The sequence below is a fragment of the Ursus maritimus genome, unplaced genomic scaffold (genome assembly GCF_017311325.1).
Source record: "Ursus maritimus isolate PB19 unplaced genomic scaffold, ASM1731132v1 scaffold_12, whole genome shotgun sequence".
In the NCBI taxonomy this organism is placed as follows: domain Eukaryota; kingdom Metazoa; phylum Chordata; class Mammalia; order Carnivora; family Ursidae; genus Ursus; species Ursus maritimus.
In genome coordinates this window covers 70,410,659-70,478,678 of record NW_024423564.1, presented here as the reverse complement: position 1 = coordinate 70,478,678, position 68,020 = coordinate 70,410,659, and the positions used below count along the sequence as shown (strand labels likewise).

Here is a 68,020-nt window from a genome sequence, read left to right as displayed (position 1 = left end):
CACACTTGGGGCTGGATGTTCACTTCTCTTTCCAAAAAATAACAAACACACAGTCCAGGTGTGGCAGGGGACAAATTGGGGACCTGGACATTACACACCCAGGGGGCCCTTGGTGGAGGCGGACAACTTAACAACTGGTCTGAAAGTCAAAAGAGAGGAGAGCTGGTTAGTGGGGTGAGCAGGGGGGCGGGCAGGGGCTGTGCGGTGCGGGTCCAGACGCAGGGACTGACCGGCGCAGTCACACCCAGGCCCCCACGGCAGCCCTCCCTGGGGCCCATTCCTGGGGGCGGGTGTGATGCGTGCTGGCCTAGCCATGCCTGTGGGTGTCCACACGGTGCTGGGCGGACCGGCAGAGCCTGAGACCTGAACTCAGGAACAGTGGGCCAAGCCTCTTGGTCTCCCTGAACCTGTTTCCTCGCATGTAAGGGGGACATTCATCATCCTGGCACTGCCCCCTGCATGAGGTTGCTGTGAGGAGCCTGTCAGCCTGCGGAGGGGAAAGGCTCCGGCCACCCCAGGGCATGGGGCACCAAGGGTCGTCTTCGTGGCTGTGATCCCAGGGCCCAGCACAGAGCAGACACTCATGTCGCCCTGCGGGGAGTAAATAAGCCGTCCTGGGAAAGCGACGGCACCTGGACAGGAAACGTGCTGGTGCCCGTGCGCTGTGCAGACGGGTCCACTCCTGTACCGGGACACGCGTGTGCACCTACGGGCTGGGAACCGAGCTCGCGGGGCGCGCTGTGCCCTACTGGCCCTGGCCAGGGTGCTGCAGGGGCCGGAGGAGTGCGGGGCTCAGACGTACTCTCGGGCCGCAGCCGAGGGGCCAGGCCGGTAGGGCTGCGGGCTGCTGTTGGCTCTCTCAGGCTCCGGGCAGGTGCAGCAGAGGAAGGAGCCCCCCAGTATGGCCAGGCCGGCGGACGCCCAGCCCACGAACAGGGCCGAGCCAAACTCGTACCTGCAAGGGGTAGGGAGGACAGCATCAGGTGTGGCTGCAAGCCCGCCCTCCCCAGGGACCCCCACGTGGGGGCGGGGGGCGTGCAGGCTGTGGGGAGCGGGGACTGGGGGCCTCCCAAGGCTCCTGGGTCCCTCCGGTAAGTTCGGCGGCACGCCCATCGCTCCTCCCGCCTTCCACCCAGCACATCACCACCACCCAGGGGTCCCTGCAGTGGGCCTGCTCCGCACAGACTCGGGCCCCTTTCCCCCTCCGGCCGGAGGCGGGGGTCCCGGAGGGCTGCCGAGTCCCGTGGGGAGGGGCAGGGCAGTCGCTGCCACCTTTGTCTCAGTCCGCCTCCGGCCCACGGAACTCCCAGCCTTGCGGCCACCGCCAGCCTGCACACCCCCACTGCCTCTCTGCGGCACCCCGCCCCCCACCCGGGCTCCCCGCCTCCGTGCCTTTGCTGGAGGCGCCCCCTCCCGGAGCGTCCCCCCTTCTGCGCCTCCTCCGCTCCTCCGCTTTCAGGGCCCACCCGAGCGGCCGCGTCCCACCCGGGGCTTTCCCTGACCCCTCCTGCTGTGCCTCCCGCTGACTCTTCCTGGGGGGCCTTCAGCTCCTCGCTTGCCTGGCTCCCTCGGGAGCGCCTCGAGGGTGGACAGCACGGATTGGGCCGTGTCCCCAGGGCCCAGCACGGGCCTGCATACCAGGTGCCTGGGGGAGGGAGGGACAGGGAGGAGGGCCAGCCCGCATCTGTCTCTGAGTTGAGCTGCCTCGTGCTTGGAGATCTTTGTGGCGAGAGCCACCAGCCCCAGGGAACGCTCGCCATGCCCGTGGCCTCCTTTTCTTCCCCCGCCACACCTCTGTCTTCTCCAGCCGGCCCTCCTGACTGCGATAGCCCTTCTCCCTCCAACCCAGGGCCCAAGGTCTGTTGGGATATCTGGGGTTGAGACTGTCCCATCCTCTGCTCCTGCACAGCTGAGAGGTCGGGGGTGGAGCCAGGTGGGCCCAGGCTCTTCACAGACCCCCTATCCCGCCCTCCCACCCTCATCCTTACAGTCCCTTCTAGTCTCGGCCATTCTAGCTCCTAAATATCTCTGAACCTCTCCCCACCATGCTGCATGCCACAGCCAGGAGGATTGTTGGCTGCCTCCCACCCCAGGATGGGGACCAAATCCTCCTCTGGCTGTAAGGCCCCCATCTGCCCCTGTCAAGTCTCCATCTCCCAGCCCAATGCACCTGCCGCCTTGGGCAGGAGTCACAGCGAGGGGCTTACTGAGTGCTCTCTGGGGCTCTGGCATTGTGCCGAGTCCTCCCTGCAACATCTCACTGAGCCCTCACAACCACGTCAGCTGGGTCCTTGGGTCCCAGCTCCATTTGACAGGAACTCGCCCTTCCCACAGCCAGCACACACGGAGCTGGGATTTCAACCCGGATCCAGGGTGCTGAGCTCCTGCGGTGTCTTCCACAGGACGCTCGCCTCTTCAGAGGGCTCGGCCACGCCCTGCCTGGCTCCCCACTCCAGCGGCTTCTCAGGGACAGCACCCGCGGCTCCCCGCCCCTCCATCTCCCTCCACATGCCCCGCTGCACAAAGGCAGCAGAGCGGGAGGCCCAGCTCGCTCCGGTACAAGCCACGCCCTGGCACTCACCTGGCATTGACAGGTGTGCTGGGGTTGAAGAACTCCTGGGTCACTAGGGTGGCGTACCACGAGACGGCTGTCAGAGTGCAGAGGCCTAAGGACGGAGGAGGGAGCGCTCAGCTCTGCTCTGGCCCCCGGCTGGCCACCCAGAGCGGGGCCACCTGCCATGACCAAGATGGCGGACAGGGAGCCAGGAACACTGACCTGCCAGGAGGAAGAGGACACCCCCAGAGATGGCGATGCGGCCCTTGGCGATGGGGTTGCTGTCTCCAACCCGAGTGCACTTCATGCCGACCACACTGAGGACCATGGCCACAAAGCCCAGGAGCACGGCCACCACCATCAGGGCTCGCGCTGACTGGATGTGACCTGGGCAGAGCAGGGGGCACTGAGCAGGCGCTGGGAGAAGTGGGCGGGTGGGAGGAGCCCGGCAGGGAAGGGGCTGGGGCAGGGGCCGGAAGCTCCTCCTGGGCAGCTGCCTGCAGCAGGTGTGAGGGGACCGTGAGGACAGGGTGTGGGGCTGAGCTTCACCTCTACTCCCGCTGGTCACTACCCCTGCAGGTTCCTCCAGGTGGTGTGTACGGTGCCAGGGTAGTGTTACTTCTCCCGTCCACAGCTCTCCGGCGGTGGGACTCCCTTTGGGGCCCGGCCCACCCCCGCAAGCAGCGGGGTCAGTTCCTCCCAGGGCCTGGCCGATTCAGCAGGAGGGAGCGAGGGTGTTTGAGGCCCGGCTCAGCCCCAAGTTGGCTCTCAGGCAGGGACCCCTTCCCCATCAGCCATTCTGGCTCCTGGTCACTTTCCCCTCTGCCTCTGGGTCACCCATGGCAGCCGTACACCTGATCAGTCCTGGGCCGCGGGCAGCTCAGGGGAGCTGGGTTCCTGAAGGAGACCAGATGACCGGCCTGGACGGTGTTGTGGGGGAGGGTCGTGTGATAGCGGCCCGGCTCAGGCCTGCGCCGCCCTGGGCAGGGGGTGGGTGGGTCGGCCCTGAGCCGGGGACGGAGCTGCAGTGGTTCCTGTTTACAAGCCAACTTGTCAAGTTCAAATGCACACCCCAGGAGAAGGAGAGGGACCTATGTGCCCAAGCACCTGTGTGCACAGGCATGTGTGTGTGTGTGTGTGTGTGGGCACACCCAAATGGAGGCATGTTGTCTAGGTGGCAGGCCTGGCCTGGAGGTGTGTGTGCACAGCTGTCTGCATACAGAGTATGGGGAGAGGTGGAGGGGACCTGAGTGCCAGGCACTCCTCTACCTCATCTAAGCCTCCACAGTCCTGTAAAGTCCTAGTGCCCCCCTCTGCAGATGAGGACGTTAGGACACAGAGAGGGGTAGCGACTCCTCGAGGGTGATAGTGGCAGAGCCAGGATCTGGACCGTGGCTGCCAGAGCCTAGAGCACCTGCCCTCCACGGAGCGCCAGGCTGGCCTGGATTTTCAAAAGCGCACGGGCGCAGGGGGCTGGAGAATGGAGCCCAGTGCAGGTGGCCGGCTGTGGGCAAGCTTGCTCTGGACCTCCCCTTCCCCGACATCCCACCTTCCCAACCCAGCTGGAGGGAGGCCTACCTTCCAGGGCGAGCAGTGAGTCATAGAGTTTGCACTGCACCTGCCCGGTGCTCTGGGAGGCGCAGGACATCCAGAGCCCTTCGTAGAGGCCCACGGCCGTGATGATGGCGTCGCCCGCATAGGAGGACTGCTTCCACTGCGGGAGGGCTGTGCTGGCGATGATGCCCACCCAGCCACCCAGGGCCAGGAAGTAGCCCAGGAGCTGGAGGCCTGAGTTGGCCATCGCCCAGGGGAGGCGGCTGGAGGTTCCAGGGCTCAGGGCTGGGCCAGGGTCCCTGGGGGGGCGGGGATCATGGCCAGGTAAGAGGAACTGCTGGGTGGGGGTTGGGGGAGCAGCGAGTAGCCAGAGGCTGAGAAGGAGAGGTGGCAGCCCAGCAGCGGCAGCAGCAGCAGCAAAGGCAGCGGCTCTGGGCTCTAGAATGCAGGGGGAGGCCCAGGGGCTGGAAAGGCCAGGGGCCCGCCCACAGCAGCTGCCTAAGCCAGGGCAGGGTCCCCAGCAGAGCTCCTGGGGGCGGGGGGCGGGGCCACGGCCCAGGTGGGTGCCCTTGCCCCACCTCCCAGGGATAGAGAGGGGGAGGGGCTGGGAGGAGTGACCCTGTTTGCCCTCAGGGCCTTCCTGCCAGGGAACCCCCTTTAGGAACCATGCAAGTGTCCTGCAATTCTAATTCCTGCTCAAGCGCCAGCCCTGAGAGGATGGATTTTGCTATTGCATGGCTGACCTGCCCTTTGGGGTGTTCTGTCCTCTGACTGTAGGACAGAAAGAAAATGGAATTCTACTTTGCAGCAGGTAAGACTAGAGTTAGACATCAGGGAGAACTTTTTGGAGAGGGCTCTGAGGCCAGATGTGGAGAGAGTGGGCTGGATGTTGGGGAGAGGGAGTCCCGGGTTCTGGGCGGCCATATGCATCAAAAGCAGAGGCGGCCAGGCCAGGGAATATGCACTGTGGGGTCTGTTTGAGATCTGAGGAGGGCAGAAGAGGGACCGCATCAAGGCTGGGCCAGACCTGGCTGCCAGCCAGCAAGGGGCCTGAACAGGGAGGTGGGAGACAGCCCTGACCTTCTGGCGTCGACCTGAAGGAAGGCAGACTGTTCAGCGCCGTTAATCCCCTTGCTGGCTGGCTTAGCAGCTCCTGCTGGGGCTGGAGGCCCCGGGCCCTGGCCCCCAGCTCCAGAACGGCCTGATGGGGAGCTGTGGCCTCTGCACATTCCTAGGGTTCAAGCGGCCCCTCCTAGCGCCCCGCCTTCCCCTTCTCGCTCCCATCCCAGCTCAGCCCTCTGGAGCAGGGGAATATTTAACTCTCCTCGAGCTCATTAGCAATCCCCTCACGTTCAGTTTGGCCCCATGGGCTCCACCGGGCGTGGGTGCAGAGGGAATGTCACAGTCCTGCTCCCACTCCGGCCAGCCCCTGGCTGCCCCCTCCATCCCCAGCGGCCCACCTGCCTTTCCTGGACCACAGTGGGGGAAAGCAGGGTCTGGCGGCTGACCCCCCACCCTCACCCGTAGGCTTCCTCCCCCACAGCCCGGGCCCCCCTCTGCAGAGACTCCGTCCCCAGCCTGCTCCCTTGCATTCTTCACGTGGCTATGCAAACGAGAGTGTGCCAGGCACTGCACGGACAATGGCTGCCCTGTGCACCCGCCCAGGGCGTGGGCCCCTGGTATGGCCTGCAGCTCCAGCAGCCGGGGGCAGGGGTGGGCGCTGTTTGGCCTGCGGTTCCGCACAAGGGGCAAACACTGGGCCCCCTCTGCGCTGGGAAAGCCCGAGCCACGTGGATCCATGGACACACAGACCTGCTTCCTGGGATGGCCCCAGGGTCCCCAAATTCAAAGGGGGCCTAGAACAGTTGTCTGAGAAGTCAGTCCTGAGTATGGATCCCTCTTCTACCACAGGCCATTCGGAGACCTACAATCAGGGGGAAGAGAGGACATGGCCGGAGCCCAGAGCGGAGACTCCTAGGAACGCGGTGCACACCCTTTCTGCGCACGAACCGTGCGGTCCTCAAGGCAGCCGTTGGTGGTGGGCAGGCCGAGAGGTAACCTACCCGGGCCGAGGACGCAGCAGATCTGTGCCCTAGCGCCACATTCATCCACACCCTGCTTTCCGAGGAGGCCTCTGACGAATGAGGGGGCTGAGAGCCAAAGAGGGGAAGGGAGCCACTTAAGGTCACACAGCTGCCCCCAGGAGCAAAGTCTGGGGGCGCTGAGACCTTAGAGATGTCAGGATGCCTGACGTCCCTCCGTCCAGGGCATCCCTCCCTCGCACTGGGGCCCCAGAGCCACTTTATGGCCCAGAATGGGGCTCATGTCCCCTCTGAAGCTTTTCTGGGTAACCCTCGTCTTTGTTATTTGAGGTTTCCAGCCTGTTCTGTCAAAATATCCTCTCCTACCCTGAGGGGCCTTCCCTCACCAAGATTCCAAAGCCTTTTGGAATTCAGATCTCGCTTCTGGGGGGAGCTCCCTACTGCCCCTGCGGTCCCCTGCAGTCCAGTGACTCCCAGGCATGTGGGGAGAGCAGGACAGCCCAGGCACCCAGCCCAGCCTCCGTTTGGAGCTGACGGGAACCACGTGGGACCGCCGCACTTCCGGTTTGACAAGTGCCTTCGCGTGTGTTGCAAGCAGCTTCTAGCTTCACCTCTGCCACGGAAAAGCTGTGTGACATCAGGCAAGTCCCTTAGCCTCTCTGAGGTAAAAGAGGGATAATGGCACTGGCCCTGTCTGGGTCATGAGGGAGTTACAGGATCAAATAATGGGTTCAAGTGCTTTTGGAAGCATACTGTGCCTGAGGCAATGTGGCTGGCAATGAAGGCTCTTCCGCAAAGACTCCCTCCTGGGCGAGACCCCTGTGCCCTCGGCTCCCGGGTGCGGGCGCGCTGCCTGTGGCTGGAGACCCGCAGCCCCTTCCTGCCCAGCAGCTCCCGGCAGAGAGCCAGGCTCAGCCACGTGTGCCGAGCATCGACCGGTTTGGGGATGCCATGTTTTTGCCCCCGTCCCAGTGAAGTCCTGGAGCTGTCTCCCCGGCCGCTCCCACTGCCCGCTGGGAGGGTCTGACGCCATTGGGGACCATCCGGCACGCTGCAGCCACCGCCTGAAACACTGGGGGCTCGGGGGCGGTGCTGGTCTTACCGCCCTGCAACTCAGGCTCACGCTCCTGTGGAACCACAGGCGGGGAATGGAGAGGACTTGCCTCAGGCCACAGCCGGGAAGCCGTGCCAGCAGCCACCCGCGGTGTCCAGGCGGGGCCAGGCGCCCTGAGCTGCCGCCCCGTAATGCTCTGCGCCTCTTTCCGCTCGCTCGCTCGTAGCATTCGGCGGGTTTGCGTCCTTCGCCGGGACTGTAAGCACCTCCAGGCCCGATGACCAGCCTCACTTTTGGGTCCCCCACGTCACCTGGCGCGGGGGTGCAGCTGCTGGGGATGCCCCCTCCTCCCCAAACACCCCTGCCGAGAGCCTGCCAGCAGCCTGGACGACTAGCCGGCCCTCATTACGTGCACTTACCCAGCCCCGGGGACACGGAGAATGTTTGGCCTTTCATGAGTTCAGCTGAGACAGCGGGGCAGCTCTGTGCGGTTAGCATACGTTGAAATTGTAAAGGTCGTCTGCCTGGATTGGAAGCTTCTGGAGGACCAGCATCAGGCTGACGTAGTTTTCTGTTCTGTGGCGTAGCTGGTGCGTGCTGAGCACTGTGCCCGTGCTTTCCGAGCATTCCCTCGTTACTACAGTCGGGCGTCCTGGGCCGTAAGGACCAGCATCCCACATGGCGGGGAGGACACGCACTCCGGCCTCACAGACCCGAGGGTGGAAGTGAGCTTCGCCCAGTTCAGCCTGGGGGCAGAGCTCACGCTCTCTCCAGCGCTGCGTCTTCTCTCCCTACGGCAAGCGCGTCACCAAACACGACACGATGGCCGGTGACTAGCAAAGGAGTGACCGTCCCCGTGGGGTCCTGCCCTTGAGCGTGCTCACACACTGCTGTCTCCAGCTTCAGAGCGGCTGCTCCCCTACTTCTCATCTCCCTCCAGCGTGTCCTTCTGTCCCCACGGAGGGCTGAGCTCCTGGGACGAGCCCCTACCTCCACGGCCAGCACCCCGCTCCGCCCACCTTCCTCTCCCCCTGGGGACCGCAGCAGCCTCGCCCGCCGCTGCTCGACTTGTGCTTGCCCCAGAGCCCCTTCTCCACACACACCCTTCACCGAGGCTGTCACTCCGCTGCTGTCTCACCGAGGCGGAGCCCACGTGCCCACGGTGACGGACGAGGCCCCCGAGACCCCGACCACACTGGCTGTCCCCTTCCTGCCCACTCCGTGCCACGTCAGCCTCGTTGCTGCTCCGCCCCTCCTCAGGGCCTGACTGGCTTCCTTCTCCACCTCGCAGGCGTACCCACACGTGTGAGCACGCGCACACGCACAGACACGGACACACGTGTGCCTGTCCCCCTACTAAACAGCAGCTCTGGGACGGCAGGGACTCGCTGTGTTTGCTAGCGTGATCCCGCAGCAGGCACCGAGCTGGTGTGCAGTCAACCACTACTGACTAGGGGAGGACCCAGAGTGCAGGTTCCCGAACTCGGCACCCACAGCATCTCACGCCCAGGAGGGGAGATGGGCCTGTGGCCAGAGGGGCAGAATCTTCACTTGTGCTCGCTCTGTCTCCGAGAGGTGTGGTTCTCCTGGGGTATAGGGCCTCCGAGGCCGGACGGCAGCGCAGGACGCACGCGGCTGACGCGGGGGCAATAGGCCAGAGCACTACGGGCCGGCCGGTGGCTGCCGGACTCGGATTAGTCGTAATCCCCACCATTCATCCAGAGCTTTCCAGTTTACAAAGTGCTGTCATATCCGATACTGAATCCACCCAGAAGGCGGTCAGAGTGAGGCCTGGGATCCCCGCTCTACAGAGGACAAGTCCGAGGTGCCTGGGGTCCAGTGTCCGGCCCGAGGCTGCAGAGGCCGCGGCCACGCCGGCTCCCACTCCAGGCCTCCTCACGCCGCGCTGGGGCAGCGTTTACCAAGTGAGAGCAGGCAGCCGGGGGCCGTCCTCCTACTCTCCGCACGAACTCCCGGGTAAAAAAACACACATCATTTATTCTTTGGTTGTCTACACAGACACTTAAATACTGTAGTGCTGTCACACGGCTGCCCGTGCAGGCCCCGGGGGCGGCTCTGGGCCGGCGTCCTGAGCCCTCGGCCAGGTGCAGAGGCAAGGGGGCCGTCCCGCCATGTCCACTCCGAGAGCGGCAGCACCGTGCGGACGGCCGCGAGCAGGGTCCCGCTGGCTGGGCGGCAGACACCGGGTCCCCGCTGCTCCACAGCCCCCAGGGCCCGGCCGGGGGGGGGGGGGACACAGTTCCTCCAGGTGGGTGCGCTCACCCGTCCACTGCGAGCCGGACACCGTCAGAGCTCATCCCTGTGTCCCACCTCACTGCCAGATAGAGACTCCCCTACAGGCTTGGGGGGCCCCTCCTGGGCTTCCTGGAGCTGCTCCTGGGAGAGGTCCACCTCCTCTGGGCTGAAGAGCATCTTCACCAGGTCATCCGCCTGCACCCGGTCCTGCGAGGACAAATCCCCCTACTCAGAGAGGCCTCTGGACCAGGCGCTCACCTCTCAGGGGCTGCTTCCTGGAGACGACAAGTTCTTCCTCCATGGCCTCTGAGCTCATCTGCTTCCCCGCAGGTCCAAACCTCTGGGCAGACAGCTGAGGTGCTGCCCAATCAGGCGAACACTCCCCATCTTGACACCCCAACCCGGAGCCCCATTTACAAGTACGGAAGAAGGGCCAGGGACGACAAGGCAAGGTGGCCAGGAGGAGTCTCTGTGGACACCAGGCCTGGTGTTCCTCTCCTGTCTAAGCCGCTGGCAGTGAGACTGGGGAAGGGCGAAGCAGAACCAGGGCCCCTGCAGGGACAGATCCCAGCGCCCCGAGTGCTCTCACCCGCTCACTGTGCCGCGCGTCCAGCGTGAACCACAGGGCGATGGCACAGCGCTGCCCTCTGGTGACAGCCTTCACTCCGTGCGGGTTCTCCGTGCCTGAAGAGAAGCCCACGGCCCTCCCGCACTGGGGCTGCACCTCGGCCTGCAGGAGACACAAGGTGACGCAGGCGACTGTGACTCCTTCAGAGGGGCCCAGGGTCACTCAGGGTCTGGAGAGAACAGGGGGCCTCAAGAGGAGTGAGCGACATATCTCAAAGCCCCCACCCGCCCCGGGGTTGAGGAGAGGAGCCCTGGCCACTCTGCCCACTGCGCCGTGAGGGTTTCTGTCTCCCAGGGACAGGCCCGAGGGCACACTCACCGTCACGGTCTTGGCGTCTAGTTCAGTGAAATAGAATGCGCCTCCATCGAAGTCCCCATTTAGATAAAGAATGGCGCTGCGAACGACAGACACGGTCTCGCCATGGGCCTCCTCCTCCCGCTCCCCCGACAGCCCGCAGCTCCAGTGCACCTCCAAGAGCTCTCAACCAGCAGCCGGAGGGGGCCTTCCCGGGGAGGGAGCCTCCCCACCCCGCCACCCTCACTCCAGAGAAGCCACTGTCCTCCTCCTCACACCACACCCGAATGACTCCCTTTCCCTCCGACTTCCCAGCCAGAGGGTGTGGGGATAAGGGACTAGATTCTGGGGACAGCTCTGTGTGTGTGTGTGTGTGTGTGTGTGTGTGTGTGTTGGGGATGGGGCAAGGCGCAGGGCACTGGGGGCCTCGGAGGGACAGCGGGCACCTGTAGTCCCGGAAGGTATAGGCAGGGGGCTCCTTGACGCACACGAGGGCCTCGGCGTTCAGGATGCAGTTGTCCACGTGGACCGGGTGGCTACTGTCCTTCCTCTCGGCCTGTGCCTCTGGGACCGAGGTAATGCACGTTAGCATGGGGACACCTCAGGAGACACTGCAGCTCTCCTGCTGGCACGGGGGGTGCTTCCCAACATGCCTCTGGGTCTATGGGAATGGCCAGTGAACTAGGGGTCTCTGGCTAAGCCATCAGCCCGGGGGTTAGGATGAATCTGCAGGCTTCCCAGGAAGGTTCTGGGTGGGGCAAGCAGGTGCAGCAAGCAGGGCTGGGAGGCTCTAACCCAGGGAGGGTTCTCGGCTGACTGGCACGACCTGGCTTTCGGGCTCGAATTTACAAAACAGGAGTCCCCAGGGAGGTGAAAACGAGGAGGCAGGAGGGTGGCAGGATGCAGGGCACAGCGAGACTCGCTATACAGCGGGAGGCGAGGTGAGGACGGCATGGAGGGGAACAGACAGGAGGAAACAGACAGTTAGCTTGCGCGGGGCTCTGTGGGGGGAGAAGCCGCACAGGAGGAAGGCCGTGAAAGGGCCCAGACAGCGCAAACTGTAAAATGCCAGGCAAGCCCATTCGTGACATGGAACCGTCGCCCCTAGCGCAAACCCTGGGCACGCCCGGAGCGGGCTGCTGGCACCCTCAGGTCACGGTAGATCCCTCGTGTTTGTCCCCACCTGTCCGGCCAGTCGCCAGGCCCTGTCTCTCCACCTCCTCCAGCTCCCTCACCTGCTCTCCTCTCTACTCCCACCCCGCTGGCCGGGTCCCGGCTTTTGTCCTTGCCCAACCGCTCACTGCTGCCCAGCTTCCCTCCTCTGGTTTGAGCCACGTTCTCCAAATCTCTCGCCACAAAGCGGCAAAACTAACCTTGTAAAGACAAAGGTCTCACCGAGTCCTTCATGTTGGAGGACTCCTCCTGGTTCCCACTGCCCGGCCCCCACCTGAGAGGCCGGGACACATACAGTTGTATGTCTGACACAGTCCTCTGGGCGTGTCCAGATTTCAAGAAAACTCTAAACCTTCCGGGGGGAGGAAAGCCCTCTCATCTCTGCCACCGAGCGGCGCATCAGTGCCGGGGCCTCTGAAGGTGGCGGCACGACCGGTCCGGCTGTGGGCCACGTGTGACCCCCAGGGCACTGGCCACACCTCATGCCTCCTCAGGACAGGAAAAGGAAGGCAAGAGAGGGAGGGCGGACGAGGAACAACCTCAAATCTGCTCTGCCTGTGGAAGTCCATCTCTCACGGATTTGGTAGGGAACAGTTTGTGACATGGCCCTTGCAACACGGCTCGCGACCATCTACAACCTGGATGCCCAGCAGCATTGCTGAGACCCCACGGCCTCCAGGATGAAAACAAACTCCTGGATGGAGCTCTCCAGAGCTGGGCTTCTGAAAGCCTTCCCAAGCCTTACCTGACTGCCCCCCAGCCCCACGCCCCAGAAACGGCCACTTTCTTAGTCCCCACCGCCAGGCTGCACGTCTCTGCACGGGCTGCTCTTTCTGGCTCGAGCATCCTCTCATCACCTGGGCACTCCACCACTCCTATTCATCCTGCACCACTGTCATCCCCTCCTCCGGGAAGTCCTCCCGACTCCCTGGTGGGCTGACTAGAACTTCCTCCGCTGCACTGACCGCACGGGGTGGCCACATTTTGTGCTGGCTCCCCAGCTAGGATGAAGAGGACCATATCCCGTTTCTGTCCGTGTCCCCAGCACCCGTGCCAGGCCACAGCGTGTGCTCAGCTCACCTTCGATGGCGGTGCGGCACACCAGGTGGGAGTAGGAGAAGTAGAGGGGGGTGTCCAGGCGGAAGTAGGACTCCATGAGGCGCCGCACCTTCTCGGTCACGTTGTAGTACAGGTGGGCGCTCTGCAGCGGAACTTTCCCTTCCTGTCCCAGCTGCCAAGGAGACCAGCGCTCAGCTGCCCTGAACTCCCGGCCGTGGGCCGGCAGAACCCGCTCCGCTCCCACGCAGGACAGCCCTCCTGCGTTACACCGGCCCCGCTTCCACCCTTCTCTTTGCAGACAGAAAGCACTCTCGCAGCTCTGCACACCAGTCTTGTCTCGCCCGCCTCACTTCGACCCCACTTGCTTCACCAGCAGGGACTCAACCTCCCTCAACTTAATTCATCCTCCATGGTGACCGCGGGAATGTGACAGGCAGACACCTTCACTCCCCCCCGACTACCCCCCAAAGCCTGAGCCTCCCCTCTCCCCGTTCCCCACACTCTAGAATGCTGAGTATCGATTCTACCTTGAGGGCTTTGAAGACCGTGACACCATAGAACTTTTCACTGGGGGTGTGTGGGGAGGTCTGACCCCGGTAGCCATCTCCCGAGGTCGCCGCTGCCTGCAAGGCCCAAAACACAGGGGGGCTTAGCCGGGGCGGCTGAGGGTCCGCAAAGAGGTGGTCCCCAGTGCGCAGCGAGGGGCAAGGGAGCTCAGCGCTCGGAGGCACTTGGCGCAGGGCCCTTGGGGAGAAGGTCACGGGGTTTCCCGTACGTTGGTCAGTCTCTGCAGCTCCCGGCACTCGTCAGCAGAGATTACACCATCCATCACCACCCTCTGCGAACCATTCAAGACTTTGGAGTTCATGGTGAGACTGATGCCTTCGTAGACCAGGGGGCCACCTGCAAAGCAACGACAAGATGGGCTGAGTCCAGCGGCAGCTCTGCTCAGACACTCTCCATTGGATGGGATAGAAATTCCAGTTATTTCCAGGCCACCACAGAAACCTCCTATTTGGTCACTTCCAAAGGTGGCGGGCGTGGCCCAGCGGACAGCACTTGGAGCTGACAAGACGGGAGAGCTGAGCCCTAGGCCTAGCTCCCCTGCCGAACAGCTGCTGGCTCCTGGGCCTTTGCCAACTGTCGAGGAAACATCACCAACAGATTCTTAAACCCCTGAGCTCCAGCATCAGAAAGAAGTGGGTTTGACTCCTGAATCCTCCACCGATTAGCTGTGTGACCCCAGCAAGTTACTTAACATCCCTGCGCTTTCATTCCCGCGTCTGTAAGACAGCACCACTCCTGAGACTGCTGCTTGTCTGATGTAAAGAACAAGAAGGCGAGTTAGATGGTCAGGACAATAGCGGGCACACAGGAGAGGCTCAGGGTCTTAGCTGCCATCACACTGGTCACCAGCAGCATTCAGTTGCCCAGCCCACCTCCCCCAGAGAAGAGAAACAACAAAACGAAAGCTTTCTGAACCCCAAGGAATGCGGGACAAATTCTTTCCACATGCTCATCTTGTTAGATTAACCACTGTTCATTTAAGCAACTGTAGAGCGAAGGCCAACCTTCTCTTCTATCTCTCACGGTGCCCTCCATGCTGGGGATCTGCTGGAGGAGACTCAGTTCAGCTCCGTCTACTTACTGAGGCCGCGGTGTGTGCCAGGCCCCGTGGGAGAGAGGCGAGGGTCTCACACCTGAAGACGGCACCTCTCCCAGCAATGATGCGAACGGGCAGACTTGGTACAAGCCCCCAGAAAGCTGCCGTGGAAGTTCCAAAGAGAGAGGGAGGGGATCCCCAGGACAGAGAGATTAAGCAAGGCCTCATGGGCAGAGGCGATGGGAGGGTACTGGGAGGAGGGACAGGCATGAGCACAGCCGCGGGGGCAGAGAGGCCCGAGGAACAGGAGCAGCCCAGGGCAGACGAACAGAAGGTAGAAGCAGGTGGTTAGAGGGGCAGGCACAGTGGGTAGGGGCAGGGTCTGTGTGTTTGGAAGCCTGGTCTAGTCCCTGCAGGGGTAGGGGAAGCACAGATCAAGGAGGGCAGGAGTGCAGAGAGCAGGTGCAGGGGGCCTGCAGCAACGAGAAGAGGAGAGGCTTGGGGAGAGGCAAGGAAAAGCAGTCTCAGTGCAGCTTGGAGCAGGCGGACGGGGGGAAGAGACCTCAGACTTGGAGGCATGATAGAAGTGGGGAGACCAGGTGAGGTTTGCGCTATAAACACTGACTGCAGTGAGCTAAACGAGCGTTGCTGTGACCCAGGAGTCCTGATGCTTTGCCGAAGGCCAATCCTCAGTGCCTTCTGCGTGGGTCAGGAAGGGCGCCGGGCGAGGCTAAGCCCGGTCCCGGGGCAGGCCAGCTAGCGCGGGGACCCCTGGCTTGCAGACACTGGAGCTCTGTCCTCTCACCTTCCCGCGTCAGCCTGCTCACATCCAGCGACTCCTTGGTCTTCTCCTCCACCAGGGTCTCAATCTCCTTCATAAGGTCTCCGATCTCCTGGGAGATGCGGACGGCTGTTTCCCGTTCGGACCTGTGTGCAGAGCTGCTCTAAGGACTGTGTTCCGGGGCCAGCCTGGCTCCCACCCAGCTTCCCCGCGTGGACAGCCCCCCGCCCCCCACTTCCAGGAGGGCACATCTGCCTGGGCTCGGGAAGCCTCAAGTGCTTCATCGGGCCGCTCCAGCCATGCAGTCTCTCCAGGGTCCTCACTTTTGTTTCTCTTGCAATCTTTTGGGAATCACGTCTTCTGGAGTCCATGAATCCTAAGAGCAGATCAGGACAAATATCAACGCTGTAGGGTGACGTACTTCACCTTCTGGGTCTCCACGCACAGACTCGGGCCTCCGGGAGAAGCCACCTTATCAGCTGCCTCCTTGCGGGAGGTGAAGTGAGGTCTCTGAACCGAGTCACCCCGCTGCCCCGAATTCCCCTTTGTCTTCCTCTGTCTCTGGTCCTTCACGGGTTTCACGGTTCCCGTGCCTGGCCCAACCGCCTCAACAGAGTCGCACAGCCAGCCCCCCACCCCTCTCCCGCATCCCGGCTCACCGGATCCACAAAGGGAATTCCGAAGACATCGTAGGCAAAGAAGAGCAGTTCTTTCTCCAGCAGGCTGCGCTGTCGGTACTCCCGGGCACTCTGAGGGAGCAAAGTGGAAGGAACGCCCTGGAATTCAGCCCTGTTACCTGGGGGGGGGCTAACCCCACATTCCACGCTCTTGCTCCCAGTGGGACCTGAGCTTCCTCTCCCACCACCACTACCGTGTCTGTTGTCCAGTTTGGGGCAGCAGGCTCACCCCCGTGCTAAGGGCTGCTCTGGCCCGGCACAAGCAATACCTCCGTGGGTCACATAACAACCACCCCCCCGGGCCCCCCATTAATCTCTGAGACAGGAAATCTGAGGATTCTCAGGAGATGTGGAAATATTCCTCAAAGAAGGAGAGTTCTTTCTTGACTTCCATAGGGGGTTCAACGCGGAGGCAGGAGACCTAGGTGTTGGGTGACCCACGTGTTATTCATTTAACCTTCACAGCCACCCTTCACGTTGATACTGTGCTCCTCGTTTTAGAGATGGAGACACTGAGGTGCAGGGGGTACACGGCTTGTTTAAGCTGACACTAGAGGAAAGAGAGCAGGCACCGACATTCAAACCCAGGTCTTCCAATCCCAAAGCCCAGGTGCTTTTTCGTTAGGCCCTCTCCTCCCCTGAGACTCTGAACAGACTGGATGGACCCCGCCTGGAGCCGGGCTGCAGCTGGAGCAGCTGGGTCGGGCTTTCTGGCCCCTCCCACCCGTGCTCACAGGTAGGGCTTACCCGGGGCAGGGAGACTAAGCACCTTCCGGGGCCACAAGTCTCCCTAGGTGCCCTGCTAGACTCCAAGCAGCAGGAGGAAGAAAGAAGAGAAAAAGAAGACATCATCACTTGAAATAAAAGATGAAGGCAGTACGGAAAATGTTAGCAAGACCTCAGAGTCCTACGTCACCTAGCGTAGTTACCCAACAGGGAGATGGAAAGTTTCTCCTCAGGAGTTTAAGGGATTCACCAAGCGCTAGACACCACGCTCAGCGTGTTACTCCAGTTAAACCCTCTCCCACAGCCCGGAGGCTGCTCGGAAGCAAATCCCACGCCTCCGTTTATTCACTCGGCACTGATTCACCGAGTAGGCGCTACGAGCTGGGAACCGAGCCAGCACTGGGACAGCGCAGGGAGCGACCCAGGTCGCCACTCTCAGCCACAGGCCACCAGGCAAGCTAGCCCATCTCTTGGGGCCCAAAGGTTCTCATCTCTAAAATGGGAGAATAGCGCCCCCATCACGGCAGCTGTGGGAATTAAATGAGATGATGGGGATTGAAGCACACAGCGTGTGGACCAGGACAGGGCTCAACAAATGCTAGTTACTTGCTTTCCGGAAGGAGAGTTCTAGTTAAAAGTGGTTTATTTTTCCTCCCTGCCTCAAACTCACTAATATGACCATAAAGTGGGGGGCTGGGGGAGAAGGAGGGAAGGAAGGGTCTTAACTCAGCAAGACAAAGAGACCTGAAGTGCCTTCTCAAAGGCAGACTGTCACCACCTAGTGGCCAAAGAGGACAACTACAAGGTAACATGCTCACAGACCAGGAGAGGGCAGGAGGATTGTTTCTACAGGACACTCAGGGTTCCCGAGCTAGGAAGGAAGAACCTGGGTTTTCCCCTTCAGGGCAGGCTGGCGGCCCCACCTCAGCAGGTTGTTGTGAGAATCGAATGAAATAAAAACAAAAGCTATGGAAGAATTTTGCAGACTAAATGCCCCACACATGTGAAGGGTGGCTATCCTCAATGCTGAGCGCCACGACCGCCCCGGGAAGCCGACTACTGCCTCATCGCCTACCTCCTTCTCTCGGCGACCAGAGGAGAACTCAGCACCCTGGAGCCAGAGTACAGGCAGGGCAGACCCGTGCGGAAAGCATCCTGCTGCACCTGTGCATTCCTGGTGGGATGCACCATGCCCACTAGGTGGGCAGCACCATGCCTGCGTCTCCCCAGCGGGAAGCTTGTGTCTAACTAGACGTGAAGAGGGAGCAGTGAACCCCCCACCATTCTGCCAACACCACCTCCAACTCCACCTGGCCAGTTCCCTCGTCCAGCCAGTGCCTCCCCTTCTGAGCCTTGCACAGCGGGTTGGGTTACTGCTTAAAACCCTTCAAGCATCCACCATTGTCTGCCCTATGGGACAGAGGCCAAGATCCTGGCAGGGCACTCAAGCCCCTTCCCAGTCTGACCCTCCCAGGCCTCATCTCCGGGAACTCCCCAGTATCATCTTGCATGTATGTGGGACAATTGTCCAGGGGTGTGCAGAAGCTGTCCCCATCTCCAAGGCCCTCCCTGCCGCATTCACCTCCCGAAGGCTTTTAAAACCAAATGTCAACAGCACTTCCCCTTGCAAAGCCTTCCACGGCTTTTGCCAGTCCATGGCTGACTTCCCTCCTCCAGGCCGGCTCGCATCCAAGGCCATGCTCGGATTTACTACAGTGTTCTCTAAGTTTGGATTATGTCATCTGTATCATCAGTGCCCTGAGGTGCGCTTTAGACGGCATTCCAAAAGACATGAAGGTAATGCACGTAAGCTAAAAGAGACCCACAAAGTATCGACAGACATGAACAGACACACAGGTCTCCCTCCCCACCCCTGACGTGTAGGCCCGTGTCTCACGGTAAACTGATGAACAGTTTCTTATCAATCTGCCCACAAAGTTGACGACTTAAAAAGTACATACGTATTTTTAAAAACATAAATAGGATACAACGTAATTATAGTTCTAGATCTTTTTTTTCTTTGCCTACCACAGAATCATGGAGACCATTTCGTACTGGTGTGTAGTAATCTACTCATGCAATAGAATAGTTGTCCCGTACACCACTGGATGGACCTACCGCGATTCATTTAACCAGCTCCCAAGTGGAGGGCATTTAGCTTGGTTTGGTTGGTTGCTTTCAGCAGCAGGGTTCTGACGTGTGTCCGGGCACATTTGCCTTCGCATCCTGGCGCGACACCACTGCGTGGCAGATCTCCGGTGGCAGAATTGCCGGTTAAACGAACGGTCCAATTCACAATCCCACCACAGCGTGGGAGCGCGCCTGCTCTGCACCCCCTACGTCCGTCCCATATATTTGCCGCATAAACAAATGAGCTGCCTCTAGAGTAATATTGCTATTTACCATATTTTTCCTCCGACAAAATGGAAAGCGGGTCCAAAGTGACATTTTTACGTAGAAGGTAGGTAGGGTTTGGGAAGAGCCGGCGGGACAGGGGTGACCGAGGCTGGCCTTCCTCTCACTCATGTTCTGTTCTGAAGTCAGGGATCACTGTGGCCATGATAGGCCACCCTCTGTTTCAGGAGGTGGCTGAGGTCAGAGGTGAGGAAACCAGCCCCTGGCTACTTGTGTACCATCAGCGAGACCCCCGGGATGCTGTCTGTCCACACAACTCTTGGGACACACTCATACCTCGCCTGTTGGCTTACAAAGTGCATTTCTACTCGGTATGTCACTTGACCCCCATTCTATAGAGGGAGAAACGGAGACTCAGAGGGGCAGGGCGGGTGCCTGAGACCCCACGCGACATGTGGAAGACCACACATCCTTGTAATCGCAGGAGCCACGGCTTGAGCCCAGACCAGTGACTCTGAATCCAACTCACCGTTCTGAGCTCAAGAAGGAGAGGGTTTAGGGTCTGTACCAGGTGTACGTACAAACGTCGAGGTTTGTAGTGTCCTATTTCACTAAGTTAAAAACAGAAGTTTTCACGTTTTTACTACAAAAAATAATTTGTAATTCCGCTGAAGGGAATTTAGAAAATATAAAAGGGCAAGATACAAAAAGAATCACCCATATTCCACCACCTAGAAATACCACTGTTAACATGTCAATGTGTTTCACTTTGGTCACTGTGTCTGCTTGGGAGCGAGCTGGGAATGATGCTGAGGGAGGGAGAGCTCCGAGCAGGGGCAGGGAGGAAACAGAGCCAAGAAAATGGGTGAGTGAAAAAAGAACTTAGCTGGAAGTAAGAAATGATAGATATTGGCCAAATGATGTCAAATCTCAAAGCAGAGGTGCCGAGAAAGGGGAAGAGGGGTGCCCGTGCTGCAGTTCTGCTTTTCTTTTATGACTCAGATGGCAGACTTCTGGGCCCTGATGGTGCTGAGTAAGGCCGCTCCCTGGTTTTTAAGTGACAAGCGCATCAGTGCACTTGCCTCCGGCCCAGGCCCCCGGCCCCTGCACGAGCACTGCCAGACCCTCACGCCCCCCGCTCTCCTGCCCTCGGGTCCGAGTTCAGCTGGCAGCTGCCCTAACAAACACAAGTCTCTCACCTCACGGGGACCAATGGATCTGGCTGGTTCTTCTCCAATCATGGCTGTATAGTAGGCCAGATTCTGGCTCATCACCTCATCGTTGGGGAAGAAGAGGAGATAGGTCTTGGCACATTCGATAGCCTGTGTATAATTCCCAACTGCAAAGCAAAAAAGAAATGGCTGAGAAGAAAGGGTCTGATCCTGGGCACCAGGAACCACTGGTCTTGAGTCTCAGCATAGCCCGAGGCAGTGATGACATGCCAGGTGGCCCTGCTACCTATCACAGCTGCCTGATCCGAGGGAGAAGTTCTAGAAGAATGAGAAGGATGGAAGTTACACAAACACAGAATGCAGAACTGATGTAAGGGGCTCAGGGTCCTCAGGCCTGCCTATTACCGAACGCCCAGCATGCCGTGATGCTTAGCCCACAGCAGGAACTCGGTAAGGGCCTGCTGACTCGTTGCTTGTTTGGATACTGGCGGTCCCCCGAGCATCAGTGCTATCCTACGGCGAAGGGCTGGAAAATGTCCCGGGAGCTGGTTTAAACGGCAGTACACCCCTGCCTTTGCTCTAACTGAACTTAGATGCAGAGTGAGATTACCAATATTCTAGAAGGGACAAGAGAGAGGTTTTACGTCTCCCTCTCCCAGCTTTTCGGGTTGCTGGCATCGGCTTCTGGGGCCAGTGGCTTGTCACAAAGCACCCAGGGGTCACCTGGCACAGTGCCTCCCAGAGTGCCAGGTCACAGTGAAAAGCCAAACACGCTGAAGTGTGCAGTGGCCCTCATCCCTGCCTCCCTGGCTTCTGGCTTCCTACTGAAAAGCGGCAGAGAAGGAAGAAAGCAGGCCTTACTGTTATAGTAGGCAAACTGCAGATAATTATAATGTGAGGGGAGGAAGTCTTCAAAGGGCTTCTCTCGACTTGGGTGGGAAGCCAGCTCCGTGACGCAGTTCTGCTTACAGCTGAGGACCTGGATGTAATGGTCTGAAAGGAATCAAAGACAGGGAATAACCATCAGGTCGATCTTCAGGATGCGGATTCTGGAGAAGAGGAACAAATTCAAGGGCAAGGAATTTTCAGTCCGATTCCCAGACGTACTAAATTTAGGTTTGAGGCAGAAGTGGTTGTGCAGGTACTGTCCGCACGTGGCCCCGGGAGCCCAGGCCAGCTGGCGAGGGCAGGTGCAGGGGGGTGGGTGGGCAGGTGCAGGGGCCCGGCGGCAGTGCGTGGGGCAGGTAGGCGCTCACCTGCAATGGCCTGGAAGAGGTCTGCGTTGTACTCCAGGTAGTTGTAGCCGTCATAGTCATAGGGCCCTTCGCACAGGGCGCGGCACTCGGCGTCCGCCACCAAGTACTCTCGCAGCGCCGCCTCCAGGTGGGCCACAGCTTCCTGCGGCTGTTCCTCGGAGTAGAGCCGCACTCCCAGCCGGAACTCGTGCTACTGGGAGGAAGGGGGACTCAGCTGTCGGCCGGCACAGCCCTGGGCCCTCTCTCCCCCCGCCACCTGCACCTGCGTCTTCATGGCCTGTCTCAGGCTAGGGATGGAAAAGGGTAGCCACTACCTAGTGAAGGCCTTCTGTAAATGGTCTCCACAGGTTTCTCTGGAAACGCAAAAGCATTAAACTCAATCTAGATAAAAGATACACGGGAGTTCATTGCAACTTTCTTGCGCTTTTCTGTAGGGATAATAGTGTTCAAAATAAAAGTTTAATTAAAAAGAACTCCTAGATGTTAGAATGAGGTCTGTGCCGATGGGAGCAATCCTTCCAGCATAAGGGGGGGAGGGAATTAAGGCTGCCGCTGATTACAGAATGGGTTTTGCTATACGTGGACCACAGCCTCCATCCTTGTGACCATTTCCATTGGTCACAGAATCACTAAAAAAACCCCGTGTGTGTGACTGTATAATGTACTAGATGTACACAATCTTTTTTTTTTTAAATAGTCTCCACCTCCATCACAGAGCCAAACAGGGGCCTGAACTCAGGACCCTGAGATTAAGACATGAGCTGAGATCAGGAGTCTGGCATTTAACAGACCGAGCCACCCAGGCACCCTTACACAATTTCCTTTTAAAAGCCTTTTTGATATTGTTGTTTCGAATATCTCTATTTCTAAACTATTAAAACTTAAGAGAATATAATAGGCTCTTTATAAAATGGTGTATCATCACAGACAATATCTTTCACGGGACACAGACTTCTGCTAAACAAACAGAATAAGAACATCGAGGAAAACTGTCCCACTTACAGTAGTTCGAGCATAAAATGGACTATCACACAGCCATTAAAAATTGTGTTTTCAGAGAAAATCTGAGACATGATAGAAGGCTCATGATATAGTGTTAGTTCAAAAAGGATGATGAAAAATACATACACAATATGACACCAAATTAGGGGAAAAATTAAGATCTAGAAGCGTTTTAAAAATAGGCCAAAATAGGGGCGCCTGGGTGGTTCAGTCATGAAGCGTCTGCCTTCAGCTCAGGTCGTGATCCCAGGATCCTGGGATCGAGCCCCTCATCGGGCTCCTTGCTCAGTGGGGAGCCTGCTTCTCCCTCTGCCTCTGCTCCCCTGCTCGTGCTCTCTCTCTCTCTCTCTGACAAATAAATAAATTCTTAAAAAAAAATAGGCCAAAATATGAACTACTGGTTTTCTTAAGGTGGCAGTGTCATCAATGATCACTCTGTTTTATACTTATCTGCATTTTTCTGTAATGTTGTACAATGAATGTCTACTACTTCTGTAATCAGAAAACAAGCCTAGTAAATATCACTTTAACAAAAAGAGAGAATGGGGGAACAAAGTTTTTTTCACCATATGTGGTTTGGCCTCAAGATCCTTGAAGTCGGCTTCCTTCACTCCAGACATGGTTTGGTAATAGTCTAGGTTCTGCCGCATCTCCGTGTGCTCAGGATTGCCCACGAAGAAGGTGTGTGCTGCTGCTACGGCCTTTTCCAACTTGTTGATCTAAGAGTAAAGCACAAGAACATGATCCTCGCCTCCAAACCCTGAAGGTTTGTGTCCAAATGCGCAGTCTGCAGTAAACAGGAAATCCCAGCCTCCCTGAGCCTTCCACTCCACAGCTTGCTCCAGACCTTGCCAGCCCCAGAACACACACCTACTGCAGGAACTCCATACCAGAAATCAGGAGCACAGGGTCCTGGGCAGAATTTCAGCCATTTCCCAAAGCAGGCTTAGCAATTCCCCAAATCATAGGAGGTAAACCTTCAAAGTGTAAACATTCTATTTTTAAAGAAAGGTCATATTGTTGGGAGGAATGCTATGGAAGACTGACTGCCCAAATAATATATGGTCAAGATTCAGAAGTGGCAACTGAGCTGAAAGAAGTCTAAGGCTTCAGGAATTTAGTAGCAGGGGAGAAAGAGCAGTTAACGGTTACACTGTGCCTAAGGATTTCCCTAGAAGATACTTTTTTTTTTGCATAAAATATAATCAAGTGTTTTTGACACATTCAAGGAAAAGATGGGTGATGAAAAAAATCCTAAAGTCTTATACAAAATCTGGATATGGCATCTTCTGACTCAAAGCCCAGGGCTCGTGAGGTTAAAACAAGTGGTTATGAAATCTGGGGAGAAAAAAATGTGCCGCACGCCACAATAATGCCCATAGCAATGGACTCCAGCATGTCATGGTTACACAGGTTCTTATGCGGAAGCCAGAATAAACCACTGATGATCTAATGATTAACACAGGCGTAAGTGTTAGAACTGTGACAAAGCTAGGTTTAATTAGTCACTTGCTGGGGCTTTCGATACTTAAAGTTTACTCTCTAAATTGAGTTCTCTAATCTGCCACCTGGAGATAGCACTCACTGTCTCACAGGCTTGTTGGTAATGTTAAAATGAGGTGGCGTACATGCGGCTTCTAACACCTGGTGCTGGGCACATACTAAGTGCTCGATAAATGTTAGCTGGTATTATTAATATGCTAAGAATGTTTTCCTTTTCCTTTTTTCATCAGTACTAGTAAATGCATGCTAAACAAGGGGTTGGCCCTGGCTCTGACCCTAAAACAGCTAGGTGACCCAAAGTCAATAATCCCCATCTCTGTACCTGTTTTGTTAACTGTACAATTAGAAATTCTCACAAGTCTGTCCCTTTCATGGATTTATTCTCCTGCCCTTATCTTTAGGCATTGCTCATGCATTTCCCTGTTCTCTCCCACCTTCTCTCTCCACTCCCAGCCCTTCTTTACTCCATAAGCACCAAGGCACCTAATTTCCTTCTCTCAAATGGACAACCAACTCATCTCCTAATGGTTAGCCCTGCCAACACTTTCTCCTTCTCCCTAGGCTTATTCCACATTCCAGAATTAGCATTCTAAAACCTGATTCTGACACTGGTTCCTGAAGCCTGCAGAACTCTCTTCCCAGCCTGGCCTCACTCTATCTGGAATGGCCATCTTTCCTCTCCTCTAGTTATCACTCGGACCGACTTCAATTGTCACTTCTTCTTTCAGTCTCCCTCATTTGTCTGAGATGAAGCTAGATCCTCCCTCGTTTGTGCTCCCATAGTCCTATGTACACACCCTTTTAATAGCCTTTTCTATAGTAATTCTCACTAGGGAAGTGATATAAAACAAAACAATATAAAGTCAAGCATTTTAATGACCTGTATAAGAATTGGAATGTAGCAGGTATTCAGGAAATGTTAATCAAAGAATCTGAGAGTGTGCTGTTAAATGACATGACCAAAGACGTGACCCACTTATTTTGGTTTCAAATACAGTACTTTTCTGAGTAACAAGGAGAAATGTAAGCAAACTGCGTAAGCAAAATGCTTGTGGAGAGGTGGAAGTCTGTGGTCCTCATGGTTCCCTAAGTCTCCTTCAGGTAGAACTGAAGGTCTGTTAAACTATGGATGTAACAATATGCAACACATGGGGCGCCTGGATGGCGCAGTAGTTAAGCGTCTGCCTTCGGCTGGGATTGAGCCCCACGTCAGGCTCTTCCGCTGGGAGCCTGCTTCTTCCTCTCCCACTCCCCCTGCTTGTGTTCCCTCTCTCGCTGGCTGTCTCTCTCTGTCAAATAAATAAATAAATAAAATCTTTAAAAAAATATATGCAACACAGCACCTTCTTCTTCCTTTTCCCCCAATAAAATGGGGCTAATAATAGCACTTACCTTACCTAGCAGGGACATTGACAGGATCTGGGCAAATAAATCAATAAACACAAAGTACTTAAAATAGTGCCTAGAAGTATGTGCCGGCTATCATCATCATCACCGCGCAAGTCAGGGGCCGTCCAAATCCATGTATGCACTTGGACTTAAGCCACTCTGGAATTCCTAAAAATACTCATTTTCTTTTGAAAACCTGACAACAGCCAGAGGGTCCCGCTACAGGGAGGGGCTAGACAGCCCCTACTGGCGACGTGGCAACCTCACGTCCTGAAAGAGCTGCTGGACTCGGGCAGCAGGAAAAGCATCACTGAACAGCGAACCGGAAGGAAGATAGTGTAGAAAGGTCCTAGCTTCTCACTCGGGCGCTTACAATGAAATCTGGATGAGAAACCCAAGCTGCCGCTTTAGTTCCCTTTAGGAAGCCTCCCGGGGAACATAAGGCCAAGCTTTGCTTGGTCCGTGCCTTAACCCCAGGCTGGACCTTTGGGGTTACCATCTGCCTAGGCGAACCGGGCGAAGCAGGTCTCCCGGCAGGGTCCCTGTTCTCCTTGGGTCCGAGGAGAGCTCCCCGGCCAGGAGGCTACCTTCCCTCTCCGCTGACACTTCCCCGGCCCCCCAAGTTCGCCCGGGCCATCTGCAACCACGCCCAGAAGGATCCCTGCCGCCCAGTCCCGGGCAGGTCTGCACCTTGAAGTAGGCGACCTGCAGGTAGTTGTAGGGGCTCCGCTTGCGGAACTCCAACTCCAGTTCCTCGCTGAGCGAGTGGGAGGCCGGCGGCCCGAGGCAGCGGCGCAGGCAGGCGGCGCGGCGCAGCAGGCCCCCAAAGAAGCGCAGGTCGTGCAGGGCGGCGGCGCCCGAGGCCTGCGCCAGGCTCGGGGACGAGTCGGGGTCCAGCTCCCACGGGAGGTCGGCGGCACAGCGGGTCCGGCAGCGCAGGCGGAGGGCGCGCAGGGCGGCCCGCGAGCGCAGCGCCCGCTCCATGCTCAGTACCACCCCCGCCCAGTCCCCGCGCGCGTAGGCCGCGGTCCCCTCCGCGAAGAGCAGGTCAGGCGCTGCCATGTCCCATCCCGCCTCGGACTCGACCTCAGCCCGGGAGGCGGCGGCGGCGACGGCCAGCAGTGTGGTCAGCAGCCTCAGAGTGCGTGCAGCCATTGCCTCCTCTGACCTAACGGGACCGCCGGCCACCCGCCACGGAGGCCGGAGTCCCACCCCCGAGGAGTCCCGCCCCGTCCCGCCCCTGAGTGGAACCCCGCCCCCAAAGCCAGGCAGCGCATGCCCAGGAAGCTTGCACCGCCTTTCTGGCTTTGACAGGCGTGGACCCCGCCCCTCAGCTGAGGCCTGTGCGACAGCCGGGGCCCCGCCCCCGGGTCAGGCTGCGCTCCTCCTCGGTGGTGTCCATTGGTGGAGAACACGGAAGCTCCGCCCACGGGCCATTATGCGCATGCTCTTCCAGCTCCTGACGCGAGCGCAGTAGGGAGGTGCAGGTGTTGTCATGGAGGCCGCTGCGAAGCTGGGGCAGGCGGAGGAGGTCCCCGAAAACCAAAGAGTTCAGCGGCTGCCAGGTCGGGGAGGTTCGCGGGGAGGGAGTCCGGCCGGGGAAAGAAGCCCTCACGGAGCATCTAGTCTCCCGGGCTGCGCGGGAGGCCGAGGGCGGGCGCTCACGGGCGGTGTTCCTGGGTATGTGTCGCAGGAGCCCTGGTGGAGCGCACCTCGACCCCCGGCGGCGTGGCCCTGGTGAGCCCCTACCACACCCACCGGGCCGGGGACCCCTTAGACCTCGTGGCGCTCGCAGAGCAGGTGCAGAAGGTAAGGAGGTGCGGCTGTGGCAGTAAATAACCGTCTTCGTTCACGTTTGGCCCTGCGTCCTACGACTGGGACCTCACAACCACGTAGTGCGGGGTAACATTTTTGTCTGCATTTTACAACACGGGAAAACTGAGACCAAAGGCTCCTTCGGCTGCAGCATGTATAATCTCCTTTGCCGGGAGGTTTTGCACAGCGCTTTCAATATTCAGTATTTCATTTGGGCCCTCGGACAGCCCTGTAAGGTAGGCAGTGCCGAAGTTCTTCCTCCCATTTTACAGGTGAAGAGAAGTTTCCGTGGAAGTTTCAGGATTACTCTAACGCAGATTCTGCAGGGATGCATAGTCCACTTACTTTAAACTGCTTCTCATAAGATCTTTATCTGTGACCTGAATGCTTTTAGAATTTAACAACTTCTAGAAGAACAAGGGCTCTTAAGTTTTGTCTTGTGCTTTCATTCACTGGACACAACATTCCCAAGCCCAGTGCTTATTGCCAAAAGTAAAAAAAGGAGGAAATGCGAAATAACAGAAAAAGCACTGGAAGTTTGGACACATGCGTGTTAATCCGACTTTTTATTTTATTTTTTTTTTAAGTAGGCTCCACACCCAGCGTGGAGCCCAACGCAGCTTGAACTCACCACAGTGAGATTAAGACCTAAGCTGAGATCAAGAATCTTTCTCTTAGCCAACTGAGCCACCCAGGCGCCCTCACCCCCAACTTTTGATATTAACTTGCATGTGACTTGAGGCAAATTACTTTTCTCTGGACTTCAGCTTCTTTTTAAAGATTTATTTATTTGAGAGAGAGGGAGAGTGCACACAGAGGGGGGAGGAGCAGAGGAAGAGAGACAGAATCTTCAAGCAGACTCCCCGCTGAGTACATTGTGAGGCTCAAACCCAGGACCCTGAGATCATGGCCTGAGCCAAAAATCAAGTGTCTCATGCTTAACCTACTGAGCCACCCAGGCACCCTTTGACTTCAGTTTCTTTATCCATAAAATGCGGGGTTTCAACTCGGAGAGCTTCTAGAGCTAAAGCTGTGAAAAATTCCATCCATCTTTACCAAGACTTCCAGTTGTAGAACCCTCTTCAGTATGTAGTGATATAGGGCCCTGCTGCTTTAATGCTTCTGATATCCCTTCATCCTTGTATGTACTATGTCACATTTGGCCTTGGTTATATAAAGGTCTTTATTTTGCTTAATAAAAGGTCTTTATTTTGCTTAAAAATATTTAATTATTAATGTGCCCAAATTCCCTCACATATTTCTGTACTTCAGGGGTTTTTTGTTTTTTAAGATTTATTTATTTGAGAGAGAGAGAGAGAGAGCGCACGTGTGCGTGTGCATAAGCGGGTGGGGCAGAAGAAGAAGGAGAGAGAATCTCAAGCGGACTCCATGCTGAGCATGGAGCCCGAAGCAGGGCTTGATCTCATGACCCTGAGATCATGACCTCAGTTGAAACCAAGTTGGACGCTTAACTGACTGTGCCACTGAGGCACAACCCTGAGTTTTTTTTTTAATTAAGACATGTTTGAATGCTTAAGAAAGTGCCTTTGATTCAAACTTTGCGACTTCTCTTATCTATAGAGATGGGGAGCAAAGTACAACTTTTATGGATCAGGAGGATATGATGTGTCTGTTTAATTGGATCACTACTGGGAGAGAGGCACCCAGGCCCAAAGCTCAGGCATATATTTTCGTGGGTTACTGAACGACCATCATGTTTATTATGGTAGCCTGAAACAAAGACGGAACATTTTTGCCCTTCAGCATATAATCTAGGGCAATATAGAGGGTGCATTATTGTGCTCCTTTTTTCCACTATTATCAATATTGAGTAGCTGAAATAAAAACACTAGAGACAAAGATTGAATCAAGCATATTTACTGTGTCCTGAAATGTGCTTTCTGGCAGGACTGACTGCTGATATGCCATTTCAGTATTAATGTGTGTTGAGAAAGAGGTCTGGTATTAGGGCATGACATTTGGAATCAGACTGATCTCTGTTCACATCTTCAACTGCCACTTATTAGCTGTGAACGCTTGGACAGGTTGCTTCACCTCTCTGAGTATAGTTCCTAAAATGAGACTGAAGTTACTATCTCTAACTTCATAAGGTGTTATAAAGAACTAAATGAGATAATATATGTGAAGGGCCTCAGAGTGATTGGGGCCAGAGTTTGTGTTTAGTAACTGTAACTACTTTTCACCTCATTTCTGTTTGAATTAGGCTCTTTTGTTTACAAGGAAGAGATTTGCTGCTACCACCTTAAGAAAAAGACTAATAATGAAGCTACTCCACTCCTAACCTGGAACTGTCTTAGCTCTAGGAACCACGTAGTCTCTCCTTGGCTAGAAGGTGCCTCATTGTCTTCGGGACAAAATGCGGCACTTTCACCATGGGCCATAAGGCCTTGCGTGATCTGGTCCCTGCCCCCTTCTTTAACATCCAGCTCACTAACTACCATTCAGACGCTTCCTCAGTTTTGTGCCTGGTTGGCCCTTTCCTTTTGTTCAGACCCAAGTCAAATGTCACATCCTTGGTGAGGCCTTGTCTGTAGAAGGCTATACCCCACCCCAACCAAATGACAGTATTATTAAATTGAATTTGCCTCCAGGCTACACACATATTCCAATCCCTACAGTCCTCATCACTCCCTGTTATTAAACCATTTACTTCCCTCACTTGTTACCTTTGATCTCCTTCTACCACATAATTATGGTTATTTCCTTCATAATAGCACATCATTACCCTGAGTCCGTGTAATACTAGCTCTGTTGTCTTTCTTGTTGGTGTCTGTGTTACTCACCAGAGCTGTGCTGTTCATTGTGGGAGCCTCTAGCCACAGACGGTTGGTGAGCACTTGGAATGTACGGTTTGTGCAGCTGAGAAGCGGAATTTTAAATTTTATGTAATTTTAACTAACATTTTAAAACCTGATAATTGAGGCAATTATTGGACACTTTTAAGCATATTTGGAACAAGCTGAGTATGTGAATTGACTCAACTGTAAATTTTATGGAGTCCAAACACAGGTTGAGTGATCAAAATTCGGCATCCCAGTTGACAGTGTGGGGATATAAAATATACAATTACTATGAAATATAAAATATCTCATTAACATTGTTTTATACTCATTACATGTTGGAATGATAATGGTTTTTGATATATTGGGTTAAATATATTATTAGAATTAATTTCACTTACTTTTACTTTTAACACAACTGCTAGAAAATTAAAAATTACATATGTTCCTTGATGATGTTCTAAAGGCCAGTGTACTAGGCTGTAATCGTGACAGAGGTAGGGGCCTCTTTCTCTGGTTTGCCGGTGCACCCCGGGCATGGCATGGTGTCTGACACAGTGGTTGCTCAGTCTGCATTTGTGGGACAGATAAATGATTGGCCTGTTTACCCAGCTGTTTATGTTTTCTCATGACACTGCCTTATACCTGACTTTCACCTTGAGCATCCTTAACTAACTCTCTTGATATTTCTTAGTTCAAGTTTAACCTCCTAATTTCTTTTCCTTAACTTAATTGTATACCACTGGACATTAATCAGCTTTTCTTGAAAGTAAACTGGAAGTCTTTGACAAATTTCTGATGCCTGGATGGTCATCCTTCCTAGTACCTAAGTTGGTCACACCAGTCTCTCTGGCTTTGAAAATTATTTGATTTATTTTAAGCTATTTCTGTTGCCTTCAACTGCATTTCCTAGCACATGACAGGTGGTCTTCTATGTACATTATAGCTTTGTTGCAGGTCTACATCCTAGTGCTGTCTTTAAAAATACATTTGATGTAGCAATTAGGAGTGCAAATATAAGTCAAAATATGACTTAGGTTTGATGTAAATAATTCAGCCAAAGTGATGGTGAGATTAATTGGTAGTTTCTGTATATAGCTAGATTCCTGCGTAACAGGTGATAAGAGCCATATCACAAGTATCTTTGGATTTTTATTGTAAGTCCTGTCCCTGATTTCTGAAATACTTAAACATGAGAAAGTAGATGAGGCCTGAGGAATGAGTGCGTTTACTCAGGCAAAGAGTAAGGCGGCGAACATGTTAAATCAAGGAGAAGGCGTGTTCGGTATATTTGGTGGCACGTGAGAGCAGGGCATGTAGGAGGCCTGAAGTTCAGTGTGACTAGAATGTAGAGTGAAGAGGGGAGAAAGCTATGGGACACAGAAGAGAAGGAGGGCCTAGTTCTGTGCTGTGGGGCATGTCAGGGGAGGCTTCTCATAAGCGTGCTGTGGGGCTGAGTGGAAGATGAGGGAGAGGAGTGGGAGCTCACGGGGGATGGTGAGAAGAATTCTTTAGGCACAAGTGAAGATGCTGAGATGACTCTTCACACTGGGCTCTAAATGACACTGTAGAAGTCTTATCCTTTTTCCACCCACCCTTTGGTTTTGTCTTACCTTTAGGCTGATGAATTCATCCGAGCAAATGCCACCAATAAACTGACGGTCATAGCTGAGGAAATCCAACATTTACAAGAACAAGCCAGGAAGGTAAGGGGCAGCTTGTAGACAAGCATTCATTTGCCTCATTTAATGCACAGAATTGACTGATCTTGATCATAATCATTTAACTTATTTGTCTTCCGTACCTCCTAGAAATACAGGAGTGTTGAGTGAAATAGAGTAGGCCCAAGAGGTGGGGTAGCAGATAAGCTTTTTCACCAGAGACAGTTTCAGTGAGGTAAAGCATTTTGAGGGGAAAAATAGGTTCTCAGTTATAAAAGAAATGCACTTACTACAGAAAAATAGGAAAGAAATTTAAAAGCCATTCATAGCCAGTCGTGTTAGACATTTTGAAAGATAATCCTTTTGAAGGCATTTTTACAGCTTAGTAGCAGTCCTAAGTTTTGTCTCTTCAGAATCATCTGGATCCTCGTAGTGACTAATTGCTAAGGGGGAGTGATTCCTAAGCGTTGAGTAACTTCCAGATTTTGTCGGGGATAATCACTGAGTGTGAGCACCTGTTACACGTGGTGCTGAACTTGTTCCATCCCTGTGGGTCTTAGGTGTTGGAAGATGCTCGCAGAGACGCTGATTTGCATCGCGTAGCTTGTAATATAGTCAAAAAGCCTGGCAGCATTTACTACCTTTATAAACGGGAGAGCGGGCAGCAGTATTTTTCTATTATTTCTCCAAAGGTAAGAACGTCTATTTTTTACTGGTAGAAGTGGCTACAATTAGCTTTTGTTTATCACGGTCTTAACATACCATCGTGAAGAATTTGTCACTATTGAAACATCAACAAGTCCCCAGTGATATTTTATATTTCAGAGATGTTCTGCTAGATAGTAAGACAGTATTTAAGACAATTGATAAAATAAGTTGGGTTTGAATACTATTGAATTTTTTACTGAAGAATCCAGCTATTATTTTTTTCAAATGAATATGATACATCAAATTGAGGGCATAGTATGTTTCTTTTCTTCCTGTCTGTGAAAAAAATAAACCCTCGGTTGGTTATTTATTTATTCATTTTTTACAATAAATACTTTGGAACAACCAATAATAAGATTCTTTTACATTTGGACGAAATAAAGTACATTTTTACTTGACTATATATATTCTCAACTTTAGAAAATACCAGGCAGTGTTTCTGTTTGTAAAAAAATAATAGCTTCATCTTGCTAACTGGTGATGCTTCTGTTTGTTTAAAAAAAAAAAAAAGTCTTCATCTTGCTAACCAGTGATTGGAATATATAGAAAAATATCCAAAAGGAGGGACGCCTGGGTGGCTCAGTTGTTAAGCATCTACCTTCGGCTCAGGTCATGATCCCAGCATTCTGGGGTCAAGCCCTGCATCAGGCCCCCTGCTTACCAGGGAGTCTGCCTCTGCCTCTGCCTCTGCCTGCTGCTCTCACGCTCTTTCTCTGTCAAATAAATAAATAAATCTTTTTTTTTTTGAAGATTTTATTTATTTATTTGACGGAGAGCACAAGCAGGGGGAGCAGCAGGCAGAGGGAGAAGCAGGCTCCCTTCTGAGCAGGGAGCCTGATGTGGGGCTCGATCCCAGGACTCTGGGATTGTGACCTGAGCCGAAGCCAGAGGCCCAACAACTGAGCCACCCAGGCGCGCCAATAAGTAAATCTTAAAAAAAAAAAATCCAAAGGGTCACATGCCATATGAGTCTATGTATTTATAAAGTAATTTCAAAACTTTTCAATTGTGGTAATGAACATTATATAAAAATCTCATGTTTTCCTGCCAAATATATGAAATAACGTTTATAACTGAATGGTATATACTTTTGAAACAGAATATATCCAGGCCAACCAGTAATGACCATTAATTTCCTAATAAACAGAAATAAAATGAATTATTTAAGAGTTTTTTAAAAAAAATTATTTTTGCACAAAAATCTTCTCTGGTCTTTGAGAAAATGTAGGCATAAGAGTTGGTAAATGTTTTCTAGAAAATTGGAGGTGTTGTGAGCCCAGGCATGACTTAAAAAATACACATGAAAAATACACTTAAATTATTTCACAGCCCTATCTCTGTTAAGAGAGGTATCTGATGTGTGATGCAATGAGGATGGTTCTGACTGGTCTCAAGCAAACAACCAAAAAAGAAATTCGTGGCATAAAATGAGGAAATGGACCCAATTTCTTTACCCCCTACCCTGATGAGAACTGACTCCTTTGCCTTCTCTAGGAATGGGGGACAGGTTGTCCACATGATTTCCTTGGTGCCTACAAGCTACAGCATGACTTGTCCTGGACTCCGTATGAGGACATTGAGAAGCACGATGCCAAAATCAACATAGTGAACAAGTTGCTAAGCCAGCCAGCGTCCTTGCCTCCAAGCATTGAACTCTCCTTCCAGGGACCGACTGAGAGTGGACACTTATAAATAGCTCTCACGGCAAGGACCTGTCACCTCCTTGTTGCCATCATTTTCTGCCTTGATGGGAGGTGGCCTGAGAATTGAGGTATTGTGGGTGAATCATGAACTTCTTGAATGGAGACCCTGTGTGGGGCACCTGGGTGGCTGGTTAAGCAGTTAAGCTGCCTTTGGCTTTGGTCATGACCCTGGGGTCCTGGGATCGAGCCCCATGGCGGGCTCCCTGCTCAGTGGGGAGCCTGCTTCTCCCTCTGCCCCTCCCCCCACTAGTGCTTGCGTGCTCTCTCTCTCACCCTCTCACCTCTTCTCTCTCTCTCAAATAAATAAAATCTTTAAAAAAAAAAGAAAGAAAGAAAAGGAAAGAGACCCTGCGTGAATATAAATGCTGTCGTTACTACTTTTTAGTTAGGATAGTAATGAATCCTGTCAGTCTCTTGGATCCTCTGTGGGTCACAGGTACCCAGCCAGTCACTTTCAGAGTATTGGCCAGTGTACTTTCCTTCTCCTTTATCTCCGTCTGTTCTCCCCAAGTCAGAATATTAGAAAAAGAAGAGTTTCTTTTTCCCACATAAAAGTTAACGAGGCATATTCCAGAGAGGACTGTTTTTCATCTTTTGTACCTGAAAGTGTTTGAGATTACTTTGGGGTTGAACATGGGGGGGAAAAGGAGACAAAGCTTTAGAGAGACTCTTAACTGCAGAGAACAAACCGCAGGTTGCTGGAGGGAGGTGGGTGGGGGATGGGCTAGATGGGTGATGGGGATTAAGGAGGCACCTGTTGTGATGAGCACTGGGTATTGTACATAAGTGATAAATCACTTAATTCTACTCCTGAAACCAATATTGCACTACATGTTAACTAACTAGAATTTAAATAAAAACTTGAAACTTAAAAAAAAAAAAAAGATTGGGTTGAGGCTAGTTAGCAGTTAGTACGGCTCCAGCACGGGACGGGGCTGGAACCTGACAGGGTCACCCAGGTCGTACTTGGTCACTCGTTTCACAGGGGCTGCTCTGTGGAGTCAGCTGCAAGTCTCTGGTGGGGATGTCCTTGGAGACACACGCACACATTAGCGGTACAGTAGTTGATTCTGACCACAGAAAGTCTCCCAGGTTTTCACAAGCTTCTGACCCGCCTGCTAGTGACACATTTTGAGCAGGTGCTTATTAGTGGTCTGTTGCCGCACACATGACCAGAAATGTGGTTTAAAACAACACATGTTTATGATTCCATAGTTTCTCTGGGTCAGGAGTTGAGGCATGCTTCCCTGGGCCCTCTGCTTCAGGGTTTTCACAGGCTGCAGTCTGATGTTTGGCCAGGGCTGGGTTCTCATCTGAAGGCTGGAAAAGGATCTGTCTCCAAGCTCACGTAAGTTGTTGGCAGAATTTCAGTTCCTCAAGGGTGCTGGACTGAGGTTGTTGACTGTTTACTAACAGACTATTCGCCAAAAACTGACTTCAGTTCCTTGACACATGGGTCTCCCCGACATGGCAACTTGATGAAGGCCAACAAGGACGAGTCTGCCAGCAGGACGGAAGTTACGGTCTTGTGTAGGCTTCATCACGGTAGTGCCATCTCATCCTTTTGCTGTATTCTGTCAGTTAGAAGCAAGTCAGAGGCAAGTCCACACTCAAAGGAGGGAATTGCACAAGGGCATGAATACCAGAAGGCAGGAATCATTGAGCAGGTCTTGGAATCCCTGCCACAGTGCTCAGCTGAGAGGGAGAAAAGAAGGCCCTGGATAAAAGAGGCAGTACTACCAACTGGTTAAGCATGGTAGGGTTCAAGTCACAGATTGGACTTGACTCTCAGCTCTGACAAGATAACCTCCCCAGCTGGCATCCCCGCTTCCTCCTGGATCCCTTCTCCAGTCCATTCTGCATACAGTCATCAGCTTGATCTTTTTGTTTTATTTTAATTTTTTTAAAAGATTTTATTCATTTGACAGAGTGAGAGAGCACAGGCAGGGGGAGTGGCAGGCAGAGGGAGGAGGAGAACGGGCTCCTGCAGAGCAGGGGGAGCCTGATGTGGGACTTGATCCCAGGACCCCGGGATCATGAACTGAGCCGAAGGCAGTCGCCCAACCAACTGAGCCACCCGGGCGCCCCAGCTTGATCTTTTTAAAATACAAATCCCCCCTCACTCGACATTTCCTAACCACTGGAGCAAAAAAAAGAACAGTTCGAAAAAAAGTTCCTGCGGTTCAATAAGGTGCACTTCCCGCACTGACCACCAGGGAGTGCCATTGCTCTTTGCTTCTTCAGCCAAGCTTGGGGAAAGTCCGTGGCAATGCGGTGATTTTGGAGGTAGCATCTCAGAGTGGGGAACTAGGACCCATTGGTTATAGACAATAAACATTTTCCATTCACCCATCCATCTACCCATTCAACCTCTTTACGAGTATGAAGTGCCTTCTAGGTTCCAGGTTCTGGAGAATAACACAGCTGAGTAAAACAGACACCTGTGTCCAGGGAGCTCTCAGTCTACTGTGTGTGTGTGTGTGGGGGGGGAAACCAAGTCAACAATTACCGTGTGGTGTAAAAAAAGGCTGTGATAGTGGTATGCGTGCAATATGGAGCGCCATGGAAGGGTACCTAACTCAGCTTGGAGAATTAGGGAAGACTTCTTAGAAGAACAGACACCCACTTAGGTATTGAAAAACAAACAAGAGCTGGAGCTTGCTTGATTGGTGACTTCAACTGTCCTCCATAGAAGTGTCTTTGGAGTTTGGCGTAGGGTTCATTTCTGGATGGCGTTTATTTGTGAGTGAAGAAAGGAGTATCTATTTAGCAAGCCATATTAACCAAACCAGTCCCAGCAGGCAGGAGGGCTGGAGTGAGGTATGTGCTGGCTAGAGAACTCTACTTCTAATAGCTAGAAGATAAGTAGACAAAGAATGGGAGGAAAAGGGATTCCAGACTAGAAGCAATATGACATCTGGGGAATTGCAGCCAATTTAAAGTGAAGAATGTGGGCCAGGGGCTATGGGAGAAGGCTTAATTGAAAGATTTGGGGTAGGGAGTTGGTAATATTGGCCTTGTATAAACCTCTTGGCGGTTGGCATCTTGGATTTGATGAAGTATGGCATTTTGAAGCTACGACAGATTGCATCTTGTTAATTAATAGGAATGATGGGGGATGAGTGAGAAGAAAACTCTCAGATAATGCTTGAATTTTTGGCTTGAATGCCGATATGGGTGGTGGAGATCCACTCAACAAAATATGGAAGGGGGAGACATCCCTGATGTTTCCCAGAAGGCTGACCAATCTATATTTGCTTTATTAGCCCACCGTGCTGGCCCTGTCCAGGTTCAGGTGTGAGTAGCAGTTGACTACATCTCCCTTTCTCCATCCTAGCCGTCTGGAAGGAGGGTTTGCTGTGTCCTTACATTCTCAGGTTATCTGTCTACAGGCATTGAGAGTATTGGTATTGTAGATACAAAGATGATAAATACTGCTGAGTGAGATTTTATTCTGCCAAGCATATCCCTTGTCTGATTTAATTTTCACATAACCAACCATCTAAGAGGTATATAGTATCCCTGTTTTATTTTTTTTTAAGATTTTATTTATTTATTAGAGAATGAGAAAGCAAGAGAGCAAGCACAAGTAGGGGCTAAGGATAGAGGGAGACAGAGAAGCGGACTCCCCACAGAGCAGGGAGCCCGACGTGGGGCTCGATCCCAGGACCTCAGGATCACGACCTGAGCCGAGACAGATGCTTAACTGACTGAGCCACCCAGGCACCAATAATATCTCTGTTTTAGAAAGCAGGAACATCTGCCCAAAGATTAAGCAAGAGGCCCATGGTTATATAGATCAAACAGTCCTGTTTGATTCAAGTCTGACCATAACCAGTCCTAGGGGATCCCAACATAGAGGTGTAAGGGAGTTAAAACACAAAAGTGACAGAGTAAGCTGTGCTTCTGGGATGCTCTTGGAGTCGTTCGCTTGGGTGTATAGTGATGAGCCTGGAGGGGATGTACGTCAAGGCCCAGGAAGATAAGTAACTTACCTAAGGTCATACAACGCCCAAGCAGCGGAGCCCTTGTTTCCGGCGTTAAAGCCTGCAAACCCCCCACGCACAAAATGGGGTTCAGCCCTTAAGGAGCTGGAGCTTGGGGGGAAGGAGCTCCTAAGTGCCCAGAGTAATTATTTATAAAGAAGCTCCTGATTCAGCAGACCACCCTCTACTTGAAAGCTTTTTTCTTCATTTTGATTTGGGATATTAGCATCGCCTGCTTTTTTTCTGACTTCGCTGACTACACCTTTTCTGCCTCCTGACACCTGGCTTTTGGATTGCTCTGGGGCCATTCCTTAGCCCTCTTTTCTGTCTCCCTCTTAGGTGATCTAATCCATCCCCACGGATCCCATACCACCCCTGTGCTGCTGGCTCACTAGCTTGCCGCCAGCCCTGATCTCTCCCCAGCTTCATGCAGGCTTGTTTATCAACAGCCTCACCTGATGTCATTACAGCCCTAACGTGCCCAAACCGAAAGTTTTGAATTCTGCCCCAGACGTGTTTCATCACCAGCCCCTCCACTGCCGTCAACACCTAGCTCCCTCTGCTTTTGAGGCCAGAAGTCTAAGTCATCCTCGATTCTGCTTGTTCTTCCCACAGCAGTCAGCAAGTCTTCTCAGCCGTCTTCAAAATATATCCCAAATCTGACAGCTTCTCACCACCTCCACCCCGACCCCTCGGGCCAGACCACCGGTGTCTCTGGCCTGGACTAGTGCAGCGGCCTCCCAGCTCACCTCCCTGCCTCCGTTCTCACCCTGCTTCGGTCTAGCTCCACAGAGCCTGGGAGCATTGTCCTTTACAAGGAGAATTCGGGTCATAACCCCGCTCTATAAAAATGACCCAAGAATTTCTCATTACACGAATAGAATCCATGCCTCTTGCCAAGGTTCTGTGTGATCCATCCTTCTCTGCACTCGCCCTGTTCCTGCTGACCTTGTCCTTTGAACAAATCAAGCTCATTTCTGCTTTGGAGGCTTTACGTTTGCTCTTCCTGCCTAGAACATCGCCCCCAAGAACTTAGCCTGGTTTGTGGCTTCTCATCATTTAGGTCACTGCTCGTGTTATCACTTCACTGATCACCCTGTCAGAAATACCAGCTCCTCTCACGTCCAAGTAACTGCTCACCCTGCCTTGGTTTCCATCGCCCTTTTCGTGAGCAGACAATATTTGTTGCCTTTCCCCCACACTTGAGGGTAAGTTCTGTGCGGACAGAAACAGTGTCTGTCTTGTCTACTGCACTAGCCCTAGCACATAATAAATACTCCGGCAGTGTATGAATGGAGGGACGTCTGTATCTATAGACTAAGTCAGTGTCATTAACAGAAATATCGTGTGAGCCACACGTATGATTTTAAATTTTTAAGTAGCTACATTAGAAAATACAAACAGGTAAACTTAATAATGTATTTTATCTCACCTGTTGTATCCTAAATGTTAACATTTCAACAAATAATACTAAAAAATTATTACTGCATTATTTTTTTATATACATATATATTTTTTGAGCTAAGTATTCAAACTCTGGTATTTTTTACACCGACAGCACATCTCAATTCAGACTAGCCACATTTTAGGTGCTTAAGAGCCATATGTGCCTAGTGGCTACCATATTAGTACAAGTGTAGACAGTCGACCTTTCCTGCTCTTGTTCTCTACTTCCTTTGCAAGATCCAGAACAGAAGGAAGCGAGAAACTTTTTTTTTTTATGTTATGTTAGTCACCATACAGTACATCATTAGTTGTTGATGTAGTGTTCCATGATTCATCGTTTGCATATAACACCCAGTGCTCCGTGCAATACGTGTCCTCCTTACTACCCATCACCGGCCCAGCCCAACCCCCCACCCCCTCCCCTCTGAAGCCCTCGGTTTGTTTCCCAGAGTCCATAGCCTGGAAGCGAGAAACTTCTGACAGATGGGGACACGTCTTTTGTAGCTACTCTTACTTCCTCTCCCTCCTCAGAAGGAAGCCTTGGGGATGTCCAGGCTAACAGAGGCGTGATCGTGTCCTTAGAGTAATAATGAAGATGATAATGACTGAGCTGCTACTCTGTGCTGAGCGCTTCGTTTAGTTCACACAACAAGCCCATTTTGCAGATCAGGAAGTGGGTTCAGGAAAGCAAAGTAACCCGTTCAGATTTACACATCTGGTAGTGTTAGAGCTGCAACGTGAACTTGGCTGAGAGTTAAAGCCAGCGTTAGAGTTAGTATGCTGTAGTTTTCAATCTGCCACTAATGGTCCGTGTGGCATGGACAAAGTAAGGTAGATACGAAGGACAGTAGGAAGCTGACCTGGCTCTTGGACTTGTTGCCTCCATCTTCGTTTTCTCTTTTCGTTTCTCAGGCACCTTAGGTCTGACTTCACTGTTGGGCTGTGTTCCCGTCTCAGCTCCATCAGTTATGAGAATCAACAAATCCTCCATTTCCTCTTCTGGAGAATAGGAATGCTAATACCAATGTCGAGAGCATTTGAGAACGTCCAGTAAGATGATGATGATATCTGTAAAGCATTGAGCACAGTGCAGGGGGCTAGTCGCCACTCAGGACACGCTCCTCTTTCCCCTCCAGGTTGCTAGGAGAAGCAAAGTGTCACTTGACCACCCAACTCCACCCCTTCTGTTGCTTATTCTTCTGTGGGGTCTTGGGAGCCATTGCCGTTCTAAGTCCACTTAGGGCAGGTGGGAGGATGTGGGGCAGGTGTCAGAACTTGTGTCTGGGAACCTACCCAACACTAACAAGCTTCTTTCTGTAGCACAGTATTCTTCCAGTTGCCAAATTAAGACACCTCGGACAGGCTCCTACCTTCTCCTTCTCATTCTTCTCCCCCACCCTTGGGATGCTTTTCACAACAGCTCCTAGTCCGGCTCCTTCCTCCCATTCCCTTCTGTTGCTGTCCAGGCGTATGTCCTTTCTCCCGCCTGCCTCATCTCTCCTGCAGCATTACAGAGCCTTCTTCCACACTAGTTGCCAGAATCATCTTTCTAAACCAACCTGACCATGTCACTTGCCTACTTTAAACTATTTTCAGGACAGTGTAAATTACTCGGCTTGTCATTCATCCAACGAATACTGGGGTGGGATGGGAGGACTTACCATATGCCTAGGCAGTTCTTATAGATGCAAAGATACAGTAGTGAACCAAACAGCAAATGCCCTGTCCTGGGGGCCCTTCACAGTCTGGACCCCGGCCACCCTCCACAGCCCTATCTTCCGCAAAACCCTTCCAGCCGACCTCCCACCAGCTGTGAGCTCCTGTCTCTTCACCTCCCCAGTCTTCCCTCGCTGCCCACGATGGAGAGACCAGTCCCCTCCCCCCAGATCCCTCCATTCCCCAAGGCGCCCAAGTGTGGCCTAGGCTCTTCTGCAAATTGAAGCCCCTCTTTCTGCCAGCTAGAGCCCCCTGCCCCTCCCCTGCCTCCCGGGGATTGTGAGCTAAGAGCCAGGGGTAAGAGGCTTGGGACCTGTGCGGCTCCCCCAGGCCCCGGCTGGCCCGCTCCACCGCACAGGAAGCGGGTTAAGAGTGCTGCCCTCACCCCACCCAGGAATGTCTGGTCCCCAGGTAGGCATCCGACGCAGCACACATCCCTCCCTAGAGTGCTGTCAGCCACCAGACCCCCGGGGTAGGAGGGTGGAGCCATCCGGGAGCCCAGCCAGGCTCTCTCTCTTCCATCTTCTCGAGCAGGCTGACGTCTGGGACGCTGCTGTAGCCCCGTGGGGCGGGACGCGGGGGACCCCGGGAGGGGAGGGGAGGGGGCGTGGCTGCGTGTGGCGGGAGGGGGCCTGCGGGGCTGCGCGCGGTGTTGGGGGGGCGTCTCTAACGGGGGTGGCTGTGCCCCGAGGCCCAGCGGCTGCCGGAGCGCCCGCCGAGCGCAGGGCCACTGTAGTTTGCGCCGGGCTTCCACGCACAGGAGCTGCTCGGCCTCGGGGCCATACCCCTCTCCCCTGTCCTGCTGCCCACAGTCCCTGCGACCTGCAGGTCCTGCTCGCTGCTCTGCCCTCACTGCCCTCGGGGCTGCCTTCCTTTTCTTCCTTTTCTCCCCTCCACTCCCAACCCTATCTGACCCAGACACCTCCTGGCCAAACGCCACTGCGATGCTACAGGGTCACATGGGCATATCCCCAACTCTGGGCTCCCTGACCACCCCACTGCACCTCCAGTCACCAGCCCCCCCTCCGCCTCCCTGGGATCCAGCCGCCTCATTGTGCTTTGGCACCTTTCTCCGCTTTGCCAGGAGCCCGCCCCCCCTCCTCCTTGGAGACCCTCCCTAAATACCGCATCAGTGAAGCCTTCCCCTGCCGGCCGGCGGACTTAGTCTGGCGTTCCCTGGTGTGCCCACAGCACCGGGACCTCCCCTGTCCAGCACGACCCTCGCCACAGGGCCTTCATGTCCCTACACGGATCTGCCTCCCCTACCAGACTCCTTGCCTCTTGAGGATGCAGCCGAGCTCTTGTTCTCTCTGCCCCCAGAGCACAGCCCTGGCCCGGAGCAGGCATCAACACATGTATTTAGAAATGAGTAAATGGAAGATCGTAAGCGTTGGGTAGATGCTGGGTGTGCTGAGGGTCTGGATTGTGGAGAGTTCATCTGAAAAGGCCTCTTGGAGGACAGACTGAGCAGGCTCTGGCAGGGGAGAGGTGTGACTTGGTGCAGTATCTCGGGGAAGCACCAGTGACATACGCTACCAACTTAACAATCCTCGAAAAACTTCTATTGTCAGGCCTCATGCTGGGCACAGGGGACCTCAGCCTGCGCTCAAGTTGCTTCCCCTGTAGTAGAGGAGGAAGACAGGATAGGCCGTGCCAACGCAGAGTGCCAGGTGTCACACGGTGAGCACACGGAGACGCGGCAGTGTAGAGGAGCACCTGGCTCCGGGGGGCGGGGGCAGGCTTCCTTGAGAGCAGGGGGAGAACCAGCACGAGGGGCAGAGAGGAGGCTGACGGCCAAGCCGGCCTCCTCACGAGGGCCTGGACACCAAAGGAAAGAGACAGACTCCATCCTGGGCGCCTGGGGAGCCACGGCCAGCTTGCACAAAGTGGGGGAGTGATGGGATCTAGTCCTGCAGGCCACTGCCCAGCAACGCCTCAGCTCAGACCCCCTCATCCAGAAGCCTTCTCTAAGCCCCCTGTCAGGCTGGACCCCTCTTCTATGCTCCCCTGGCAGCCTGGCCACCTCCACTTTTCTATGCAGGGTTGAATACTTCTGCTCTACTGAACTCCTTGAGACATGAGACCAGCTCTTAATCTTCTCCATGTCCCAAGCACAGAGGCACTCAATCTTGCTCATGACCAAATGTTCGCTGCATGAATGGATTGCTCCTTTTTCCTCTGGATTTCTAGAGGTCCACATCCTTTCACACCCAGGACCTGTGCAGTATGCTGAAAATGGCATTTAATTGGGAAAGAGGAGGCCAGATTCAAATCCTGGCTCCATCATTCACTGGGACAAGTCACTTGACTATCTTGAAAACTCCGTTTCCTCTCCTGTAAGATGAACAGAGTCTGGGAGGCCCCCATGCATGCAGGAGTCTTGTCTCCCTGAGTGGACTGGACGTGCCAGGAAGGTTTTCCCCAGCACCTAGCTCAGTCTGAGCTTGCGGGGAGCACAGTGCTCAGTGATGTTGGTTGGTGGACAGCAGAGTGCAGAGTAGAGGGGAAAGAACACTTCAGGCGACATCGTAAGTCCTGTTCTGCCACTTCTGGTGTGATTTGAGCAAGCTGCTTCCCCTCTCTGAGTCTTCTTTGCCTTAGCCTGCGAGTAGGGATAGTAGCCCTCACCTGGCCGACCTCACGGGGCCAATGGAAACCATAGATGTAAAAATGTCTCCCGAATGAAAGGGGTAGTACGGTAGATAACTGATCATTAATTAAAAAAATTACTGAGGTGGTGCCGATGTGGTGTGTCTGGTACTTGGTAGAAACGCCCCGGGTATGTGCTGACCACCTCTGAGGGGCAGAGATGCCGGCGTGCTGCTGTCGGAGCAGGGCTGGGCTGGGCTGGGTGCAGAGCTGTTTGCTCTTGCCGGGGTCAGCCCTGAGGCCTGGGAGAGCCTGGGAGGGGGGCTCCAGGGGAGGGAGTAGGCAGCCAGCCCTTGGCTCCCCTCCCCTCCCCCATTTCTCAGCCAGCATTCTTCCCGTCTTAGGTTTGGAGGGGCCCTCACGTGAGAGGGTCTCAGGAGTCCCGATGGCCTTGGCGAATGAGACAGGCCTGGGGGAGCAATGAGCCCCACGGTGCTGCCCTGAAAAACTCCCAGTTCCAAACTCCAAGCCCAGCCCCTCCCGGCCTCTGACATCTTGGTGGCCGGGTTTATGGGAAAGGACCATCATTTGTCTTAACTCTTGCCCAGAGCAGAGGGGCCTGGGGCTAGACCCAGGCTGAGCGGAGGCAGAGGCTCGGCTTCCTTCCTCTAAAATGAGGGAGGATTCAATGAGGAGAGCACCTTGGAACTTGTTTATTTTTCTCAGGGGCAGGGGTGCCGTTTGTGGGTAGCGTGCCTGCAGCAACGAGCCCCTGTTCCAGAGAGCGCGGGGCTCCGTCTCCGAAAGAGACTTCGTGTCACAAGCAGTCTGTGTGTACGGAGCGCGTGTTTGGTCTTAGAGGAAGAGCAGAGCCAGCCAGGCCGTGCAGACGGGCAGGGCCACCTGCTTCCCCGAGGCGCAGAGGGGCTGGGCAGCGTGAGGGGCTCGGGCAGGGCCGCCGCCCTAGGCGAGGCTGATGCTGCCCTGCAGGGCTGGCCGAATGAGCCCCTCCTTGGTGTCCTAGCCCACAACCTCCTCCTGCCTGGAGCCACGCCCCCAGCTGAGGGGCCCCAGACTGAGGACCCGGGAGGCGGCGCTACCTCCTACTCACCCACACGTGCCTTTGAGCCTCTCGGTTCTATGAACCCCAGTTGCTTCATTCATAAAATCATGATAGCACTGCCTTCTGAGGTCGTCAGGGTCAGGAGAGAGAACATAGTGGAAGGTGCTTGTGAACTATTCTGTGCTGTCCATGTTCATGTCTCATTTCTTGCCTCTTCCCCTGTTGGAGCTGGGCCTGCTGTTCCGGTCGGGGCCTGTCAGAACCAGGACCTCGGGGCACCCCAGCAGCAGCCCGGTCCTGAGGGAGTGAGCACGGCCTGCGGGACAGAGGAGGCTGACTCCACAGCGGTCTCTTCTGTGCTTTCTACCCCGCAGGGAGCCTCTCACCCCTGGGCTATTCCTGGGAGGTGAGGGGGTTGCCCCTTCCCAGGGTTCTTTCTTATTCCTCTGGGGCTCACCCCACCGGAATAAAAGTATTAAAAGTAACTTTGTCATTTTTTTTTTTAAAGGGCTCACCTCTGACAACAGGTTCATCTCTCAGATGGGGGAAGGGCCCATACCCCTTGTCCCCTGGGCCACGGGGGTACCAGGAGAGTCACCACGTGGGCTGAGGGAGGTCTGCACCAAGGCAAGGGGTACAGTCAGAGGGAGTGGAAACTGGTTGTGTGGGCTCACGCGCTTTGCTGGTGAGCTTCCCCAAGACACTCACCCTCAGCACCTCTGTCTTTACCTCCTGGTCTCTTCCATCCGCCTCCCGTCTCTCTCATTCCAGTCAGTGAAACAGTGTTGGGAGGGTGCGGTTCTGGGATGAGGTCCAGCGAACAGGAACTGCCTGGTCCCTGGGAGCCTCTTTTGGGACTCCTTGACCTTGGGAAACCCCTTGCCCCTCTCCCCTGAGCCCCAGATCAGTGCACCAGTTTCTTCCTGAACAACGACCAGAGCTGTCTCCAGATGAATGAATTTTCCTGGAAGGATGTTACCAATGCCTTGTCCCTGGCCAACCTGATCCTGGGGCTCTTCTCCATCTTCTGCAGCTTCTGCAAGTAGGTCTGGGGCCCAGCAAGCTCCTAGCCAAGAGCTGGAGCCACTGGCATGAGGGAAGGAGAGGGGAGCCTAGCGAGCCGGGCACTGAGGCACAGGATCAAGGGGGTCAGGAGAAAGTGTAGCGGGTTGGGAGTCAAGGGATCAAGATCCTAGCCTCAGTTCACCCACCAACCTGATATGTGAATTTGGCTAGGTCATATCCCTGAGCCTTGGTTTCCCCATCTCTAAAACAAAGAGCTTGCACTGTGATCTCTATAGTTCCTTCCAGCTATGGCAGTCTAAAATGGTTTTTATGAGAAAAATCAAGAGATTCTGTTCTGGAGGCCCTTACGTAATCCTTGGGTAGGCAGGTTGCCGTTTGAAATTTTTGATTCTTAAAATAGAACATATGTGGTGAATATTTACAATTAGCACTATTGTGGAAAATCTGAGACATGTATATGGGCCCCTAAAAAGCAAAGCAAATCATATTTTGTAAGCAAATTATAAATTGAATCATATTTCAATGCCTTCACAAATCAGTTCTTTAAAGAGAAATCCCTTATAACACAGATATCCTCCTCCTAACTGATTCTCTATAACCATCAGCATGTGACTTCTCTGGATCCGTTTCTCATCCATAAAATAAGATGATCTTACCTGATGATGTTTGAGTTCCCTTCCAGTTTGAAAATGTTATGACTCTCTAAGTCTGGATTTGTGGAGTCTTATAAAGTAGAACATACCTGCTGCAGAAAATTTCTGTTGTCTTAGTTCAGTCTAAGCTTCTGGGAGTGTAGTTTTTATGGCATGATGGTGAACCCAGTTCCCTGTGGACACATAGGTATGGTTCCAAAGGAAGGTGGTGCTGAGGTTGTTTAGAGACGGCTGAAGTCTGGGGTCAGGCTCTCTGCTTCTGCTTGGCCATCCAAGCACTGCAATGAGGGTGTCGACGCAGGAATGCAGCTGAGGGCACCCTGCCTGAGACGCCAGTGGCTGCTTTCAGAGGGGTCTGGGAGCATGTGCTGGCTACAGCATGGAATCCTCGAATGTAGGGTCTGCAAGAGATCTTGGAAATCATTGAGAGCATCAAAATACGTGAGATGAAAATGGATAGAACCGCAAGGAGAACTCGACAAATCCATTATCATAGTTGGATATTTCAACACCCCTCTATCAGAAATGGACAGATCCGGGGGCGCCTGGGGGCTCAGTTGTTAAGCGTCTGCCTTTGGCTCAGGTCATGATCTCAGGGTCCTGGGATTGAGCCCCGCATCGGGCTTCCTGCTCAGTGGGGAGTCTGTTTCTCCCTCTCACTCTTCTTCTGTGCTCTCCCTCTGTCTCTCTCAAATGAATAAATAAGAAAAGTTTTTAAGTAAATTAAAAAAAAAAAGAAATGGACCGATCCTGTCGGCAGAAAATCAGGAAGGAGATAGTTGAACCGAACTGCACCATCAATCAACTGCATCTCATTGATGTTTATAGAATATCTCGTCCAATAACAGCAGAATACACGTTCTTCTCTTCACGTTCAGGCTATAAGATTGCATTTAAATTTAAAAGACTAGAAATCATACAAAGTATGCCCTTGGACCATATGGAAGTAAAGTAGAAATCAGTAACAGAAAGATAACTAGAAAATATGTGGAGGTTAAACAACATAATTCCAAGTAATACATGGATTAAAGAAGAAAATATTTTGAACCAAAAGAAAATGAAAGTACAGCTTATCCCAATTTGTGAGACGTGGTAAAAGCAGGGGTTAGAGGTTAATGTGTAGCACTGAATGCATACACTGGAACAGAAAACTGCTCTGTGAAGGAGGACGTCAGGAGAATTAGAAGACAAAAGCTGCACGCTGGGAGAAAGTATTTGCAAAAGGTACATCTGATAAAGGACTATAATCTAAAGTAGACAAAGCTTAAAAACTCATCCATAGGAAAACAAACAATTAAAAAATGGGCCAAGAACCTGAACAGACACGTCACCAAAGAAGACCTACAGATGGCAAATAAGCCTGCGGAGAGACGCTCCACACCACGCGTTATCAGGGAGATGCAATATTATATTTAAATAAAATAATAACTATTAAAATAATTAAAATAATGAGATACCGCTACATACCTATCACCAAAGCAGTTGTCCAGAACACCGAGAACACCAACTGCTGGCGAGGGTGTGGGGCAACAGTGGGGGTACAACATGGTGCCACCACTTTGGAGGACAATTCGGCAGTTTATTACAAACCGAAACATATTCTTTCCGTGTGATCCAGCAAGCACACTGGTATTTATCCAAATGAGTTAAAAGCTATGTCCACACAAAAACCTGCAGCTGGATGCTTACGATGTTTTATTTATAATTGCCAAAACTTGCAAAGCAACCAAGATGTCTTCTAGTAGGTGAACAGATGGATAAACTGTGGTATTTCCAAACAGTGTTACGTAGTGCTAAAGAAAAGAGCTACCAAGCCATGGGAAGCCATGGGAAGCCATGGAGGATCTTCAGCGCGTGTTACCAAGTGAAGGAAGTCAATCGGAAAATGCTACGTACTGTATGATTCCAGTAGTACGATGGGATGGATACTCTGGAAAGACAAAACTCTGAAGACAGTAAAAAGATCCTTGGTTGACAGCGGTGGGTAGGGGGAAATGAAGAGGAAGAGCACAGGGGATTTTTAGGACAGTGGAAATGCTCTGCATGATACGATACTGATGGCTACCTGTCATCACACATTCGTCCAAAACTATAGAATGTGCAACAGCGAGGGTGAGCCCTAAGGTGATCTACGGACTTTAGGTGACTATGATGTGTCAGTGGAGGTTCATCCTTGGTATGTACCAAGAATGTACCGTTCTGGTGAGTGATATTGCTAATGTGGGAGGCTATGCGTATGTGGGGGCAGGGGGTATATGCGAAATTTCTGTACCTTCCTTTCAATTTTGTTGTAAACTTAAAACCTCTCCAAAAAGATAGTCTTAGAAAAACTGAAAAGAAGGGAGATATAAAATCAATGATGTATGGTTTCCACCTTAGCAAACTAGGGGGGGAGGAAATGCAAATTAAGTCCAAAGTAAGCAGAAGAGAAGAAATAATAAAAATGAGAGCAGCCATCAATGAGTTGGAAAATAAAAAATCAGTAGAGAAAATCAATGAAACCAAAAGCTGATTCTTTGGAAGGATCAATAAAATTGACAAGCCTCTAGGCCGGCTAACCAAGAAAAATGAAGAAAAGAAGAGAAGACACAAAATGCCAATATCAGAAATGAAGGAGGAGCCATCACTACTGATCCCATGGACATTAAAGGTATAATAAAGGAAAATTATGAACAACTCTATAAATTTGATAGCCTAAATGAAAATGGACCAATTCCCTAAGTCATAAGTTAACAAAACTTGCATTAGGAGAAATAGATAATCTAAATAGGCCTGTGTCTATTAAGTCATTTGGCACAAACCCCTCATTTTACAGATGGAGGAAGAGAGGCCTAGAGATGTAGGAGTGACTTATCTGAGAATCCCCAGTGAGATGGTTGCAAAGGCTAGAACATAGGACCCCTGTGCCCTCAGATATGCCTGGGGTTTAGAGCTGGAAGGGACCTTACTGATCATCTAGGGGGCTCAAGGCACCCCTTTAAGACTGTGGGTTGAGAGTATGGCAGGGGTGTGTGTGGTGTATAAAGCAGAGTATCTCAGAAAGAACGCGAGCTTGGGGAACATGCAGGGCAGGGGTGTGTGCACGTGTGCAAGTGGAGGAAGCGTGGTGGTGTACTGGGCGGATGTGGGTGGTTGGCCAGGGGAGGCCACGGGAGAGCCGTCCTGCTCGGGCCTGCTGCCGTACACTTCAGGAGATGCCACTGTGCCTCGTGGATGCTTCTCATCAGCTTCCTGTTAGACACGGCAGTTGGGGCGATAACCAGACACCTCAGCCTCTGCTCCAGGTCAGGTGAGTCCAGGCCCCAGACCCCTGCTCCCGGACCCCAGGAGCCCCATCTCAGGTCACCACTCCCCCCCTGACATCCAGCAGGCCTCCGTCAGTCACCACCCCTGTTCACAACCCTCCGAGGTTGGCAGAAGCCGCCCCAGGGCCGTCCGGGAGCCCCGTAGTCTAGAGCTGGCCCTCTGCCCGCTCACGCGTTAGCCTCGGCCAGCCTTGCCCCGGCCGTTTCCTTATCTGCCCGGCCTCCCTTTTGGGGCCGATCCAGGGATCGGGAGGGGCTGGTGGCTACGGTGGAGGTGGTCAGGAGTGGGGGAATGAACCCTCCCCCCAGCAAAGCAGCTGGTTGAAAATACAAGAAAATATTTTCGCATAAAATTTGGCTTGAAAAAGGGTTCCATAGCCTGTCAGTTTGCATCCAGCTGCAGTCCAGTCCTGGAGGCTAAGGGTGGGAAACTAAGACCCGAGAGGGGCAGACTTGTCTAAGGCACACGGTCAGCGGGAGGCAGAGCCAGGAGGAGCCCCTGTCTTTGATCCCCGGGGGAGCAGCTGTGGCTCGCCGGGACCTCAGACCCTGCGTGGCCCCCCCGGCAGCTCCCCCACCAGAGTGGACTGAGGTGTGAGACAAATGGGAGTAAGTTCTAACCTTGGCCTTCTGGAGCAGGAGTGGAGCTGAATGACTTCGCGGTCTTCACCACTTTCGGCCTGGCCTCAGCCCTGCTCCTGGGTGTGGACGGGCCTCTGAGTGGGTTCCTGGCCGTCATCTATGTGTTAGCTGCTACTTTCCGCCTGTGTTTTTATTCAACCGGTGAGCGAACCCCAGCTTCGCAGCTGAGCGTCGGAGCCAGGGAGGGGGAGCTGTTGGATGCCAGAAGCCTGGGGGGCAGTCACTGACTCCTCCCCCTCCTTTGTGGGGTCCCTCTGCCTTCCTCCGTCTGCGCCCCAGGCCCCCTGAAGGCTGCGAGCTGCACCGGCAGGGCCCTGGGGAGGGGGGGCAGGGGCCTGTGGTCCTCTGACCAGCTGGGCCTTTTCCTCATTGTGAGACCTTTAGACGGTTCACAGAGACTCGCAGCATCTAGAAGTAGAGGGCGTCCTCCAGTTTTCCACAGCACATGGAGACATGGAGCTCTGTCACGGGCGGTCGGCCTGCCCAAGGTCACAGTGCAAGGGAGGGCAGATGCCGACCCGACGACCTCAGGAGACCCTTCTACAGAGCCGTGCTCGGCGCCGGGGCTCACGCCTGCTGCTGGCGGCCGGCCTCCGCGTGGGGAGCAGGTGCAGAGCCCACGCGTCATCTCTGTGAACAGCTCCGAGCCTCATGCCAGCCGCTGCTGCACGCAGGGGGCATTTGGAACGTGGGCCCGGGAAGACCCAACGAGAGGGCTTGTTGGGCTGAGACTGCTTTAGACGCAGCTGACCCGCCTCGCTCTCCCCGCAGGCGCTCAGCTCACACACAAGGGCCTGCCCTGCCGCTACGCTTCCTGTGTCTTGGCCTCCACCTCCCTTCTGACCAAAGGCAACACGTTCATCCTCTCTTGCATGGCCTCGCTTATGATTCTATTCATGATGGACCAGAGCTACTACCCACACGATGAGATCCTGGAGTCTGAGAACTGGAAAAAATTGGTTTATCTGGGAGGTGAGTGGCCGTGGCCGCTGGTGGTTGCTTCTTATCCCTGCTGCTCGTTGCCACCTGCACCGCGGCCCCGCTCCCCTGAGCGGCCTTGCCCTGCTTTGCCTTTCTCCGTCTGGCGTGGATTCACTTGTTCATTGTCTCCACACTCTCGACCCGCCCCCGGATCGAGAACTCTCTTTTATTCACACGGTACTCCCTGGACCCAGGACTGTGCCGACCACAGGCCCGAGGCCCAGGAGTGTTTGTTGAATGTTAGCACGTTCAATCGGGAACCCCTGCCGTACGCCAGGGGCTGGGAACCAAATCGGTAAACTAGACCAACTTCCCACCTCAGGCTTTACAGTCTGACAGGGGAGACAGACACCAACCAAATAATGGCAGAAACAACTAGAAATGCATAGTTTTGATGTGTTGTGGAAGCACACGGTGCTCAGAGGGGGTGTTGGAGGGGGACCTAGTTAGACGGAAATGGCCTGAAGGGGAAAAGGATGCTTCGGAAGATGACATTTAAACGGAACCTGGGTGAAGGTGGCCAAAAGGTACGAACTTCCAGTTGTAAGGAAGTCCTAGCGACCACAGGGAGCAGTACCATGTTGTATATTTGAAAGTAGCTAGGAGAGGAGAGCTTCAAAGTTCTCGTCCCAAGAGGAGAAGCTGGAGCTCCGTGTGGTGGCAGATGCTCACCAGACTTCCTGTACTGACGGCGTCACACAAATATCGAATCCTCGTGTCGCACACCTTGCCCTAGCACAATGTCGTATGTCCGTGATGTCTCAATGGAACTGCAAACAAAATTAAAAAAAAAAAGAAAGAAAGAAACCCGCAAGATGACTGGCGAGGTGGGTGAGAGGGGTGGTTCAGAAGGGAAAATGGTATTTCGTGAAGGCTCTAGGCTAGAGGTGCTGGAATCATTCGAGCAGCCATGTGGCTGGAACAAGCTGAGAGACACTAGGGGTAGAAACCAAGGCCGCGAGATGGGCAGGTTTTGGGAACTGATCCCAACAGCAAATGGGAAGGCTCCGAAGGGATTTCTGAGCGGCAGTTTTAAGTGGCTACTTTGACTAGATGGTGGGAGACTGAGAACCGAAGGAGGAAAATGGACCGCCAGCCCATATTAATGGCATGAACTTGGGCTAGTTACCTCACTGTTGTTTTTTGTTTTTTTTTTTAAGATTTTATTTATTTATTCGACAGGATAGAGACAGCAAGCGAGAGAGGGAACACAAGCAGGGGGAGTGGGAGAGGGAGAAGCAGGCTCATAGCAGAAGAGCCTGATGTGGGGCTCGATCCCATAACACCGGGATCACGCCCTGAGCCGAAGGCAGACGCTTAACCGCTGTGCCACCCAGGCGCCCCTAGTGACCTCACTGTTTTGAGCTCAGTTTTCTTCATCTATAAAATGAAGCCATTACTCCCTACCTCGGGATTCTTGAGATTAAATGAGATAATGTATATCAATCTGGCACACATGTGCCCTGTAAATAGCCCCCTTCTTCCCTCTACCTGCCCTCCTATCTCATAGCAACAGTGTTTCCCACAATGTTCTTTGCTCCTGTAGATACCGCTGATCCCCTCACCTCAAAATAAACCATACACTTGGCCTCAGCCTTCCTTGGATTGTCTTGGCTCTGTGAATAAAGCAGGAAACCGCCCCTCACAGATTCTGACACTATTTAACGCCAGAGCCCTGCTGGCTAGATTTCAAAATGGCCACTGTAGGTACTCCTCTTACCTGGAGTGCAGTCACCTTTTTATTGATTGATTTATTTTATTTATTAATTAAATTTTTTTTGAGAGACAGCCTGGGAGAGGGGCAGAGGGAGAGGGAGAGAGAGCCTTAACCAGGCTCATGCCCCGTGTGGAGCCCAATGCAGGGCTTGATCTCATAACCCTGAGATTGTGACCTGAGCCAAAATCAACAGTTGGACTGACTATGCCACCCAGATGCCCCTATTTTATTTTTTTTTAATATTTTATTTTTAAGTAATCTCTACACCCACTGTGGGGCTCAAACTCACGACCCCACGATCAAGAGTTGCATGCTCTACCCCCTGAGCCAGCTGGGCGCCCCACCAATCACCTTTTTACGCCGAGGTTCTAGCTCCTCCACAGAGCTTTTGAGAAGCTGGCCTGTGGCTACTGAAACCTTACGTCACGTATTTTCCAAGACAAATCTGCTTTAAAATATTGTCTCATTGCCTCAACAGATGAATGACCATTCTTGAATATTAAGTATCCCAAGGTTCCAATCAATCTCTGTAACTGCTTCTTACCCTCAGAAGTGGTCTTCTGTCAGATCATGTGTTCTGATTTCTCTTGAGGACTGCATGGCTGTTATCCCCATGCACATGCTGTTGCCCCGTACTCTCCCACCCTCTTTTGAGCTCTCTGAGGCTAAGTGCCTACTTTTTACGAAAGTAGACATGGCTTTGAGTCAAGACATTGTGCAGGTTACATCCCCTCTGTCTCCTCATCTGAAAAACAGACTTGATTCTGAATCACAGGATTATTGTGAAATGTAAATGGAACAGTCTTTGTAACACACCTAGCAGAATGTCTAGTGCAAAGAAGATATCCCACAAGTGTTGGTGCCCTTTCGCCTTTCAGTGGTAAATCTGAGACTCAAATGTGTTGGGGGTCCCCCAAGACCACCCCCAGGTCCCTTGATTTTCTAGGGACGCACAGGATGCATATAGTAGTATTCACGGCTAAGATCTGTCACAGCAAGAAGACACAAAGCAAGAGCAGCAAAGGGAAGGTGAAAGGGGCAAAATCTGAAGGAACGACATGCAGACCCCCAGGGTCCTCCCCGTGGGGCCACCCAGCACAAAATTGTGACAACACTCATGAAGGCTTGTCTACCTGGAAGCTCTGTAGAGACTCAGTGCCCAAGGTTTTCATGGGGGCTGGCCACATCGGCGCCCTCGGACTAGCAGTACCAAAATTCTAGATTTGCACGAAGGAAATCAGTCTCAGCACTGTCTAAGCACAGTGAGCCACTCTCGCCCATGAGGGAAAGTTCTATATTGGTCTAGGGAACTGTGTACCAGCCTTGTTCCCAGACTCCAGCCGAGGGCTAACCGGGTAAGCAGAAGCAGGCCTTTCTAGGGAGAGCTGTCTCAGGTCTGCTGTGCTCTTCTGCACATGGGTAACGTTGTATTGGCCATTGTCACGTGTTAAACTTGACACAATTATATATATGTATTTCTAACAAGGGGTCTGGGCAACTCAAATGTATTCTCAGCTAAGACTGATTCCTGATCTGAATTCGACAAAAAGCAACCTGAGTTTGCATTCGATTGTAATCGTCTAGTTACAAACAGACAATACCTCTTAATGGCAGGGCTCTTGTCTCATTGGTTTTTGTCTCTTTGGCTCCACTAGTACAAACCAAGGGATGGGAGGATGGGGATGGGAACGAAGAGGATGGAAAGAGAGCTTCATAAAAACGGAGTGTTTGCCTTTTTCCTTCTAGGTATCATCCTGCTGCTTTTGTCTCCATTCTCCCTAACTGCGTTTTACTGCCTGCTGTGGTCACTGTCCTACATCTTCTTTCCAGACGCTCTGTGGGGCAAGGCAGCGCGTCTCAGGCTACAGTGCCGAGAAGACTAAACAGCTTCACCCACTGCCACAGGCCTCCGTGGGGTTTGTGCCGGCGCGTTGGGCCAAGCCCTGCCTTACCCTCGCTAAATCTCTCCTTGGCCCCACGCCTCCTGGGCGCTGGATAACGTGTTGCCTTCAACCACAGGAACCCACCGCGGGGCCAGCGGCCTTCACTTCCTCCTCATTACTCAGGGTTCTGAATCCCTTGGGGACACGAGTTGTTTCTTTTTTTTTTTTTTTTAAGATTTTATTTATTTATTTGACACAGAGAGAGACAGCCAGCGAGAGAGGGATCACGAGCAGGGGGAGTGGGAGAGGAAGAAGCAGGCTCATAGCGGAGGAGCCTGATGTGGGGCTCGATCCCACAACGCCGGGATTACGCCCTGAGCCGAAGGCAGATGCTTAACGACTGTGCCACCCAGGCGCCCCACACGAGTTGTTTCTGTCCTATAGAACAGAGTGTTTTCCAAGCTAAACTTGGGCTGGGCTGAGTTGCAGCCCTGTTACCAGCTGGGGACCCTTGTGCACTCAGGTCAGTGCCTTGGAAGGGAGTGAAACCTCTGGAATCGGTCTAATCCCCGCCTTGGCCTGTCTGGTGGTTACTGCTCCAGTGACGGGGGCGGGGGGTTAGTGAAGCGGTTCCTTACCTTGCAGGCCCCGGCTCCGCAGGGCCCATCACAGGACTATCGTGCGGCCCAGGGTAGACGTGCAGAGGGTTGTGCAACGTGACATGCTGTATTCGAACAGTCAAAGCTGCTGCCGTTTGCTTCAGCGAAGAAATTAGACACACTGGCAGCTTGAGGGCATCACCTGGCTTCCATCTGGTTTTTTCCTAAACTATAAAATACTGAACTGTAGATATTCAAATGCCACTTCGTATTCTAAAAGCCAAACTGAATAAAAATAAGGAGTATTGTATGGAACCTCACGAAGGGGCCGGCTGAAGGCAGTGACCCCCCAGGCCTGCCTCTGGACCTTCTACCTCCAGACAGTATGTACCAAAGGTTGTTGGCTAGTTCGGCCCCTTCCTCAACTATGGAGCCGGAGCACTTTTTACCTAATTTCTTCAAGTTTGCAGAACAAAGTATTTGGTAGACATGCATTAAGTCTAAAATTAGATTTTTAAAAATAACAATCCAGTGAATCACATGGCTACAACCTGGCTTTAAAGGAACGGATAGCGCCCTCCTGGTCCCCGCTGCTCTCTGTCCGTATCGCTGTCATGTCATTTCTATTTTTCTTGGGTGGTTGACTATGTCTGTGCCTCACCCAATTGAGGCTCCTTCAGTTTACATTTTTTAAAATGTCGGCTGCTCACCGCGGTAGCTGGTAGTCAGACATGTTTGCTCTGAATGGATTTCCTCGTGCATTCCGGTGGGTTATATACGAGATTACTATACTGCAGTGAGAGCCTCACGAAAATACACGTACACACACATGCAAATACGTGATGTCCTGTGGTACTATACCTTCATTTCAGAGATGCTACACTTCATCAAAATGTTTAGGAAGTGCAGCTCGAGAACTGCATTCACATAAGCTCTTAGAGGCCAGCACCTATCAGGTGCTGAAAAAACACTCACTGTGTTCTGAACCAACAAAATCTAGTCCAGAAACCCACGGCTGAAGATTAGCCAACGATGTCCTCTTCTCAGCCACATTAGTTATCAGATACGGCTACTTCTAAAACTTGAAACTACATTCAAAGAAGATGCAATTCCGAAAGAGGATTTCCATGTTGCTTTTGAGCCACAGCGGCAGAGTTAGAAGAAATTCAAATCAAAACCACATTGAGACACCACCTTACACTAGTTAGAATGGCAAAAATTGACAAGGCAAGAAACAACAAGTGTTGGCGAGGATGTGGAGAAAGGGGATCCCTCTTACACTGTTGGTGGGAATGCAAGTTGGTACAGCCACTGTGGGAAACAGATGGAGTTTCCTCAAAAAGTTGAAAACAGAGCTACCCTATGACCCAGCAATTACACTACTGGGTATTTACCCCAAAGATACAAATGTAGTGATCTGAAGGGGCACCTGCACCCCAATGTTTATATAGCAGCAATGTCCACAACAGCCAAACTATGGAAAGAGCTGAGATGTCCATCGACAGATGAATGGATAAATATGTGATATATATATATAGATATAGATATAGATAGATAGATAGATAGATAGATAGATAGATAGATAGATGGAATGGAATACTACAATGAAATACAACTCAGCCATAAAAAAACCCCAAAATCTTGCCATTCGCAATGATGTGGATGGAACTAGAGGGTATTATGCTAAGTGAAATAAGTCAATCAGAGAAAGGCAATTATGTGATCTCACTCATGTAGGGAATTTAAGAAACAAAACAGAGGATCATAAGGGAAGGGAGGGAAAAATAAAAGAGGACGAAATCAGAGAGAGACAAACCATAAGAAACCTTTTTTTTTTAAGATTTTATTTATTTATTTGACAGAGAGACAGCCAGTGAGAGAGGGAACACAAGCAGGGGGAGTGGGAGAGGAAGAAGCAGGCTCATAGCGGAGGAGCCTGATGTGGGGCTCGATCCCAGAACTCCGGGATCACGCCCTGAGCTGAAGGCAGACGCCCAACGACTGCCCCACCCAGGCGCCCCGACCATAAGAAACTCTTAATCATAGGAAACAAACTGAGAGTTGCTGGAGGGGATGGGGGGTGGCAGGATTAGATAACTGGGTGATGGGCATTAAGGAGGGCACGTGATGTAATGAGCACTGGGTATTATATAGGACTGATGAATCACTGAACTCTACTTCTGAAACTAATAATACACTATATGTCAATTAACTGAATTTAAATAAAAAAAATTTTTTAAAAGAAAATTTATATTTTTCACAAAAAATTTATTTTTGTTTGAAAATACTGATTTATTTAAAATAGTAAAAACCTACTACAGGTTAACATAAGTAACAAAAACAAAAGCTCTTTGGGGTCCTCCACTTTCAGAGTATAAAGACGTCCGAGACGAAAACGTCCGAGCCTTGCTGACTTCGGGAGGTTAAAACTTGCCCGATGTTCGTGCGTGAGCGCTGAATGGTGTGAGTGGCGCTGAGTGGTGGACCCAAGAGTCAAACCCAGGCAGCCTGACTTCCCAAGTGTTCGCATGATGAGTTTTGTGACGCAGAGCTCTAAAAACACCCCGTGCCCGGAGAAACCGGGAGTAGACCGCGTCGGGGTTCGGGAGTCGCGGGCGGGGAAGCAGGAGGCGCTTCCAGTCGCCCTGGCGATGCCGGGAGAGCCGGGCGGTGCTAGTCCGCTTAGGGATGCAAAGGCCTCTGCAGCCCTTCCCTGGGGCAGACGAAACACCTTTCTTTTTTTTTTTTTTTTTTTTAAGATTTTATTTATTTATTTTTGAGAGAGAGAGAGAGAGAAGAGAAGGACAGCGGGGGTGAGGGGCAGAGGGAGAAGCAGACTCCCCACTGAGCTGGGAGCCCGATGTGGGGCTCGATCCCAGGATCCTGGAATCACGACCTGAGCGGAAGGCAGACGCTTAACCGACTGGGCCGCCCAGGCGGATGAAACTTCTTTCCCTTTAAATTGTGAATAGAAAGATGACCCAGTCCTGCCCTTGTTCAGGCATCCCTCACATCTCAACATTTTTTTTGCCACAACCCATAGAAACAAGGAATTTTTACCTCCAATGCAGCAGACGCTTTCATACGTGTACATATCCTGAAACAAAACGTCATGAAATAACATCTTTACCACATATACGTTTAAATCTGTTGTTTCATTAAAGAGAAAAGCCAGTCATAATTTATTAACCTTATTTACAACCACCTGCAGTTGGGAGAGCTGCAATTCTAGAGGACTTCTCCAGGATGGAATAGTTCTGGGGGAGCCGTGTTAATACGGGAGTTGTCAGCTGAGGATCAGAATCTTTCCCAAGTGATGCTCACGTTTACTTGGTTATTTGAAATTTGGAACGTTTCCCATGAAACAAGGTGGTTGGGAAGGGAAGTAACACTTACTGAGGATCTAGTACATACATTAGCTCGTTTATTACTCCAACATACGTTCCCGACGGGAAGAAAATATTCCACTACGTCGATGGGGAAGGTGAGGCTCAGAGGCTGATAACTAATGTAGGATTGCTACGTGACTCCGAGTCATGAGCCCAAGAACAGTGCTCTCTGTAGTTTTCTGCGGCATTTTTGTAGGTTTGTAATAGCTCACCCCAAACCCTAACTCCCCAAAAAACAAAACCAAATATTCCCCATTCAATCTGAATTCAGCAGGACCCCATAGAACCTAATTACCATTTATGGGGATAATCTTTGCAGAGACCATCCTTAGTTGTAACTTAGGCTCTTAAGAACACATTCTCCACAGTGGTAGCAAGTTCCTCCCGCCCCATTAATGGCCCAGTTTACTCCTGAAAACAAGCCACAGCAATGGGAACAGAATTCTCAGTGACTTCAGAGGCAGCAGGGAGACAAAGAGGAGATGGGGATTGCTTGAGATGTTCCCAGCACCAGTCGGGAGCATACAGGCATTTCTAGGGCAGAGTAGAGGAGGTGGCGGCATCTGGCTCCTTCGCCCTGAGAGGTCTACCTCATTTCCATACAGATTCAGCTTTCTGACACCCTTGTCCCTACTCAGGACTATCTAGAAATGAAATATCCCAAAGGAGCAAGCTCTGCTTTTGCTCAGGATTAAAATGACTCTTTCTCGGGGCGCCTGGGTGGCACAGCGGTTCAGCGTCTGCCTTCGGCTCAGGGCGTGATCCCGGCGTTGTGGGATCGAGCCCCACATCAGGCTCCTCCGCTATGAGCCTGCTTCTTCCTCTCCCACTCCCCCTGCCTGTGTTCCCTCTCTCGCTGGCTGTCTCTATCAAATAAATATATAAAATCTTAAAAAAAATAAAATAAAATGACTCTTTCTTGTCACAAAAGCTGAAGTATGAACCACCGGTCCTGATACGAATGTCTGAGGCAGAAACTTTACACTTTGATACTTAAAGATGGCAGGTGGATGGATGGGTAGGTGAACGGTTCTTGAGGAACCAGTCTGGATATTCCCAACACACACCCACTTCTGGGCCTGACAAGGTAGCTCCCGGAATGACAAGCGAAAACCACCTGCTCGCGTCTCCCCACGGGTCCCAGCCTGCTGCTAGCTGTCTGTCACGAGGTGGGAGGAGTCCTGGCTGCAGGCCTCTGCCCTGAGTATGGGCTCCTCAGAGAATCGAGGCTCACAGATTTATACCTGTGCAGCCAAAACCTTAGGAACTGCTAGGTCAGCCAGCTTTGGCCCAGAAGATTGAGAACTGGAAACACTCACATTCTTTCTTCTGTCTCCTCCCTTCCACTCCCTCCTGAAGGCGATAGGGTTCCCTCTGCTCACTTCAACTTGTCTTACCTACTACATTCTTTCTGACTCCGCTTTCTGTGGCTAGGCACCCCAAGCTAAAGTCTGAGCAAGAGAACATTTTATTAGCATTTTATTTATATTTTTGGAGCAGATCTACAGTTTCATGAGAAATCCTGATTTTTCTCAAACAATAGAAAAAGGTTAAAAAAAAAAGAGAGAGAATCTATTGTCTTGGAAGAACCAAACAAGTCTCTTCAGCAAGCATTGGGCCAATTCAGACTGAAGCAACCAGCGGAGCAGAAGCCACATACAGGAAGTGCAGATTTATCCAGTTTCAGGAATAATGCAAACATCTTCTTGTCTAGTTCTGGGAGGTTCCGAGCGGACCGTCTCAGGGCAAGGGGGGCCCCATCCCGTCTGCACGGGCGGCTCACTCCCCAGGAGGCTGCATCTGCTTACAGAACTCATCGAACTGCTGCTGCTCCAGCTCTGTCATGACTCTGTTGAGGGCATAGATCTGAAGGGGAGAGAAAGATCCGTCAGCAGGGGAGACAGCCGCTCCCCGCGTCCTCAGACGCCAGAGGCTGGGGCATTTGGTGCCGCCGGCACCGCGGCAGTGACGCAGGCGCGGCGCGAAGGGAACCGAAGAGCGGACACTAGTTCCATCTGGAGGATCAGGACAGACGCAGCTTGATCCGGCTTTTGAAGGGTCGGGAGGATTCGAACACTTAGAGATGGGGGGTAAGGGACATGAGAGGCGATGGCCAGGGGGTAGTATGATGAAACAAATATAATGGAAAAGTACAGGATTAGTTCTGGAAACTTCAACGATGCCAATATGAAGGATATTAGAGAGTCTGGAGGCCAGAGGAAGTGACAAGTGTGTTGGAGCCTGACATGCCACGCCAGGGCCTCTGGACTTTGGCCAGACTCTGGAGAGCCAGCGAGATTAGTGTGCGGGGAAGCAACCTGATGCTATCTCTGCTTTGGGAGAGCTAACTGGAGACCATGTGAGGGATAAAGTGGAAGAAGAGATTAGGGCCACTTACGACGCAACATGACGATAGTCCAGGAAGGAGGCGGCAAGAACTATGACGCAGGGTAGGCAGCGGGGATGGAACTGCAAGAGACGTTCTCAGGTGAAAGGTGGGGTGTCTACCTCATTCCTCACCTTTCTTTATCCTTGTGGTATCAATCTGTCCACTGCCGAGCAGAAACATCAGAAAACTTTCCAATTTGTCGAAGGGAAAAATGAAGGAGTGTGTTGTGTGTAGGTGATACAACTGGATTCATTTGAGAAAAGACAAGAAAGAGGGGGGAAAAGAAACTGAGAAGTGAGACAAATAGAAAACACAAAATAAAGGGCAGAAACGGCAACCAAATGTGTGAGGATCACCAACCCTGTGAGATGGTTCTTTGAAAATACTAAAGAAAATCCTGCAAGTCTGACATGACTCGTCAGGATGAAAAGAGGCAGAAACAAACACGATTAGAATCAGAAAGAACACGTTACTGATAGCAGGGGGATTAAAGCAAAATACTATGAACTTTGTGTAAGTTTGAAAACCTAAATGAAATAAACTGCTAGAAAGTAAAATGATCAAAACTGACCAAACAGAAAGTTTGAATGATGCTATAATCTCTCCCCCCCATTTTTTTTTACTGTGGTAAGATCCTATAACCTTTAAGGAAAACGTGAATGCCACAGTGATGAAGGCAGTTAGAAACAACAACACAAACCAATTCTCAAAAAGCATAATATTGACGGTTAAAATGGTTAATTTTTCTGTTATGTATATTTTATCGCAATGAAAACAAATAAATAAATAGATCTGAATAGTTTAAAAAAAGAAAAGCAGCTGAGTGAATAGAGCCAGTCATGGAATGTAGTAACATATATAAAATTCAGAAATGCGCACAATTAGACAGTATATTGTTAGGCTACAAGATATTATTGGGGGCACACGGAGAAATACTAAATTAGTGCAGAACAGCAAGGGCATGATGGGCATAAAGTCAAGGAATGAGGGCACCGCTAGTGAGAAGGGCTGGGGACAGGACCCGCGTGGGGCCCGAGGAGCTTCCAAGTCACTGGTCACACTCTATCTCTAGTTGGGTGGTAGGACGGGGTGTTGGTTTTACTCATCTTCTTTGAGCGGTACGCACCCACACATGTGCGTAAACTTCGAATACACATACATTTGAACCTCTGCTTCATCCATCCATGCTCTAACGAGCATTATAATCTGCATGCGACTGAGCTGGGGACTGAGAGGGATATTAAGTAGCTTCTTGGAGACCTCTAGATCCAGAAGGCAGGCTGGTGGAAGGGAAAATAGCATAAGCAGAGAAAGAAGACTCAAAATGGGTCAGCAGGTCCGAGCCAAGGAACGGAAGACTTTCAAGAAGGAAAGGGTGGCCAACTGTGTCAAATGTGGCTTCACAGCCACATGCGCCCTCTGTTCCATTTACTCGTCACGATGCTCCCTCACATCTCACTTTCTGGAATGCAGCATCTCTGGAGAACTGAATGGAAACCGTATCTCTTCCTCCCCGCAAGGGTCTTGTCACATTCCTATCTTAGGAGATTACATTCCAGGCAGCACAGATAAAGCCAACAGCAGGGCCCTTATAGGGCAAAGCAGAAAGCAGGAGCCCAAGGTCAGATGTGTTTAGCTCACAGTCTGCTCCTCAATCCCTGAGTTACTAGGGGTTCTGTGCTTTTAGTGAGGGTAATACCTTCTCCGTCACAAAGTCACCTATTTTATATTCCTCTCTCCCTGCCTTATGCCAGGCAGGATTGACAAAGGTCGGGATGGGAGTGACAACAGTAAGCTGTGGTGTGAGGATACCCATGGTCACGCATGTGCAGGCTGGCCCCGGGCCTGGCGGTATTACACGACAATATTCCAATACTGAGTGCCAATATTCCATTTCCGCGCGGCACCCTCAACGCGACCCGTCCTTCCACCCAGAGTCCACACAATAAAAGCAGGCCAGCTGCTAGGAAGCACGTGGTTCCTGCNGACGACTGCTGCCATTTACTGAGGGCTCTCTGTGTGCCAGGCACCGTGCTGAGTGCTTCATACACAACACCTCTGCTCCTTGTAACAGTCTTGTGAGGTAGGTATCATCACCCTCGTGTTTCAAGGGGAACGGAGGCACTGAGGTGCAGAGAGCTGAAGCATCCTATCCAAGGTCCCGTGGGAGGAACTGGGGCTCGTGACAAGCTGGAATTTGGAGTCGGACTAATAAATCTAACCTGTGAAACCTCACCAGAAGGCTGTCAATAATGACACGAAGAAAGTCCTCCACATCTATCCCTACGGTGTGCACAAAGGACCATGTCCTCAGGCTGTTTCTTACCGCGGCCCTCCAACTGTTCCCCAAAGCGCAATGCAGTACAATTATCTGGGGGCCTGGATCCTGGTGGCGATGGGCAGGTGAAGGAAAGGGGAGAATAATTTGTTAGAATCCACGTCCACAGCTCTCAGATGGTCTGTCTTAATCCAAAGGCGGATTTCAGTGTATGGATTAACTTTGAACACACTATTCAATCTACTCACTAGACTGACTGTCTGCCTCTCGCACCGAACGCTATCTCCACAAAGGGAGGGATTCTTCTCTGCCTTGTCCACTCGTGTATCTCAAGCCCCCGCAACACTGCCGGGCACAGAGCAGCTCGGTATTTAACGAATGGATCGAATCGACACGAATTTAAGGTCTGCCGAGATCAAGGCGGAAAAGACGTGAGGAATGGGAACCCTCTTCCGCTGCCGATGGGAGCGCGCACTTGCACAATGTTCGACAGCAATCTGGCAACGTCTAGTAAAACTGAAATACACATGGTAATTCTACTTCTATACTCTACAGAAATTCTAGCACAGGTGCCAAAGGAGACATCTAAGTTTTTCACTATAGCAATGCTTGTAGTAGCAAAAAAACTATATTTAAGTGTTTATCACTGGAGGAATGGGTAAATACACTAAGTGGATTCATAAAATGGACTACTGTATCTCTCTCTCTTTCCCCCCCTATGCTCACTCGTTTTGTTTCTTAAACCAAGAAACAGACTCTTGAATACAGAGAACAAACTGATGGTTACCGGAAGGTGGGTGGGGGATGGGTGTGATGGGTGATGAGCACTGGGTGTTGTATGGAAGTGTTAAATCACTATCTTGTACACCTGAAACTAATATTACACTGTATGTTACCTAACTGGAATTTAAATGAAAACTTAAACAATAAAAATAAAATTGGGGTGCCTGGGTGGCTCAGTAAGTTAAATGTCTGACTTCGGCTCGAGTCATGATCTTGCAGTCCTGGGACGGAACCCTGCGTGGGGCTCCCGACTCGTGGCGGGAGCCTGCTTCTCCCTCTCCCTCTGCCCCTCCCCCTGCTTGTGCTCTCTCTCTCTCAAATAAATAAAATCTTTAAAAATATATAAATAAAATAGACTACTATAAGCAGTGATGAGGAATAAACTAGATTATATTAACATGAATAGTTCTAAAAAACATTATGTAAGCAAAATGTAAAATAAAACACAAAATTTTATTAATGTAAAATTTTAAAACACAAAAGAATATTGTATGTTACTCAAGGATATCTATTAATATATCTGAGTGTAAAAGCATAAAAAACTATAGTGGATGCCCATAGAGAGGGAAAAGGGTGTAAGACAGGAAATGGACAAAGAGGACTTTAAATTCATATGTAATTTTTATTTATCTAAAAGGCTCCAAGCGAATATGACAAAATATTAACCACTACCAATCTGGCATGCTGAGTACCCAGGTGTTTGTTCTAATATTTTGTTTTTCCATACTTTAAAAATTTCTCAAAAAAGAAACACTAAAATGCCTAGAAAGAGGGAAGAATTTGCGGCAAGCTTTCTTCTGATATTAAATACTAAAATAAAAACACATGTCTGGATGTGGTTCCACATAGGTAGTGCCAACAGTTTAGCTTTTCATTCTCAAGTTGATTCTAAGTGTTGACTGAACAAAGAAACACATTTGCTGGGTGTAGAGCTTGGGCTTCTGCTTCTGGTTATTTGCAGCTACTCTCCAGGCCAAAGCCTGAACATCTGTGCTAGGGGGTGTCCAACACTTGTTGTCCCTCGCTGACCCCTCCCTTACAGTCCTTTCTCTTTTTCCTTTCTTTCTTCCACAAAAGCTCTGCACCAGGGGTCACCTGGAAAGGGTCAGGGTTCTGACACTAACCTGGCGTGTGACTCTGGGCGGCCACTTCATCATTCTGGACCTCAGTGATCTCCTCCTAGGAGAACTGTTTTGCCTGGAGGCAGGCAGCACTCCCCCTCACAGCTCTCCTCTCCACTCCTTCTCTATTCCAGCATCATCTCCAGCAGACTACAGGTACACAGCCTCCTCCTTAATCTCACCTCTGCTCTTTGTCTTTGCTTCAGCTCCTGCTGGGCTGATTTCTGCTTGGCCTTCTCAACTCTGCTGACAGGTTCTTTAACTTTGGATTTTTCTTTACGCGAAGGTTGATCCATGACTTCACTTCTGACCACTTCTTAGCTCTGACCTGGATGGTGCAGAAGAGACGGACTGATTAACAAAAGAAAGGAAGGAAACTCCCTTAACGAATCCCCAAGTTCAGCCCCCTCCTTTGACAGGTGAGGCAGAGAGGCCCCGTGGAAAGGGGGGTTGGATTTCGTGGACTAAGACTGAACCCACCGCCATGACCTTGCTGGGTGTCCCTGGGCAAACTGTTTTAATATCTATTTTCCTGAAATTTTAAAAATGTTTTCTGTATATTTTTAAATTTCTAAGAAAAAAAGACAAAGCAAGAAATGAATAAACCTAATGGAAAGAGGGAAGACAGGGCCGCAAACTTTCTCCTGATATTAAATACTAAAATACGTAAGAACTAAAATAAAATCCCCTCCACTCCGAGCCTTAGTTTCGTGTCTGCAAAATGGGACCCCAGCCCATTCCCTGGCGTGAGCACCACGCGAGGGGCCTGGGACCCGCCCCTACGCTGCAGCGCGCTGTTCTGCGAGGCCACCGCGGCGCGGCCGGGCGAGCCACTCCCAGCCTCGGAGCGGGGCGGCCGGGAGGCCCGGGCCTCGCGCCTTCTCGGGCCTCAAGGCCACGGCCTTCCCACCTCCGCCGGGCCGGACAGTTACGGCCCCGCTCGGCGCAGGGCCCCCACCCGGGCCCGCCCTCCGCCGCATTCAGCCCGGGGCCCAAGCCCGGCCCAGGGGACGCTCCCCCGCCCGCCGCAGCCCTCTCCGGTGCAAGATGGCGGCGGGCGGCGGTCAGGAGTCGGCGCCGGCCCTCGAGCTCTCGGGCCTCCGGGACTCCGCCGCGTCGCCGACAGGGCCCCACGTGGGACACCCGGCCTTTCCTACCTCCCGGCCTGCAGTCGCGAGCCTGCCGCGCCTCGGATTGGGCGGGGCCGGGGCGGTGACTCGGGGGCGGGGCCGGGAGGGGGCGGGGCCGGGAGGGGGCGGTGGGGACCGGCGCGCTCTGAGGTCCCGCCCCCTGGGAGGGCCGCGCGTGCGCAGAAAGAGTAGCTCGTCGGCCCCCCCACCCCCACCCCCAACCCTGGTCCTTCCAGAGCGTGGGTTCTAGGACTGGGGAGGTTTAACAATGCCTTTCCTGGGAATATTTTCTGGGGCAGCTGTTAGGCTTTGAAGGGTGAGAGCTGAAGCTTGGGATGAGAATTGTAACTTTTTGGGCCTCAGTTTCTTAATTCGAAAAAGTGGGGATGGTGATTTGCGCTTTCTTGTTTACGAGCTTCTTACGAAGACCAAGTGAGGTCCTGCTGGTCACAGTGTTTTGAAGAAGGAGGTCAAGACAGATGTAAATAACCAATATAACCATAGAGAAACGTTCAAGCTCACTGATAATGCATCATTTCACAATTGTTTTACAATTACAATTTTACAGTTATTTAAAATAATTTTACAGGGACGCCTGGGTGGCTCAGTCGGTTAAGCGCCTGCCTTTGGCTCAGGTCATGATCCCAGGCTGTTGGGATGGAGTCTCGCGTGGGGCTCCCTGCTCAGCAGAGAGCCTGCTTTTCCCTCTGCCTGCTCTGCCTGCTGCTCCCCCTGCTTGTGCTATCTTTGACAAGTAAATACAGAAAATCTTTTTAAAAAGATAATTTTACAAATTAAAGTAGCTGGCTATCGTTTTTCATTTATTAGAACAGGATTGAAGAAAATGGTAGGTAAATGCTTTGACAACAGAAATCTTGTTCAGTCTAATAGTAATAATCTGCCTCTCTTCAGGGCTTATGATATTCCATGCACTGTTCTTAGAGTTTCACATTTATTAACTCATTTATTCCTGTTGATAAATGTGTACAATAATGTACGTGTATAATAACGTTATTATCCCCATCTTACAGATAAGGCAACAGAGGCGCGGAGAAGTTAAGTGACTTGTCCATGGTTACGCAACTAGTAAGTACTGCAGCAAGTACTTCAGCCAGGATTCAGGAGAGGACAATGGCCTATCCAGAGGAAGACATGTCATCTGGATCCCCTACTTCTGTTCCTCTAAGAATTAGGCAAGAATTGAAAACCCAATTGATGGATTCTAAGCAAGAAGTTGTTCAATGGATATAGAGTTTTCGTTTTGTAAGATGAAAAAGTCCTAAAGATCTTTTGCACAAGAATGTGCATATATTTAATACCACTGTACTCTACACTTAAATAAGGTGGGAAATTTTATATTATGGTGTGTGTGTTTTTTTTTTACCACAATAGTTAAAAAAGCACAGCCTTTGACTCAGCAATTCCACTTCTAAGTCATCCTAACTAAATAATCACAGATAGCATTATTCTTAAGAGTGAAAAACTGGAAACAATCAAAATAATTGTAACAGGGGTTGAATAAATAAATCGGATAGCTGGCATGGGATTCTATGCAGCC

The 68,020-nt window shown here is 52.1% G+C and overlaps 5 protein-coding genes across 7 annotated transcripts; 2 read left to right on the top strand and 3 right to left on the bottom strand.

Moving 5' to 3' along the window:
- Nucleotides 1–5: 5 nt before the first annotated feature.
- CLDN19 (claudin 19) lies at nt 6–5,505 on the bottom strand. Of its 2 annotated transcripts, XM_040627432.1 has the most exons (5): nt 4,133–4,235; nt 3,104–3,260; nt 2,777–2,941; nt 2,582–2,666; nt 6–955 (listed from the first exon to the last, which is right to left on the bottom strand). In XM_040627432.1, the coding sequence occupies exons 1-5, from the start codon at nt 4,154–4,156 to the stop codon at nt 793–795; spliced, it is 594 nt and encodes a 197-aa protein (XP_040483366.1). In that variant the 5' UTR covers nt 4,157–4,235; the 3' UTR covers nt 6–792. The 2 variants fall into 2 exon arrangements, with proteins under 2 accessions (XP_040483366.1, XP_040483365.1); XM_040627431.1 differs by lacking the exon at nt 3,104–3,260 and having other exon boundaries at nt 4,133–5,505.
- Nucleotides 5,506–9,182: 3,677 nt separating this feature from the next.
- P3H1 (prolyl 3-hydroxylase 1) lies at nt 9,183–26,259 on the bottom strand. The gene is made up of 15 exons (XM_008699436.2): nt 25,769–26,259; nt 22,753–22,905; nt 21,185–21,374; nt 20,790–20,921; nt 19,956–20,095; nt 15,658–15,747; nt 15,322–15,374; nt 15,023–15,144; nt 13,390–13,517; nt 13,142–13,237; nt 12,636–12,786; nt 10,829–10,946; nt 10,407–10,482; nt 10,050–10,190; nt 9,183–9,667 (listed from the first exon to the last, which is right to left on the bottom strand). Exons 1-15 carry the CDS (start codon nt 26,231–26,233, stop codon nt 9,512–9,514), a joined length of 2,211 nt encoding a protein of 736 aa, XP_008697658.2. The 5' UTR covers nt 26,234–26,259; the 3' UTR covers nt 9,183–9,511.
- Nucleotides 26,260–26,520: 261 nt separating this feature from the next.
- Nucleotides 26,521–36,117, top strand: CUNH1orf50 (chromosome unknown C1orf50 homolog). Of its 2 annotated transcripts, XM_008699343.2 has the most exons (5): nt 26,521–26,643; nt 26,772–26,887; nt 31,314–31,400; nt 31,916–32,047; nt 33,558–36,117. In XM_008699343.2, exons 1-5 carry the CDS (start codon nt 26,574–26,576, stop codon nt 33,753–33,755), a joined length of 603 nt encoding a protein of 200 aa, XP_008697565.1. In that variant the 5' UTR covers nt 26,521–26,573; the 3' UTR covers nt 33,756–36,117. The 2 variants fall into 2 exon arrangements, with proteins under 2 accessions (XP_008697565.1, XP_008697566.1); XM_008699344.2 differs by lacking the exon at nt 31,916–32,047.
- Nucleotides 36,118–45,516: 9,399 nt separating this feature from the next.
- On the top strand, nt 45,517–54,994 carry TMEM269 (transmembrane protein 269). Its single transcript, XM_040626609.1, has 5 exons — nt 45,517–45,608; nt 49,275–49,534; nt 50,190–50,333; nt 50,964–51,164; nt 54,637–54,994. The coding sequence occupies exons 1-5, from the start codon at nt 45,517–45,519 to the stop codon at nt 54,771–54,773; spliced, it is 834 nt and encodes a 277-aa protein (XP_040482543.1). The 3' UTR covers nt 54,774–54,994.
- A 5,229-nt stretch (nt 54,995–60,223) lies between these two features.
- Nucleotides 60,224–66,563, bottom strand: LOC103670825 (small vasohibin binding protein). Its single transcript, XM_040627430.1, has 3 exons — nt 66,490–66,563; nt 65,515–65,660; nt 60,224–60,627 (listed from the first exon to the last, which is right to left on the bottom strand). The coding sequence occupies exons 2-3, from the start codon at nt 65,626–65,628 to the stop codon at nt 60,541–60,543; spliced, it is 201 nt and encodes a 66-aa protein (XP_040483364.1). The 5' UTR covers nt 65,629–65,660; nt 66,490–66,563; the 3' UTR covers nt 60,224–60,540.
- Between the last annotated feature and the right edge of the window lie 1,457 nt (nt 66,564–68,020).

What these genes read in the sequence shown, in the direction of transcription:
- LOC103670825 (XM_040627430.1), bottom strand. Translation starts at nt 65,628, where the DNA reads ATGGATCAACCTTCGCGTAAAGAAAAATCCAAAGTTAAAGAACCTGTC. An exon ending in AGCAAAGACAAAGAGCAGAG is followed by an intron (nt 60,628 to 65,514) that starts GTGAGATTAAGG and finishes TCTCCCCTTCAG; the next exon opens with ATCTATGCCCTCAACAGAGT.
- CLDN19 (XM_040627431.1), bottom strand. Translation starts at nt 4,355, where the DNA reads ATGGCCAACTCAGGCCTCCAGCTCCTGGGCTACTTCCTGGCCCTGGGT. An exon ending in CTCACTGCTCGCCCTGGAAG is followed by an intron (nt 2,942 to 4,132) that starts GTAGGCCTCCCT and finishes TGCTCTGCCCAG; the next exon opens with GTCACATCCAGTCAGCGCGA. An exon ending in TGTCCTCTTCCTCCTGGCAG is followed by an intron (nt 2,667 to 2,776) that starts GTCAGTGTTCCT and finishes CTCCGTCCTTAG; the next exon opens with GCCTCTGCACTCTGACAGCC.
- CUNH1orf50 (XM_008699343.2), top strand. Translation starts at nt 26,574, where the DNA reads ATGGAGGCCGCTGCGAAGCTGGGGCAGGCGGAGGAGGTCCCCGAAAAC. An exon ending in TACAAGAACAAGCCAGGAAG is followed by an intron (nt 31,401 to 31,915) that starts GTAAGGGGCAGC and finishes TGTGGGTCTTAG; the next exon opens with GTGTTGGAAGATGCTCGCAG. An exon ending in TTTCTATTATTTCTCCAAAG is followed by an intron (nt 32,048 to 33,557) that starts GTAAGAACGTCT and finishes TGCCTTCTCTAG; the next exon opens with GAATGGGGGACAGGTTGTCC.
- P3H1 (XM_008699436.2), bottom strand. Translation starts at nt 26,233, where the DNA reads ATGGCTGCACGCACTCTGAGGCTGCTGACCACACTGCTGGCCGTCGCC. An exon ending in TGCAGGTCGCCTACTTCAAG is followed by an intron (nt 22,906 to 25,768) that starts GTGCAGACCTGC and finishes CTTTACTCTTAG; the next exon opens with ATCAACAAGTTGGAAAAGGC. An exon ending in GATCCATTGGTCCCCGTGAG is followed by an intron (nt 15,748 to 19,955) that starts GTGAGAGACTTG and finishes TTGCTCCCTCAG; the next exon opens with AGTGCCCGGGAGTACCGACA.
- TMEM269 (XM_040626609.1), top strand. Translation starts at nt 45,517, where the DNA reads ATGAATGAATTTTCCTGGAAGGATGTTACCAATGCCTTGTCCCTGGCC. An exon ending in ATCTTCTGCAGCTTCTGCAA is followed by an intron (nt 45,609 to 49,274) that starts GTAGGTCTGGGG and finishes TGTATAAAGCAG; the next exon opens with AGTATCTCAGAAAGAACGCG. An exon ending in CCTGTGTTTTTATTCAACCG is followed by an intron (nt 50,334 to 50,963) that starts GTGAGCGAACCC and finishes CTCTCCCCGCAG; the next exon opens with GCGCTCAGCTCACACACAAG.